Source organism: Triticum dicoccoides, chromosome 3A, assembly GCF_002162155.2.
Source record: "Triticum dicoccoides isolate Atlit2015 ecotype Zavitan chromosome 3A, WEW_v2.0, whole genome shotgun sequence".
Lineage (NCBI taxonomy): Eukaryota > Viridiplantae > Streptophyta > Magnoliopsida > Poales > Poaceae > Triticum > Triticum dicoccoides.
In genome coordinates, this window is record NC_041384.1 from 112,572,781 (window position 1) to 112,643,233 (window position 70,453).

At 46.7% G+C, this 70,453-nt stretch overlaps 4 protein-coding genes across 5 annotated transcripts; 1 reads left to right on the forward strand and 3 right to left on the reverse strand.

Moving 5' to 3' along the window:
* Positions 1 to 38,643: 38,643 nt before the first annotated feature.
* On the reverse strand, positions 38,644 to 46,398 carry LOC119267458 (homeobox-leucine zipper protein HOX29-like). 2 transcript variants are annotated; one of them, XM_037548843.1, is made up of 16 exons: positions 42,554 to 46,398; positions 42,324 to 42,433; positions 42,092 to 42,182; positions 41,899 to 41,994; positions 41,666 to 41,779; positions 41,488 to 41,571; positions 41,246 to 41,401; positions 41,078 to 41,152; positions 40,868 to 40,974; positions 40,581 to 40,773; positions 40,316 to 40,501; positions 40,147 to 40,224; positions 39,866 to 40,000; positions 39,459 to 39,778; positions 39,261 to 39,369; positions 38,644 to 39,163 (listed from the first exon to the last, which is right to left on the reverse strand). In XM_037548843.1, the coding sequence occupies exons 1-16, from the start codon at positions 42,929 to 42,931 to the stop codon at positions 38,846 to 38,848; spliced, it is 2,550 nt and encodes an 849-aa protein (XP_037404740.1). In that variant the 5' UTR covers positions 42,932 to 46,398; the 3' UTR covers positions 38,644 to 38,845. The 2 variants fall into 2 exon arrangements, with proteins under 2 accessions (XP_037404740.1, XP_037404741.1); XM_037548844.1 differs by lacking the exon at positions 42,324 to 42,433 and having other exon boundaries at positions 46,308 to 46,330.
* Positions 46,398 to 52,171, reverse strand: LOC119267460 (thioredoxin-related transmembrane protein 2-like). Its single transcript, XM_037548846.1, has 11 exons — positions 51,917 to 52,171; positions 51,767 to 51,811; positions 51,385 to 51,441; positions 51,144 to 51,213; positions 49,935 to 49,976; positions 48,897 to 48,970; positions 48,664 to 48,734; positions 47,995 to 48,080; positions 47,728 to 47,828; positions 46,767 to 46,828; positions 46,398 to 46,682 (listed from the first exon to the last, which is right to left on the reverse strand). Exons 1-10 carry the CDS (start codon positions 52,124 to 52,126, stop codon positions 46,769 to 46,771), a joined length of 816 nt encoding a protein of 271 aa, XP_037404743.1. The 5' UTR covers positions 52,127 to 52,171; the 3' UTR covers positions 46,398 to 46,682; positions 46,767 to 46,768.
* A 114-nt stretch (positions 52,172 to 52,285) lies between these two features.
* On the forward strand, positions 52,286 to 57,868 carry LOC119267459 (nuclear pore complex protein NUP35-like). The gene is made up of 3 exons (XM_037548845.1): positions 52,286 to 52,890; positions 56,354 to 56,465; positions 57,376 to 57,868. Exons 1-3 carry the CDS (start codon positions 52,364 to 52,366, stop codon positions 57,697 to 57,699), a joined length of 963 nt encoding a protein of 320 aa, XP_037404742.1. The 5' UTR covers positions 52,286 to 52,363; the 3' UTR covers positions 57,700 to 57,868.
* Positions 57,869 to 67,650: 9,782 nt separating this feature from the next.
* Positions 67,651 to 68,843, reverse strand: LOC119271351 (ethylene-responsive transcription factor TINY-like). The gene has a single exon (XM_037553212.1). The coding sequence runs from the start codon at positions 68,683 to 68,685 to the stop codon at positions 67,927 to 67,929; it is 759 nt and encodes a 252-aa protein (XP_037409109.1). The 5' UTR covers positions 68,686 to 68,843; the 3' UTR covers positions 67,651 to 67,926.
* Positions 68,844 to 70,453: the final 1,610 nt, after the last annotated feature.

The following is a 70,453-nucleotide window of genomic DNA, read 5'->3' on the forward strand; positions in this document are numbered from 1 at the left end:
ATATCACCCGAATCAGCCGCACCATCCTTGTCGCCCGTACATTCCACCCGGTCATGTTGACTGGCCGCGCGGTTTCGAAATCCACCACCTTGCTGCGGCTGCGGCGGCGAGGGGGTCGAGTCCGCCGATGAAGATTCCGGCGAAGCCCTGGGTGGCGGCGCCGGCGGACCCCCGTTCGCATCACCACGGCCTCCACAGCCATCATCATCAGCCGAAGGCGAAGAGGGGGGGGGGGGCGGTGGAGGTGCCGCCCCGACCAGCTCATCTACCCGCATCGCATCACCAACCTGCCTGATAGAAACCGGGTACCACAGAGCATCATCCTGATTCCCCGCGGCCATGGCATGCTGGCCGCGTCTGCCCTGTTCCTCCACCACGAGAATTCGCTTGGCAGGGATCCTCGCCGGGTCGTTCGTCCGAAGCCAGACCCTGAACTCCGCCATATCATTACGGGACACCGTGGAAGACGCGGCCTTAATCACAATACCAAGCCCATGTAGCAGCACCTCTGCAGTCCGCCGCGTCCAGGCATTCGCCGGCACCCCACGGAGCGCCAGCGGCACTAGGAAGGGCATGGTGATTCCGGTTGCCCGCGAACGGCGAGACCATGGCGAGAGCACTAGGTCGAATAGCGGCGTCCCAGCGCGGCCACGCCTGAGCATCCTGTTCCTCAGCTCAACTGATCTGCACATGACGATAAAATCCTCTGGAAAGTACTCTCTGATTGACATGTCACCGGGCAACAGCTCGAAATCATCCGCCAAAACAGCTGCAGCCGAGGCCAGATCTGCAGCCTGATGCGAACCCACCACGGTCACCACCACCGCCCTGGACAGCTCCTCTTCCAGAGCACATAGGTCTGGACCGGACTCCAAGAAGACGCAGTCCACTGGATCTTCCACCTGCGTGCGCGAGAGCACCGGCGACATCGCCGGCTCAAACGGGACCGAAAAGCCCGGACCTTGAACGCTGCCCGCCGATTCCTCCCGAACAATCTGGCTCCACGAGACGCCGAGACGGACCGCCCCGGCAGGCGGAGGCCCAGGCGGCGGAGGGGGAAGCCGCGACGGAGGCGGCGACTGCCGTCCCGGCCGAGCGGCCACCAGGGGCGGCCCCGGCGAGGGGGGGCGCTGGCGCAGCGCCGGGGGCGCGTGGGGAGGGTCCGCCAGCGAAGGGCTCTGAGGGCGTCGGCGCGGGTTGGTGCAGAACCTGGAGATGTGACCGTGCTCACCTCAACGCACGCACACCGGCGGATTTGTGCGTTGGGCAGAGACGTGTCTTTCACTTCCACAGTTGTAGCAGCAGCCAATCAGCTCGGCCGGGATGCGGCCCCTCGGGGGTCGGGAGGAGGGGAGGATGTTCGGCCAGCGGCCCGGCGGCGAGCGCCTCGCCTGGGCCGGAGGCGAACGCAACTCCGGACTGGCCATCCGGCGCGCAGGCCGGGACTGCCACGCCCCGGCCGCCGCAGCAGGCGCCGGCGCAGGGGGACGAGATGAAGCGCCGCGCACGATGGGACCTCGCGCCGTGCCCACGACGTCCGGGACGAGGACGAGCGAGCGCAACGCCAGCCTCGCTGGAGCCGGAGGGGGGGAAGGGAGGGCAGAGGAGTCCGACGATCCAGCCGAGAGTGACACCCGCGAGGCCATGGTGGCCGCCGGGTCCGGAGCGGAAGCCGGCGGGGTTTGGTGGGCGCCGGGGCCGGAGTGGCCGCCGGCGCAAGGCAGGGGCGCGGGCGAGCGGAGCGGGAGCGGGAGCGGGAAGCCTGGCCGACGATTAGTTAATTGGGGGCTATTGGCACTGAACAACTTACATGAATTTACTAATAAAATGTAGGAAGCCCCTGCAGGTTCTCCCGGCGTTGGTTCCGACTCCGGCAGCCGATTCATCCGATGGTTAACATGGTGAAGCACCGAATCGAGTCGGGATGGCACACCTGCATGAGAAATTTCTGGAGGTCGCATAAGTGGAGAGCACGATGGGGTGGAGAGGAGCGGGGGAAACGGATATGGGAGTTAGCAGGCAGCAGGCGAACGGATCTGGAGAGCACGACGAGGTTGATATGCTGCTTCACGACGAGGTGAGAAGTAGGCAGCAGGTGATCGCCGGGATCGGGAAGGCCGGGTTGGTGCGGTTGGCGGCGACGGCGGGGAAGATTCCCTGCGCGGCGAGGTGAGAAAGGAAGACGAGATACGGGCGAGTGATTTAGGGAGGGATTTTTTTTTAGGGAATTTAGGGAGGGAGTTATTACACTTGTGATTAGCTCTTTTGGCCATCGGGATAAGGCATATCTACAATCGTGCAATTCTAATAGAACCGACGGCTGCCGGATGGTCTGACGATGGTCTAGCATCAGACTACATATAGTAAGTTTTTTTTAGGGAATTTAGGGAGGGAGTTATTACACGGGTGATTAGCTCCTTTGGCCATCGGGATAAGGCATATCTACAACCGTGCAATTCTAATAAAACCGACGGTTGCCGGATGGTCTGACAATGGTCTAGCATCAGACTATAGATAGTAAGTTTTTTTTTGAGGGAATTTAGGGAGGGAGTTATTACACGGGTGATTAGCTCCTTTGGCCATCGGGATAAGGCATATCTACAACCGTGCAATTCTAATAGAACCGACGGTTGCCGGATGGTCTGACGATGGTCTAGCATCAGACTACAGATAATAAGTTTTTTTAGGGAATTTAGGGAGGAAGTTATTATTGAAAAAGGCTTTCGCCCCGCTTTATAAATAAAGCAAACCACCAATCACAAAGTTAACAAAGTCTCACGAACACACCACACACACACGCACCCAAGGCCACCGCTGGCACGGTCCAACACAACGATCAACACACAGATAGAAAGACCCAAGTTCCGATGTGGGCACAACACAACAAGCCTAGCAAAGCACAAAGCTAGACAACAAAATAACGGCGAGGCGGTGGCAATGGCGGAGTAGACGACGGTCTAGTCTGGCTCGGGGGGGGGGCTGAGGAGCCATGCGGAGAGCCATCGCGCGAAGCTGGGTGATGATGGAGGTGATGGCGTCTCTCTCCCTGGGGCGGCTAAGCGGCCGCCAAAGCTGCAAATAACCAGACCATTTGAACAAAGCGTCAATAGCACGACGAAGAGGGATGCGCTGAATCACAAGCTTATTCCTAACAGTCCACAGCATCCAGGCTAGTACCCCAATGGTCAACCACCTAATGTGGTGCACCGCGGGTGGAATTGCCTGGAGTTCGGCGAAGAGGGCGGGGAAGTTGTTGTGATCCCAGCTCCACCCACTAACTCGCGGAAACAGCTCCATAAGAACTGCGCGGACACGCAGGTGAAGAATATATGATTTGAATCCTCTTCCGTCCCACAGAGCGGGCAACGTCCATCACCCGGACCATTACACTTCAGGACCTCGACGCCAGACGGGAGGCGGCCGCGGATCCATTGCCACAGGAAAATCCTAATTTTCAGGGGAAGGCGAATCTCCCAGATGATGGTGAGCGCTTCATGGCCAGGCGAGGGGGCAATGGCCTGGTACAGGGACTTGGTGGAGAATTATCCAGACGGCTCTAGACGCCATCTGGAAGTATCATCCTCGGAGGTAAGATCAGGTGCGTGCAATGCAATGCAGTCAAGCATCTCCTACCAATCGGTCGTTTCAGCCTGACCAAAGGGCCGTCGGAACGCGAGTTGCCCTAAGTCAATAAGGGTTGCCGCGACCGATATGTGAGGGCCACCGCAATGGAGAATAGGCCTGGAAAGCGGGCCGCAAGGGGAAGGTCGCCAGACCATCTATCGAACCAGAACAAGGTCGCGATGCCTGATCCGACCTCAATTGAGGTCCCGATCCGGAGGACAAGGAGGAGCTGGATGACGGATTGCCAGAACTGGGACCCCCCAGATCACTAGCAGAATGCGAGAGGCTGGCCTCGAAGGTATTTCTGCTGAATGATGCGAAGCCATAGGCCACCATCACCGTTGGCAATCCGCCAAAGCCACCGAGTCAGGAGGGCGATGTTCATGTGCTTGGAAGACATGATCCCGAGGCCGCCCTGGTCGCGAGGCTTGCAGATTTCAGACCACCTAACCATGTGGTACTTCTTCTTGTCTTCCTCACCGGCCCAAAAGAAACGGCCCTGAACCATGGCGATCTCGTGATGAAGCGTCTCCGGAAGGCTATAGAATCTCATGATGAACAAGAGCAGGCTAGCGAGGGATGAGTTGATCAGCACCGTACGGGCAGCTTTGGATAGCCACCGGCCTTGCCAAGGCTCGATCCGGTGCTGAAACTTCCCCACCGTGGGGCGCAGGTCAGCCACCGTGAGCCTAGAATCACTAATGGGTATCCCCAGATATGTCGTGGGAAAGCTCCCAAGCTGGCAGTTAAGCCGATCCGCTATACTTTGGCGTTCATCTTGGGAGTATCCTAAGACCATCACCTCGCTCTTGTCGAAGTTGATCTTGAGGCCGAACATCTGTTGGAAGCACAGCAGAAGGAACTTGAGGTTTGAGATATCACTCTCCGAGCCTTCCACCATGATGATGGTGTCATCCGCATACTGGAGAAGGGAGATCCCTGATACGTCTCCGTCGTATCTACTTTTCCAAACACTTTTGCCCTTGTTTTGGACTCTAACTTGTATGATTTGAATGGAACTAACCCGGACTGACGCTGTTTTCAGCAGAATTGCCATGGTGTTGTTTTATGTGCAGAAAACAAATATTCTCGGAATGACCTGAAACTCCACGGAACATCTTAGAAAAAATAATAAAAAATCCTCGCCAAAGATGAAGACTAGGGGGCCCACACCCTTCTCACGAGGGTGCCCCCCTAGGGCGCGCCCCCTACCTCGTGGGCCCCCTGGATGCCCTCCGATGCCAACTCCAACTCTATATATTTGCTTTCGGAGAGAAAAAAAATCAGGGAGAAGAAATTATCACGTTTTACGATACGAAGCCGTCGCCAAGCCCTAAAACCTCTCGAGAGGGGGATTCATCGCCATCGTCATCATCAACCATCCTCCATCACCAATTTCATGATGCTCACCGCCGTGCGTGAGTAATTCCATCGTAGGCTTGCTGGACGGTGATGGGTTGGATGAGATTTATCATGTAATCGAGTTAGTTTTATTAGAGTTTGATCACTAGTATCCATTATGTTCTGAGATTGATGTTGCTATGACTTTGCTATGCTTAATGCTTGTCACTAGGACTCGAGTGCCATGATTTCAGATCTGAACCTATTATGTTTTCATGAATATATGTGAGTTCTTGATCCTATTTTGCAAGTCTACAGTCACTTACTATGTGTTATGATCCGGCAACCCCGAAGTGACAATAATCGGGACCACTCTTGGTGATGACCATAGTTTGAGGAGTTCATGTATTCACTATGTGCTACTGCTTTGTTCCGGTTCTCTATTAAAAGGAGGCCTTAATGTCCCTTAGTTTCCAATAGGACCCCGCTGCCACGGGAGGGTAGGACAAAAGATGTCATGCAAGTTCTTTTTCGTAAGCACGTATGACTATATATGGAATACATGCCTACATTACATTGATGAATTGGAGCTAGTTCTGTGTCACCCTATGTTATGACTGTTACATGATGAACTGCATCCGGCATAATTATCCATCACTGATCCGGTGCCTACGAGTTTTCCATATACTGGTTCTCGCTTATTTACTTTCCCGCTGCTACTATTACAATCACTACAAAATACCAAAAACATTACTTTAGTTGTCTTTACTTTTGTTGCTGCTACCACCACTATCATATTACTGTGCTACTAAACACTTTGCTGCAGATATTAAGTTTCCAGGTGTGGTTGAATTGACAACTCAGCTCCTAATACTTGAGAATATTCTTTGGCTCCCCTTGTGTCGAATCAATAAATTGTTGGAAATATGCCCTAGAGGCAATAATAAAATGATTATTATTATATTTCCTTGTTCATGATAATTATCTATTGTTCATGCTATAATTGTGTTATCCGGAAATCATAATGCATGTGTGAATACATAGACCATAACATGTCCCTAGTAAGCCTCTAGTTAACTAGCTCATTGATCAATAGATAGTCACGGTTTCCTGACTATGGACATTGGATGTCATTGATAACGGGATCACATCATTAGGAGAATGATGTGATGGACAAGACCCAATCCTAAGCATAGCACAAGATCGTGTAGTTCGTTTGCTAGAGCTTTTCCAGTGTCAAGTATCATTTACTTAGACCATGAGATCGTGTAACTCCCGGATGCCGTAGGAGTGCTTTGGGTGTACCAAACGTCACAACGTAACTGGGTGACTATAAAGGTATACTACAGGTATCCCCGAAAGTATCTGGTGGGTTGACACGGATCGAAACTGGAATTTGTCACTCCGTATGACGGAGAGGTATCTCTGGGCCCACTCGGTAATGCATCATCATAATGAGCTCAATGTGACCAAGTGTTTGGTCATGGGATCATGCATTACGTAACGAGTAAAGTGACTTGCCGGTAACGAGATTGAACGAGGTATTGGAATACCGACGATCGAATCTCGGGCAAGTAACATACCGATTGACAAAGGGAATTGTATACGGGATTGATTGAATCCTCGACATCGTGGTTCATCCGATGAGATCATCGTGGAACATGTGGGAGCCAACATGGGTATCCAGATCCCGCTGTTGGTTATTGACCGGAGAGTCGTCTCGGTCATGTCTGCGTGTCTCCCGAACCCGTAGGGTCTACACACTTAAGGTTCGGTGACGCTAGGGTTGTAGAGATATTAGTATGCGGTAACCCGAAAGTTGTTCGGAGTCTCGGATGAGATCCCGGACGTCACGAGGAGTTTCGTAATGGTCCGGAGGTGAAGATTTATATATAGGAAGTCCAGTTTCGGCCATCGGGAAAGTTTCGGGGGTAATTGGTATTGTACCGGGACCACCGGAAGGGTCCCGGGGGTCCACCAGGTGGGGCCACCTATCTCGGAGGGCCCCATGGGCTGAAGTGGGAGGGGAACCAGCCCCTAGTGGGCTGGTGTGCCCCCCATGGGCCTCCCCCTGCGCCTAGGGTTGGAAACCCTAGGGGTGGGGCACCCCACTTGGCTTGGGGGGCAAGCCCCCCTTGCCCCCCCCCCCTGGAGATTGGATCTCCTAGGGCCGGTGCCCCCCTAGGGACCCTATATATAGTGGGGGGAGGGAGGGCAGCCGCACCAAGTCTCTGGCGCCTCCCTCTCCCCACGTAACACCTCTTTCTCTCTCGTTGGAGCTTGGCGAAACCCTACCGAGATCACCGTTGCTTCCACCACCAGGCCGTCGTGCTGCTGGATCTCCATCAACCTCTCCTTCCCTTGCTGGATCAAGAAGGAGGAGACGTCTTCCCAACCGTACGTGTGTTGAACGCGGAGGTGCCGTCCGTTCGGCGCTAGGTCATCGGTGATTTGGATCACGACGAGTACGACTCCATCAACCCCGTTCTCTTGAACGCTTCCGCTCGTGATCTACAAGGGTATGTAGATGCACTCCCCTCTCCCTCATTGCTAGATGACTCCATAGATTTATCTTGGTGATGCGTAGAAAATTTTAAAATTCTGCTACGTTCCCCATCAGTGGCATCATGAGCTAGGTCTATGCGTAGTTTTCTATGCACGAGTAGAACACAAGTTGTTGTGGGTGTTGATTTTGTCAATTTACTTGCCGTTACTAGTCTTATCTTGATTCGGCGGCATCGTGGGATGAAGCGTCCCGGACCGACCTTACACGTACGCTTACGTGAGACTGGTTCCACCGACTGACATGCACTAGTTGCATAAGGTGGCTAGCGGGTGTCTGTCTCTCCCACTTTAGTCGGATCGGATTCGATGAAAAGGGTCCTTATGAAGGGTAAATAGAAATTGGCATATCACGTTGTGGTTTTGGCGTAGTTAAGAAACATTCTTGCTAGAAACCTATAGCAGCCACGTAAAAACTTGCAACAACAATTAGAGGACGTCTAACTTGTTTTTGCAGCATGTGCCATGTGATGTGATATGGCCAAAAGGATGTGATGAATGATATATGTGATGTATGAGATTGATCATGTTCTTGTAATAGGAATCACGACTTGCATGTCGATGAGTATGACAACCGGCAGGAGCCATAGGAGTTGCCTTAATTTATTTATGACCTGCGTGTCAACATAAACGTCATGTAATTACTTTACTTTATTGCTAAACCGTTAGCCATAGTAGTAGAAGTAATAGATGACGAGATAACTTCATGAAGACACAATGATGGAGATCATGGTGTCATGCCGGTGACGATGATGATCATGGCGCCCCGAAGATGGAGATCAAAAGGAGCAAATGATATTGGCCATATCATGTCACTATTTGATTGCATGTGATGTTTATCATGTTTTTGCTTCTTATTTGCTTAGAACGACGGTAGTAAATAAGATGATCCCTCACAATAATTTCAAGAAAGTGCTCCCCCTAACTGTGCACCATTGCTAAGGTCCGTTGTTCCGAAGCACCACGTGATGATCGGGTGTGATAGGCTCTAACGTTCGCATACAACGGGTGTAAGCCATATTTACACACGCAATACACTTAGGTTGACTTGACGAGCCTAGCATGTACAGACATGGCCTCGGAACACGGAAGACCGAAAGGTCGAACATGAGTCGTATAGAAGATACGATCAACATGAAGATGTTCACCGATGATGACTAGTCCGTCTCACGTGATGATCGGACACGACCTAGTTGAATCGGATCATGTATCACTTAGATGACTAGAGGGATGTCTATCCGAGTGGGAGTTCATTAAATAATTTGATTAGATGAACTTAATTATCATGAACTTAGTCTAAAATCTTTGCAATATGTCTTGTAGATCAAATGTCCCACGCTAATGTTGCCCTCAACTTCAACGCGTTCCTAGAGAAAACCAAGCTGAAAGACGATGGCAGCAACTACACGGACTGGGTCCGTAACCTAAGGATTATCCTCATAGCTGCCAGGAAAGCATATGTCCTTGATGCACCGCTAGGTGAAGCACCTGTTTTCCCTGCAGAACAAGACGTTATGAACGCTTGGCAGACACGTAGTGATGATTACTCCCTGGTTCAGTGCGACATGCTTTACGACTTAGAACCGGGGCTCCAAAAGCGTTTTGAGCAACACGGAGCATATGAGATGTTCCAAGAGCTGAAAATGGTTTTCCAAGCTCATGCCCGGGTCGAGAGATATGAAGTCTCCGACAAGTTCTATAGTTGTAAGATGGAGGAGAACAGTTCTGTCAACGAGCACATACTCAAAATGTCTGGGCTGCATAACCGCTTGTCTCAGCTAGGAGTTAATCTCACGGATGATGCGGTCGTTGACAGAATCCTTCAGTCGCTCCCACCTAGCTACAAGAGCTTTGTGATGAACTTCAATATGCAGGGGATGGAAAAGACCATTCCCGAGGTATATTCAATGCTGAAATCAGCGGAGGTGGAAATCAAAAAGGAACATCAAGTGTTGATGGTGAATAAAACCACTAAGTTCAAGAAAGGCAAGGGTAAAAAGAACTTCAAGAAGGACGGCAAGGGAGTTGCCGCGCCCGGTAAGCAAGCTGCCGGGAAGAAGTCAAAGAATGGACCCAAGCCTAAGACTGAGTGCTTTTATTGCAAGGGAAACGGTCACTGGAAGCGGAATTGCCCCAAGTACTTAGCGGAAAAGAAGGCCAACAATACCAAAGGTATATGTGATATACATGTTATTGATGTGTACCTTACCAGCGCTCGTAGTAGCTCCTGGGTATTTGATACTGGTGCAGTTGCTCATATTTGTAACTCAAAACAGGAACTGCGGAATAAACGGAGACTGGCGAAGGACGAGGTGACGATGCGCGTCGGGAAAGGTTCCAAGGTCGATGTGATCGTCGTCGGCACGCTACCTCTGCATTTACCTACGGGATTAGTTTTAAACCTCAATAATTGTTATTTAGTACCAGCTTTGAGCATGAACATTGTATCTGGATCTCGTTTAATGCGAGATGGCTACTCATTTAAATCTGAGAATAATGGTTGTTCTATTTATATGAGAGACATGTTTTATGGTCATGCCCCGCTGGTCAATGGTTTATTCTTATTTAATCTCGAACGTGATGTTACACACACTCATATTGTGAATGCCAAAAGATGTAAGGTTGATAATTATAGTCCCACATACTTGTGGCACTGCCGCCTTGGTCACATTGGTGTCAAACGCATGAAGAAACTCCATGCAGATGGACTTTTGGAGTCTCATGATTATGAATCGTTTGACACGTATGAACCATGCCTCATGGGTAAAATGACCAAGACTCCATTCTCCGGAACAATGGAGTGAGCAACCAACTTATTGGAAATCATACATACTGATGTGTGCGGTCCAATGAGCGTTGAGGCTCGCGGTGGCTATCGTTATGTCCTCACCCTCACTGATGACTTAAGTAGATATGGGTATGTCTACTTAATGAAACACAAGTTTGAGACCTTTGAAAATTTCAAGGAATTTCAGAGTGAGGTTGAGAATCAACGTGACAGGAAAATCAAGTTCTTATGATCAGATCGTGGGGGAGAATATTTGAGTCACGAATTTGGCACGCACTTAAGGAAATGTGGAATAGTTTCACAACTCACGCCGCCTGGAACACCACAGCGTAATGGTGTGTCCGAACATCGTAATCGCACCCTATTGGATATGGTACGATCTATGATGTCTCTTACCGATCTACCGCTATCATTTTGGGGTTATGCTATAGAGACTGCCGCATTCACTTTAAATAGGGCTCCGTCGAAATCCGTTGAGACGACACTGTATGAATTGTGGTTTGGCAAGAAACCTAAGCTGTCGTTTCTGAAAGTTTGGGGATGCGATGCTTATGTCAAGAAACTTCAACCTGAAAAGCTCAAACCCAAATCAGAAAAATGCGTCTTCATAGGATACCCTAAAGAAACTATTGGGTATACCTTCTATCTTAGATCCGAAGGCAAGACATTTGTTGCCAAGAATGGATCCTTTCTAGAGAAAGAGTTTCTCTCGAAAGAAGTAAGTGGGAGGAAAGTAGAACTTGATGGAGTATTGCCTCTTGAACCAGAGAGTGGCGCAGCTCAAGAAATTGTTCCTAAGGTGTCTGCACCGACTAGGGAGGAAGTTAATGATGATGATCATGAAACTTCAGATCAAGTTGCTACTAAACTTCGAAGGTCCACAAGGACGCGTTCCGCACCAGAGTGGTACGGCAACCCTGTCCTGGAAATCATGTTGTTGGACAATGGTGAACCTTCGAACTATGAAGAAGCGATGGCGGGCCCAGATTCCGACAAATGGCTGGAAGCCATGAAATCCGAGATAGGATCCATGTATGAAAACAAAGTATGGACTTTGACTGACTTGCCCGTTGATCGGCCAGCCATAGAAAATAAATGGATCTTTAAGAAGAAGACAGACGCGGATGGTAATGTGACCATCTATAAAGCTCGGCTTGTCGCTAAGGGTTATCGACAAGTTCAAGGGGTTGACTACGATGAGACTTTCTCACCCTAGCGAAGCTGAAGTCCGTCCGAATCATGTTAGCAATTGCCACATTCTATGATTATGAAATATGGCAAATGGACGTCAAAACGGCATTCCTTAATGGTTTCCTCAAGGAAGAATTGTATATGATGTAGCCGAAAGGTTTTATCGATCCTAAGAATGCTGACAAGGTGTGCAAGCTCCAACGCTCAATCTATGGGCTGGTGCAAGCATCTCGGAGTTGGAACATTCGTTTTGATGAGATGATCACAGCGTTTGGGTTTATGCAGACTTATTGAGAAGCCTGCGTTTACAAGAAAGTGAGTGGGAGCTCCGTAGCATTTCTCATATTGTATGTGGATGACATACTATTGATGGGAAATGATATAGAATTCTTGGAAAGCATAAAGGCCTACTTGAACAAGTGTTTTTCAATGAAGGACCTTGGAGAAGCTGCTTATATATTAGGCATCAAGATCTATAGAGATAGATCGAGACGCCTCATTGGTCTTTCACAAAGTACATACCTTGACAAGATATTGAAGATGTTCAATATGGATCAGTCCAAGAAGGGGTTCTTGCCTGTATTGCAAGGTATGAAATTGAGCACAGCTCAATGCCCGACCACGACAGAAGATAGAGAAAAGATGAGTGTCGTCCCCTATGCCTCGGCCATAGGGTCTATCATGTATGCCATGCTGTGTACCAGACCTGATGTAAACCTTGCCGTAAGTTTGGTAGGAAGGTACCAAAGTAATCCCGGCATGGAACACTGGACAACGGTCAAGAATATCCTGAAGTACTTGAAAAGGACTAAGGATATGTTTCTCGTGTATGGAGGTGACGAAGAGCTCGTCATAAAGGGTTACGTCGATGCTAGCTTCGACACAGATCTGGATGACTCTAAGTCACAAATCGAATATGTGTATATTTTGAATGGTGGGGCAATCAGCTGGTGCAGTTGCAAGAAAAGCGTCGTGGCGGGATCTACATGTGAAGCGGAGTACATGGCAGCCTCGGAGGCAGCACAAGAAGCAATCTGGGTGAAGGAGTTCATTACCGACCTAGGAGTTATTTCCAATGCGTCGGTCCCGATGACTCTCTTCTGTGACAACACTGGAGCTATTGCCCTTGCCAAGGAGCCCAGGTTTCACAGGAAAACCAGGCATATCAAGCGTCGCTTCAACTCCATTCGTGAAAATGTTCAAAATGGAGACATAGATATTTGCAAAGTGCATACGGACCTGAATGTCGCAGATCCGTTGACTAAACCTATTCCTCGAGCAAAACATGATCAACACCAGAACTCTATGGGTGTTCGATTCATCACAATGTAACTAGATTATTGACTCTAGTACAAGTGGGAGACTGTTGGAAATATGCCCTAGAGGCAATAATAAAATGATTATTATTATATTTCCTTGTTCATGATAATTGTCTATTGTTCATGCTATAATTGTGTTATCCGGAAATCATAATGCATGTGTGAATACATAGACCATAACATGTCCCTAGTAAGCCTCTAGTTAACTAGCTCGTTGATCAATAGATAGTCACGGTTTCCTGACTATGGACACTGGATGTCATTGATAACGGGATCACATCATTAGAAGAATGATGTGATGGACAAGACCCAATCCTAAGCATAGCACAAGATCGTGTAGTTCGTTTGCTAGAGCTTTTCCAGTGTCAAGTATCATTTCCTTAGACCATGAGATCGTGTAACTCCCGGATGCCGTAGGAGTGCTTTGGGTGTACCAAACGTCACAACGTAACTGTGTGACTATAAAGGTATACTACAGGTATCCCCGAAAGTATCTGTTGGGTTGACACGGATCAAGACTGGAATTTGTCACTCCGTATGACGGAGAGGTATCTCTGGGCCCACTAGGTAATGCATCATCATAATGAGCTCAATGTGACCAAGTGTTTGGTCATGGGATCATGCATTACGGAACGAGTAAAGTAACTTGCCGGTAACGAGATTGAACGAGGTATTGGAATACCGACGATCGAATCTCGGGCAAGTAACGTACCGATTGACAAAGGGAATTGTATACGGGATTGATTGAATCCTCGACATCGTGGTTCATCCTATGAGATCATCGTGGAACATGTGGGAGCCAACATGGGTATCTAGATCCTACTGTTGGTTATTGACCGGAGAGTCATCTCGGTCATGTCTGCGTGTCTCCCGAACCCGTAGGGTCTACACACTTAAGGTTCGGTGACGCTAGGGTTGTAGAGATATTAGTATGCGGTAACCCGAAAGTTGTTCGGAGTCCTGGATGAGATCCCGGACGTCACGAGGAGTTCCGGAATGGTCCGGAGGTGAAGATTTATATATAGGAAGTCCAGTTTCGGCCATCGGGAAAGTTTCGGGGGTAATCGATATTGTACCGGGACCACCGGAAGGGTCCCGGGGGTCCACCAGGTGGGGCCACCTATCCCGGAGGGCCCATGGGCTGAAGTGGGAGGGGAACCAGCCCCTAGTGGGCTGGTGCGCCCCCCATGGGCCTCCCCCTGCACCTAGGGTTGGAAACCCTAGGGGTGGGGGCGCCCCACTTGGCTTGGGGGGCAAGCCCCCCTTGCCCCCCCCCTTGGAGATTGGATCTCCTAGGGCCGGTGCCCCCCTAGGGACCCTATATATAGTGGGGGGAGGGAGGGCAGCCGCACCAAGTCTCTGGCGCCTCCCTCTCCCCACGTAACACCTCTCTCTCTCTCTCGTTGGAGCTTGGCGAAGCCCTGCCGAGATCACCGTTGCTTCCACCACCACGCCGTCATGCTGCTGGATCTCCATCAACCTCTCCTTCCCTTGCTGGATCAAGAAGGAGGAGACGTCTTCCCAACCGTACGTGTGTTGAACGCGGAGGTGCCGTCCGTTCGGCGCTAGGTCATCGGTGATTTGGATCACGACGAGTACGACTCCATCAACCCCGTTCTCTTGAACGCTTCCGCTCACGATCTACAAGGGTATGTAGATGCACTCCTCTCTCCCTCATTGCTAGATGACTCCATAGATTGATCTTGGTGATGCGTAGAAAATTTTAAAATTCTGCTACGTTCCCCATCATAAATTTGGGTTGAATACTCTACCCTCAAAAGGTGTTGCGATCCCCTATACTTGTGGGTTATCAAGACTAATTTCTGGCGCCGTTGCCGGGGAGCATAGCTCTATTCTTTGAGTCACTTGGGATTTATATCTGCTGGACACTATGAAGAACTTGAGAGATCAAAAAACCAAGATCTACCCCTCAACTACGAGGGGAGGTAAGGAACTGCCATCTAGCTCTGCACTTGATTCACCTTCTGTTATGAGTAAGTTTGCGACACCTACACCTGCTTCTACTATTCGTTCTGATATGTCGCATGTCATTGATGATGCCACTTCTGCTATGCATAATACTTATGATGAAACTGCTTCTATGCCTGATACTACTGTGCCCCTTGGTGAATTTCTTGATGAACAAATTGCTAGGGCTAGAGAAAAAGAAATTATTGAATCTGAATGCGATGATGATAGTGATGATGAAAATATGCCAGTTATTCCTGAGGGCTATCTTTTTGATATGGAATCTTCTGCCGCTATTTTAGCTTGCAAAGATAGATATGAGCTTAAGAGGTTATTAGTTAAATGGAACAAAGAATCACTTAGAGATAAAATGAAACCCGACCCTGCTTTTGCTACTTCACCTATCTGTGTTCCTGATAAGGATTATGAATTCTCTGTTGATCCTAATATAATTAGTTTGGTTGAATCTGATCCGTTTTATGGTTATGAATCTGAAAATGTTGTGGCACATCTTACTAAGTTAAATGATATAGCTGCCCTGTTTACTAATAATGAGAGATCGCGTTACTTTTATATACTCAAAATATTTCCGTTCTCATTAAAGGGTGATGCTAAGATATGGTTTAATTCTCTTGATCCTGGTTGTGTGTGTAGTCCCCAGGATATGATTTATTACTTCTCTGCTAAATATTTCCCTGCTCATAAGAAACAAGCTGCTTTGAGGGAAATATACAACTTTGTGCAAATTAAAGAAGTGAGTCTACCACAAGCTTGGGGGAGGCTTCTCAAGTTACTTAATGCTTTGCCTGATCACCCTCTTAAGAAACCTGAAATACTTGATATCTTTTATAATGGACTAACCGATGCTTCCAGAGATTACCTAGATAGTTGTGTCGGTTCTCTTTTCAGGGAAAGAACGCTGTATGAAGCTGAAATTCTATTGAATAATATGTTGACAAATGAAAATAATTGGGCACCTCCTGAGCCAACTCCTGCTCCAATTACTGAGCCTATTCCTAAACCAACTCCGAAGAACAGAGGTGTTCTATTTCTCAGTCCCGAAGATATGCAAGAGGCAAAGAAATCTATGAAAGAAAAAGGTATTAAAGCTGAAGACGTTAAGAATTTACCTCCTATTGAAGAAATACATGGTCTTAATTCACCGCCTGTTGAAGAAACATATGATCTTAATTCTTTATTTATTGAAGAACCTCCTGATCCCGATATCCCGACACAGGTAGTAAAGGTAAATTCTCTCTATAGATATGATAAAGCTGAAGTCCCTCCTACTAAAATTGCTAGTCAGTGCTTGGATGAGTTTGATAACTTTATATTTAAGCAAGACGACTTCAATGCTTATTTTGGTAGACAATTAAAAGAAAATGCTTATATGATTAGATGCTTGGGTGATTATATGGCTAATATTAAAGGTGAACTTAAACTTGTTAGCAAATATGCTTCAATGGTTACCACTCAAGTAGAACAAGTACTTAAGGCTCAAAAAGAAGTGCTTAATGAAATGAATAGTAAGAAAAATGATTATGCTGTTAGAGTGGCTACTAGAACTGGTAGAATGACTCAGGAACCTTTGTATCCTGAAGGCCACCCTAAGAGAATCGAGCAAGATTCTCAAAGAAATAATATTGATGTTCCTAGTTCTTCTAAAAAGAAGAAGAAAAATGATAGAACTGTACAAACTTCTAGTGAACCTATTGCTGAACCACCTGATAATCCAAATGATATTTCTACGTCTGATGCTGAAACACAATCTGGTAATGAACATGAACCTAGTGATAATATTAATGATGATGTTCATGATGATGCTCAACCTAGTAATGACAATGATGTAGAAATTGAACCTATTGTTGATCTTGATAACCCACAATCAAAGAATCAACATTATGATAAAAGAGACTTTGTTGCTAGGAAACATGGTAAAGAAAGGGAACCTTGGGTTCAGAAACCCATGCCCTTTCCTCCGAAACCATCCAAGAAATAGGATGACAAGGAATTTGAGCGACTTGCTGAAATGATTAGGCCTATCTTTTTGCGTATGCGATTAACTAATGTGCTCAAAACAAATCCTTATGCTAAATATATGAAGGATATCATTACTAATAAAAGAAAGATACCGGAAGCTGAGATTTCCACCATGCTTGCTAATTATACTTTTAAGGGTGGAATACCAAAGAAACTTGGAGACCCCAAAGTACCTACTATACCTTGCTCCATTAAAAGAAATTATAATAAAACTGCTTTATGTGATCTTGGAGCAGGTGTTAGTGTTATGCCTCTCTCTTTATATCGTAGACTTGACTTGAATAAGCTGACACCTACTGAAATATCTTTGCAAATGGCTGATAAATCAACTGCTATACCTGTCTGTATTTGTGAGGATGTGCCTGTTGTGGTTGCAAACGTTACTATTTTAACGGACTTTGTTATACTTGATATTCCCGAGGATGATAGTATGTCCATTATTCTTGGAAGACCTTTTCTTAATACTGCAGGGTCTGTTATTGATTGCAACAAAGGCAATGTCACTTTTCTTGTTAATGGTAATGAGCATACGGTACACTTTCCGAGGAAACAACCTCAAGTTATAGTATCAACTCCATTGGAAAAATTCCATCGATTATAATTGGAGGTTTTGAATTTCCTCTTCCTACTATCAAAAAGAAATATGATATTCTTATTATTGGGGATGTGCATATCCCCATTGAGGTAACATAGTGTTATTCGAAATTTCTCCGGTTCCATGTTATTCGGAATGAGTTCGTTAACAAGACTTGATCAACCTTATTAGTGGATTCTTTTTGATGAGCATGAGATGGATGAAACTAGAAGCACAAACTTCTGTACCCTCTCTATATTTTCTGTTAATTAGTAGAAATAAAGTAAAATTAGTATTTTTCTGTCTATTTCCTGACTTATCCGTGCAATATAAAAATATCCCAAAAATAAAAGTCCTCAGAATGACATGCCAATTTAATATGATTTTTTCGGGAACATTTAAGGATTTACTGTGCAAAAATTACCGCAGGAGGAGCTGCCACCTGGCCACGAGGGTGGTGGGAGCCCCCCTAGGGCGCGCCCCTACCTTGTGGGCCCACGGTGGCCCTCCTCCACTTATCCCGGCACCCATCTTCTTCCTCTGTCTCCCACAAACCCAAAAAACCAACTCAAGCACGAGTTCCAACCACTTTTGCTGTGATTTTCGATCTCCTTCCTCAAAGCACCTCTCGCAAAAACTGCTTGGGGAGATTGTTCCTTGGTATGTGACTCCTCCATTGGTCCAATTAGTTTTTGTTCTAGTGCTTTATTCTTTGCAAATTTGTGCTGCATAGGTGGTTCTTGAGCTTGCATGTCAAATTTATATGGTTCTAAGTAGTTCTAATGCTTGATATAGGCTCTAGGCACTTGTAGGAGTAGTTGCTATCAGTTTTATTGAAGCTGGTTCATTTTTGTTTAAAGTTACTAAAAATTTTAGATTATTTCAGAAAAATAATGAGGAGATTTTTGAGGGGTTCATCGAGCCAAAACTCGAAGGAAAAGGCACCGAAGCCTAAGTATAATTTGCCGCGCACCGCGGAGATTCGGACGTGTGAATGGCCTTCTGATGATTTCTTGAGAGCAGCCGGTATCTATGAAGACTTTCATGAATTGGCTCACAATGCAGGCCTCACCGCTTTCCTCCACGACCAATGTGATCAGTATCTCTTACTCACAAATACTTTTGTGCAAAACTTTCATTTTCATTCTAGGAACTCACCACCTATGGTGGAGTTTCATTTATATGATGAGCATAAAGAGATGTCACTTTATGATTTTTGTCGGATTTGTTTAGTCCCTTTTGAGGGCAAGACAAAAGAACCACATCATGATGATGTGGCTGGGTTTATTGATACTATCACTCTAGGAGAAACTAGGAAGGTTTCCGATGCACGAATCACTAGCATACATTTTCCTGTTTTACGTTACTTTGCATTATTTGCTAGTCGTTGTTTAATTGGACGCGGAAACTATGGAAACCTTAGTATCCATGATATAATTATTCTACACCACAGTTTATACAGTGATAACACTTTTAGTATGGGCGGTATTATTGCTAGACGGTTAAGTATGAACCGTACTAAGGGTCCCATCTTTGGAGGCATCTATGCTACATGCCTAGCTGCACATTTTAACATACCTATTAGGCATGCTGAGAAGGAAGAAAATGTGCTGCCCCGTGTTTATCTAGATCATAAAAGTATGGTGGCACACGATTTTATTGTTAAGAATAGGGCAGGAGAGCTTAAATATCAATTGTTCTTTAACAAACATCATCCTGAGACTATTATCCTGCCTGCTCCTTCTCTGTTTGATTTGACTGTAGGCACGTACCTTGTTCCGTTGACGGCTATTCACGCCTACCGGAACCCTGCACCAGCCGAGGAGCCAGAACCGGAACCACAATTTTGATCCTTCACGGCAGTCTAACTATCAGTGGGATCCGGAGATGATTGCCAGCCAGTGGCAATCGGAGCCTTCTTCTTCCTCATCACAGTACGACCCCAACAACTATTATTATGGATATCCACCAGGCCAGCCGTGGCCATAGACCAACTTAGGCCAAAAGCCTAAGCTTGGGTGAGTACGTATTTCTCACCGATATTACATTTATGTTCACACACACTTATTACTAGATGTCGGTGCTCATACTTTTTCACTGTAATATCCATGCTAGTTTATTTTCTTTTTCCTGCTTTCTTCTTGTGTGTTTGCTAAACCTTAAGAAAAGCCAAAAAAAATTAGTAGTAGTTTATTTTTCTGCTGTAGTAGTAATAATTAAAAAGAAAACCCAAAAATATCTCCCGTTCTTCTTTTGCTTGTTGGGAGCTTTCCCGTGTAAATAGTTTTATTTCTTTTCTTTCATTTGGGGGTCAGTAGGAGAAGACTAGAATTAAATTGTTGAAGTGGCTCTTATAAGCATTATTGTTGATTTAACCAAGAGCCCATATTGCCTTGTCTTCTCCTGTTTATTGAATGCTCGCAGATTCCAGCTTAGTTCAATGCACGTACACTCTTATTATTATTCACACCGTTCGGTCGTGCAAGTGAAAGGCAATTATGATGATATATGATGGACTGACTGAGATGAGAAAAGCTGGTATGAACTCGACCTCTTTTGTTTTTGTAAATATGATGAGCCCCTCGTTCTTGATTCAGCTTGTTATGAATAAACATGTTTACAATGACAATTAGAGATCATAGTTGCTTGTGCCATTCTTGATTAGCTATGAGTTATAATGGTTTACCTTGCGTGCCAACATGCTATTGAGATGATTATGATGTGGTTTGATGGGGTGGTATCCTCCTTTGAATGATTTAAGTGACTTGACTTGGCACATGTTCACGCATGTAGTTGAAACAAAATCAACATAGCCTTCACGATATTTATGTTCTCGATAGATTATATCCTACTCATGCTTACATCCAATGTTTATTAATTTTAATGCATGTACATGGCTGTTGTCGCTCTCTAGTTGGTCGCTTCCCAGTCTTTTGCTAGCCTTCACTTGTACTAAGCGGGAATACTGCTTGTGCATCCAATCCCTTAAACCCCAAAGTTATTCCAGATGAGTCCACCATACCTTCCTATATGCGGTATCTACCTGCCGTTCCAAGTAAATTTGTATGTGCCAAACTCTAAACCTTCAAATAATCATTCTGTTTTGTATGCTCGAATAGCTCATGTATCAACCAAGGCTGTCCTTATCTTCCGTGTTAGGCGGGTTATTCTCAAGAGGAGTGGACTCCGCTCCTCACTCACGAGAAAATGGCTGGTCACCGGGATGCCCGGTCTCATGCTTTATGCAAACTAAATCAAAATTAATTGCAAACAAAGCTCCCCCTGGGACCTGATGTATGTTGGAGGCACTCGTTGTTTCAAGCAAGCCATGGATTGATGCTTGTTGGTGGAGGGGGAGTATAAACTTTACCATTCTGTTTGGGAACCGCCTATAATGTGTTTAGCATGGAAGATATCGCCATCTCTTAGTTGTTACGTTGACAATGAAAGTATACCGCTCAAAATACAATTTATCTCTATTTCAAAACTGAGCTCTAGCGCCTCTACAAATCCCTGCTTCCCTCTGTGAAGGGCCTATCCATTTACTTTTATGTTGAGTCATCACCCTCTTATTAAAAAGCACTAGCTGGAGAGCAGAGCCGTCATTTGCATTCATCACTATTAATTTATATTGGGTGTGACTATGATTGGATCTCGTTTACCATGAATTACAATGTCTAGTCAGTCATTGATCTTTAAAAGGTGCTCTGCATTTATGTTTTGCGGTCTCACAAAGGGCTAGCGAGATACCATCTTGTTATATCATATTATGAATGTTTTGAGAAAGTATTGTCATCCGAGATTTATTATTATGGCTTGCTAGTTGATTATGCTATTGATATGAGTAATTGTGAGACCTGAGAATTATTGCAAATGTGGTTAGTTATGATCTATGCTGAAAACTTGAATGCTGGCTTGACATAGTTACAACAACAAGAGCAAACAGAGTTGTAAAAGTTTTTCTTTCTTTCTTTCAGTTTGTCAACTGAATTGCTTAAGGACAAGCAAGGGTTTAAGCTTGGGGGAGTTGATACGTCTCCGTCGTATCTACTTTTCCAAACACTTTTGCCCTTGTTTTGGACTCTAGCTTGTATGATTTGAATGGAACTAACCCGGACTGACGTTGTTTTCAACAGAATTGCCATGGTGTTGTTTTATATGCAGAAAACAAATATTCTCGGAATGACCTGAAACTCCACCGAACATCTTAGAAAAAATAATAAAAAATCCTCGCCAAAGATGAAGACCAGGGGGCCCACACCCTTCTCACGAGGGTGCCCCCCTAGGGCGCGCCCCCTACCTCGTGGGCCCCCTGGATGCCCTCCGACGCCAACTCCAACTCTATATATTTGCTTTCGGAGAGAAAAAAATCAGGGAGAAGAAATCATCGCGTTTTACAATACGGAGCTGCCGCCAAGCCCTAAAACCTCTCGGGAGGGCTGATCTGGAGTCCGTTCGGGGCTCCGGCGAGGGGGATTGTCGTCGTAGTCATCATCAACCATCCTCCATCACCAATTTCATGATGCTCACCGCCGCGCGTGAGTAATTCCATCGTAGGCTTGCTGGACGGTGATGGGTTGGATGAGGTTTATCATGTAATCGAGTTAGTTTTGTTAGGGTTTGATCCCTAGTATCCATTATGTTCTGAGATTGATGTTGCTATGACTTTGCTATGCTTAATGCTTGTCACTATGGCCCGAGTGCCATGATTTCAGATCTGAACCTATTATATTTTCATGAATATATGTGAGTTCTTGATCCTATTTTGCAAGTCTATAGTCACCTAGTATGTGTTATGATCCGGCAACCCCAAAGTGACAATAATCGGGACCACTCCCGGTGATGACCATAGTTTGAGGAGTTCATGTATTCACTATGTGCTAATGCTTTGTTCCGGTTCTCTATTAAAAGGAGGCCTTAATATCCCTTAGTTTCCAATAGGACCCAGCTGCCACGGGAGGGTAGGACAAAAGATGTCATGCAAGTTCTTTTCCATAAGCACGTATGACTATATATGGAATACATGCCTACATTACATTGATGAATTGGAGCTAGTTCTGTGTTACCCTATGTTATGACTGTTACATGATGAACCGCATCCGGCATAATTATCCATCACTGATCCGGTGCCTATGAGTTTTCCATATACTGGTTCTCACTTATTTACTTTCCCGCTGCTAGTGTTACAATCACTACAAAATACCAAAAACATTACTTTTACTGTCTTTACTTTTGTTACTGCTACCACCACTATCATATTACTATGCTACTAAACACGTTGTTGCAGATATTAAGTTTCCAGGTGTGGTTGAATTGACAACTCAGCTGCTAATACTTGAGAATATTCTTTGGCTCCCCTTGTGTCGAATCAATAAATTTGGGCTGAATACTCTACCCTCGAAAGTTGTTGCGATCCCCTATACTTGTGGGTTATCAATCCCGTGCTCCCCAACCAGATACGGGACTATCCCCTTAATGTGGCCAGCCGCCTTGGCCTTATCCAAGATGGCGGCCAAGGCGTCAACCACCATGTTGAACAGGAACGGGGAGAAAGGGTCGCTCTGTCGCACCCCACAAAAGGTGGGGAAGAAGGGGCCGATTTCCCCATTAATGTTCACCGCAGTCCGGCCTGAGGAAACCATCTGCATCACCCTAGTCACCCACCGATCATCGAAGCCCTTTCGAAGAAGACATTCCCGAAGGAAAGCCCAACTCACCGTGTCATATGCCTTGTGGAAGTCAAGTTTCAGGAAGACAGCCTTGAGGTGTTTGGAGTGAACCTCATGGAGTGCTTCATGAAACAACAGGACTTCGTCAAGGATATAATGGCCCTGGATGAAGGCTGACTGATCTGGGTGAGTGATCCGGTCGGCAAAAGGGGCCGCCCTAATGGCGTACCCCTTTTGCGAGGATGCGGAAGATGATGTTAATCACCATAATTGGATGGAATTGGCGGATCTCCGATGCCCCCGCTACTTTGGGGATGATGGTGATTACCCCAAAGTTGAGTCGGGCGAGGTCGATGGACCCGACGAAGAACTCGTTAAAGAGTGCCATTACCTCCGGTTTGATCACCTCCCAGAAGGTCTGTAAGAACTTCACAGGGAGCCCATCGGGGCCCGGCGCCGAGGATGGGTTCATGCCCTTAATAGCCGCCCAGACTTCCACCTCGGAAAACGGAGCCGTGAGGGCCTCGTTGTCCGCAGGCGAAATGCACCTGTCGGCCGGCCAAATGTCTTGCGCCAGGGCAAGACCTCCCCGAGGGGAAGCAGAGAATAGGTCTCTGTAAAAGCCATCTACATGGGCCCGGATGTCCTTGGGACTCTGGAGGAGGTGTTCCCCATCCCACAGAAGGGGGATGGAGTTTCGACGACGACGGCCGTTCGCAATGGCCTGGAAGTAGGCAGTATTGGCGTCCCCTTTAAGGACCCAATTCTGAGTACCTCTTAGCCGCCAGTATGCCTCCTCGTCTGAGTAGATGACCGTGAGCTGGTCTTCCAAGTCATATCGAAGCATCCAGTCGTCAGTCGAGAGGCCAGCGGAGTCAGCCCAAAGGTCTAGAGCCTGGATTTCCTGAAGGAGAGCTTTTTTACGCTCCCGGATGTCGCGGCCAACGTTTGCACCCCAACCCTTCATGAATTGTCGTGACCGCTTGGCGCAGAAGTGCCAGTTGTCCACGGCCGAAAGGGATCGATGGAGGATCACGTGCCTCAAGCCATCTCGCGCCCACGGCGGCAGAAAACCCAGGCTGGCGTAACCAGAAGGTCTCGAAGCGAAATCGGGGTGGGAGAGGAGGACACTCATTCTCCGAAGAGAGGAGAAGGGGGACGTGGTCTGAGCCAATGCGCGTAATCGCCCGGAGCGATGCTAGGGGGCAACGAATGTCCCACTCAGGGGAAGCGAAGACCCGGTCGAGGACTGATCGAGTCGGCTCAACCTGACGGTTAGTCCAAGTGAACCTGGCCCCGACACGATCAAGCTCATGAAGCCCCATGTCCGCGATGTAGTCATTGAACATCTGCATCCGCGGGAGGTTCACCAAGTTATTGCTCTTGTCTTCTTCCGACCTGATGAGGTTGAAATCACCTCCCACCACAACCGGAAGCTGCGCCGCCGCGACCTTCCTACTGAGCTCACCGAGGAAAGCCTCAAACCGGCGGTGGTCGGCCGGCCCATATACCGCAATAATTTCCCATTTGAAGTTCAGAGCCCGCTCGAAAATCTCCATGCTCACGAAAAACTCACCCCGATCCATGCTGCCTACCTCAAAGGTGGCATCCTTCACCCCTAGGAGGATGCCACCCGAGTGGCCTGCACTCCCACTAGAAGGAAACCAGTGCCAAGCAAATAGGTCGGAGCTCAAGGGCTCGAGCTCCGACAAGGAAAATTCTGTATGCATGGTTTCTTGAATGGCCACAATGTCGATTCGCTCAGATCGCATGTATTCGATTAGTTGGCAGCGCCGGCCATCTTGGCCGAAACCGCGGATGTTCCAGAAGAGGGTCCGCATCACTCATCCATCGGAGGGCTGCTTGACCCCAAGACACGAGAAGCGCTCTGGGCGCGGAGGGCAGCGTTACGAGAGCGAGTGCGGCCGCGGATCTCAACTGGGGCGGCCGGCAGGCGAGGCGGAGGGTTCGGAGCCATCCCTGAGGGGGCATCCGAAGACGAGGAAGCGCGTGCACGGGCCTCGGCGAGGTGACCATCTAGGATTTCCCATGCACGGATAGCCTCAATTTGAACTAGCGGGGGGCAACCTCCCCCCGAAACACAATCGCCGAGTCCGCTGCCACCTTCGCGAGGTGGCCAAGCGGAGTCGACTGCAAGGCCGAAAAGGAACGAGTAGCTAAAGAGGCAGGGATGATCGGGGTACCTGGCTCAAGGTTCCGAGCAGCGGCCCTGAGCTCTGCCTATTGGGGAACGTAGTAATTTCGAAAAAAATCCTACGCACACGCAAGATCATGGTGATGCATAGCAATGAGAGGGGAGAGTGTGATCTACGTACCCTTGTAGACCGACAGCGGAAGCGTTGGCACAACGCGGTTGATGTAGTCGTACGTCTTCACGGCCCGACCGATCAAGCACCGAAACTACGGCACCTCCGAGTTTTAGCACACGTTCAGCTCGATGACGATCCCCGGACTCCGATCCAGCAAAGTGTCGGGGAAGAGTTTCATCAGCACGACGGCGTGGTGATGATCTTGATGTTCTACCGCCGCAGGGCTTCGCCTAAGCACCGCTACAATATTATCGAGGATTATGGTGGAAGGGGGCACCGCACACGACTAAGAAAACGATCACGTGGATCAACTTGTGTGTCTAGGGGTGCCCCCTGCCCCCGTATATAAAGGAGCAAGGGGAGGAGGCCGGCCGGCCCTATAGGCGCGCCAAGGAGGAGTCCTCCTCCTAGTAGGAGTAGGACTCCTACTAGGAGGGGGAAGGAAGTGGGGAAGGAGAAGGAAAGGGGGCGCCGCCCCCCCTCTCCTAGTACAATTCGGACCAGGGGGGAGGAGGCACGCGGCCCACCCTGGCTTCCCTTCTCTTTCTCCACTAAGGCCCATATGGCCCATTACTTCTCCCGGGGGGGTTCCGGTAACCCTCCGGTACTCCGGTTTTCTCCGAAATCACCCGGAACACTTCCGGTGTCCGAATATAGCCGTCCAATATATCAATCTTTATGTCTCGACCATTTTGAGACTCCTCGTTATGTCCGTGATCACATCCGGGACTCCGAACTAACTTCGGTACATCAAAACTCATAAACTCATAATATAACTGTCATTGAAACCTTAAGCGTGCGGACCCTACGGGTTCGAGAACAATATAGACATGACCGAGACATGTCTCCGGTCAATAACCAATAGCGGAACCTGGATGCTCATATTGGCTCCTACATATTCTATGAAGATCTTTATCGGTCAGACCGCATAACAACATACGTTGTTCCCTTTGTCATCGGTATGTTACTTGCCCGAGATTCGATCATAGGTATCTCAATACCTAGTTGAATCTCATTACCGACAAGTCTCTTTACTCGTTTCGTAATACATCATCTCGTAACTAACTCATTAGTTGCAATGCTTGCAAGGCTTATGTGATGTGCATTACTGAGAGGGCCCAGAGATACCTCTCCGACAATCGGAGTGACAAATCCTAATCTCGAAATACGCCAACCCAACATTTACCTTTGGAGACACTTGTAGAGCTCCTTTATAATCACCCAGTTACGTTGTGATGTTTGGTAGCACACAAAGTGTTCCTCCGGCAAACGGGAGTTGCATAATCTCATAGTCATAGGAACATGTATAAGTCATGAAGAAAGCAATAGCAACATACTAAACGATCGGTTGCTAAGCTAATGGAATGGGTCATGTCAATCACATCATTCTCCTAATAATGTGATCCCGTTAATCAAATGACAACACATGTCTATGGTTAGGAAACATAACCATCTTTGATTAATGAGCTAGTCAAGTAGAGGCATACTAGTGACGTTTGGTTTGTCTATGTATTCACGCAAGTATTATGTTTCCGGATAATACAATTCTAGCATGAATAATAAACATTTATCATGATATAAGGAAATAAAATAATAACATTATTATTGCCTCTAGGGCATATTTCCTTCAGTCTCCCAGTTGCACTAGAGTCAGTAATCTAGATTACACAGTAATGATTCTAACACCCATGGAGCTTTGGTACTGATCATGTTTTGCTCGTGGAAGAGGCTTAGTCAACGGGTCTGCAACATTCAGATCCGTATGTATCTTGAAAATCTCTGTGTCTCCCACCTGGACTAGATCCCGGATGGAATTGAAGCGTCTCTTGATGTGCTTGGTTCTCTTGTGAAATCTGGATTCCTTTGCCAGGGCAATTGCACCAGTATTGTCACAAAAGATTTTCATTGGACCCGATGCACTAGGTATGACACCTAGATCGGATATGAACTCCTTCATCCAGACTCCTTCGTTTGATGCTTCCGAAGCAGCTATGTACTCCGCTTCACATGTAGATCCCGCCACAACGCTTTGCTTAGAACTGCACCAACAGACAGCTCCCCGTTTAATGTAAACACGTATCCGGTTTGCGATTTAGAATCGTCTGGATCAGTGTCAAAGCTTGCATCAACGTAACCATTTACTATGAGCTCTTTGTCACCTCCATATATGAGAAACATATCCTTAGTCCTTTTCAGGTATTTCAGGATGTTCTTGACCGCTGTCCAGTGATCCACTCCTGGATTATTTTGGTACCTCCCTGCTAGACTTATAGCAAGACACACATCAGGTCTGGTACACAGCATTGCATACATGATAGAGCCTATGGCTGAAGCATAGGGAACATCTTTCATTTTCTCTCTATCTTCTGCATTGGTCGGGCATTGAGTCTTACTCAATTTCACACCTTGTAACACAGGCAAGAATCCTTTCTTTGCTTGAACCATTTTGAACTTCTTCAAAATTTTGTCAAGGTATGTGCTTTGTGAAAGTCCAATTAAGCGTCTTGATCTATCTCTATAGATCTTAATGCCCAATATGTAAGTAGCTTCACCGAGGTCTTTCATTGAAAAACTCTTATTCAAGTACCCCTTTATGCTATTCAGAAATTCTATATCATTTCCGATTAGTAATATGTCATCTACATATAATATCAAAAATGCTACAGAGCTCCCACTCACTTTCTTGTAAATACAGGCTTCTCCAAAAGTTTGTACAAAACCAAATGCTTTGATCACACTATCAAAGCGTTTATTCCAACTCCGAGAAGCTTGCACCAGTCCATAAATGGATCGCTGGAGCTTGCATACTTTGTTAGCTCCCTTTGGATCGACAAAACCTTCCGGTTGCATCATATACAACTCTTCTTCCAGAAATCCATTCAGGAATGCAGTTTTGACATCCATCTGCCAAATTTCATAATTATAAAATGCGGCAATTGCTAACATGATTCGGACAGACTTAAGCATCACTACGGGTGAGAAGGTCTTATCGTAGTCAATCCCTTGAACTTGTCGAAAACCTTTTGCGACAAGTCGAGCTTTGTAGACAGTAATATTACCGTCAGTGTCAGTCTTCTTCTTGAAGATCCATTTATTCTCAATTGCTTGCCGATCATTGGGCAAGTCAACAAAAGTCCATACTTTGTTCTCATACATGGATCCCATCTCAGATTTCATGGCTTCAAGCCATTTTGCGGAATCTAGGCTCACCATCGCTTCTTCATAGTTCGTAGGTTCATCATGATCTAGTAGCATGACTTCCAGAATAGGATTACCATACCACTCTGGTGCGGATCTTACTCTGGTTGATCTACGAGGTTCAGTAGTATCTTGTTCTGAAGTTTCATGATCATCATCATTAGCTTCCTCACTAATTGGTGTAGGTGTCACAGAAACTGGTTTCTGTGATGTACTACTTTCCAATAAGGGAGCAGGTATAGTTACCTCGTCAAGTTCTACTTTCCTCCCACTCACTTCTTTCGAGAGAAACTCCTTCTCTAAAAAGTTTCTGAATTTAGTAACAAAAGTCTTGCCTTCGGATCTGTGATAGAAGGTGTATCCAATAGTTTCCTTTGGATATCCTATGAAGACACATTTCTCCGATTTGGGTTCGAGCTTATCAGGTTGAAGCTTTTTCACATAAGCATCGCAGCCCCAAACTTTCAGAAATGACAACTTTGGTTTCTTGCTAAACCACAGTTCATAAGGCTTCGTCTCAACGGATTTTGATGGTGCCCTATTTAACGTGAATGTGGCTGTCTCTAGAGCATATCCCCAAAACGATAGTGGTAAATCAGTAAGAGACATCATAGATCGCACCATATCTAGTAAAGTACGATTACGACGTTCGGACACACCATTACGCTGTGGTGTTCCGGGTGGCGTGAGTTGCGAAACTATTCCGCATTGTTTCAAATGTATACCAAACTCGTAACTCAAATATTCTCCTCCACGATCAGATCGTAGAAATTTTATTTTCTTATTACGATGATTTTCAACTTCACTCTGAAATTCTTTGAACTTTTCAAATGTTTCGGACTTATGTTTCATTAAGTAGATATACCCATATCTGCTTAAGTCATCTGTGAAGGTGAGAAAATAACGATATCCGCCACGAGCCTCAACATTCATCGGACCACATACATCTGTATGTATGATTTCCAACAAATCTGTTGCTCTCTCCATAGTACCGGAGAACGGTGTTTTTGTCATCTTACCCATAAGGCACGGTTCGCAAGTACCAAGTGATTCATAATCAAGTGGTTCCAAAAGTCCATCAGTATGGAGTTTCTTCATGTGCTTTACACCGATATGACCCAAACGGCAGTGCCACAAATAAGTTGCACTATCATTATCAACTCTGCATCTTTTGGCTTCAACATTATGAATATGTGTGTCACTACTATCGAGATTTAATAAGAATAGACCACTCTTTAAGGGTGCATGACCATAAAAGATATTACTCATAAAAATAGAACAACCATTATTCTCTGATTTAAATGAATAACCGTCTCGCATCAAACAAGATCCAGATATAATGTTCATGCTTAACGCTGGCACCAAATAACAATTATTTAGGTCTAATACTAATCCCGAAGGTAGATGTAGAGGTAGCGTGCCGACCGCGATCACATCGACTTTGGAACCATTTCCCACGCGCATCGTCACCTCGTCCTTAGCCAATCTTCGCTTAATCCGTAGTCCCTGTTTCGAGTTGCAAATGTTAGCAACAGAACCAGTATCAAATACCCAGGTGCTACTGCGAGCATTAGTAAGGTACACATCAATAACATGTATATCACATATACCTTTGTTCACCTTGCCATCCTTCTTCTCCGCCAAATACTTGGGGCAGTTCCGCTTCCAGTGACCAGTCTTCTTGCAGTAGAAGCACTCAGTTTCAGGCTTAGGTCCAGGTTTGGGTTTCTTCTCTTGAGTAGCAACTTGCTTGCTGTTCTTTTTGAAGTTCCCCTTCTTCTTTCCTTTGCCCTTTTTCTTGAAACTAGTGGTCTTATTGACCATCAACACTTGATGCTCCTTCTTGATTTCTACCTCCGCAGCTTTCAGCATTGCGAAGAGCTCGGGAATAGTCTTATTCATCCCTTGCATATTATAGTTCATCACGAAGCTCTTGTAGCTTGGTGGCAGTGATTGGAGAATTCTGTCAATGACGCAATCATCTGGAAGATTAACTCCCAATTGAATCAAGTGATTATTATACCCAGACATTTTGAGTATATGCTCATTGATAGAACTGTTCTCCTCCATCTTGCAGCTATAGAACTTATTGGAGACTTCATATCTCTCAATCCGGGCATTTGCTTGAAATATTAACTTCAACTCCTGGAACATCTCATATGCTCCATGACATTCAAAATGTCGTTGAAGTCCCGATTCTAAGCCGTAAAGCATGGCACACTGAACTATCGAGTAGTCATCAGCTTTGCTCTGCCAGACGTTCATAACATCTGGTGTTGCTCCAGTAGCAGGCCTGGCACCCAGTGGTGCTTCCAGGACGTAATTCTTCTGTGCAGCAATGAGGATAATCCTCAAGTTACGGACCCAGTCCGTGTAATTGCTACCATCATCTTTCAACTTTGCTTTCTCAAGGAACGCATTAAAATTCAACGGAACAACAGCACGGGCCATCTATCTACAATCAAACATAAACAAGCAAGATACTAAGTTCATGATAAATTTAGGTTCAATTAATCATATTACTAAAGAACTCCCACTTAGATAGACATCCCTCTAATCCTCTAAGTGATTACGTGATCCAAATCAACTAAACCATGTCTGATCATCACGTGAGATGGAGTAGTTTCATTGGTGAATATCACTATGTTGATCATATCTACTATATGATTCACGCTCGACCTTTCAGCCTCCGTGTTTCGAGGCCATATCTGTATATGCTTGGCTCGTCAAGTATAACCTGAGTATCCCCCGTGTGCAACTGTTTTGCACCCGTTGTATTTGAACGTAGAGCCTATCACACCCGATCATCACGTGGTGTCTCAGCACGAAGAACTTTCGCAATGGTGCATACTCAGGGAGAACACTTCTTGATAATTAGTGAGAGATCATCTTAAAATGCTACCGTCAATCAAAGCAAGATAAGATGCATAAAAGATAAACATCACATGCAATCAATATAAGTGATATGATATGTCCATCATCATCTTGTGCTTGTGATCTTCATCTTCGAAGCACCATCATGATCACCATCGTCACCGGCGCGACACCTTGATCACCATCGTAGCATCGTTGTCGTCTCGCCAATCTTATGCTTCCACGACTATCGCTACCATTTAGTGATAAAGTAAAGCATTACAGCGCAATTGCATTGCATACAATAAAGCGACAACCATATGGCTCCTGCCAGTTGCCGATAACTTGGTTACAAAACATGATCATCTCATACAATAAAATTTAGCATCATGTCTTGACCATATCACATCACAACATGCGTTGTAAAAACAAGTTAGACGTCCTCTACTTTGTTGTTGCAAGTTTTACGTGGCTGCTACGGGCTTAAGCAAGAACCAATCTTACCTACGCATCAAAACCACAACGATAGTTTGTCAAGTTGGTGTTGTTTTAACCTTCGCAAGGACCGGGCGTAGTCACACTCGGTTCAACTAAAGTTGGAGAAACTGACACCCGCTAGCCACCTTTGTGCAAAGCACGTCGGGAGAACCGGTCTCGCGTAAGCATACGCGTAATGTCAGCCCGGGCCGCTTCGTCCAACAATACCGCCGAACATAAGTATGACATGCTGGTAAGCAGTATGACTTATATCGCCCACAACTCACTTGTGTTCTACTCGTGCATATAACATCAACACATAAAAACCTAGGCTCGGATGCCACTGTTGGGGAACGTAGTAATTTCAAAAAAATTCCTACGCACATGCAAGATCATGGTGATGCATAGCAACGAGAGGGGAGAGTGTGATCTATGTACCCTTGTAGACCGACAGCGGAAGCGTTAGCACAACGCGGTTGATGTAGTCGTACGTCTTCACGGCCCGACCGATCAAGCACCGAAACTACGACACCTCCGAGTTTTAGCACACGTTCAGCTCGATGACGATCCCCGGACTCCGATCCAGCAAAGTGTCGGGGAAGAGTTCCGTCAGCATGACGGCGTGGTGACGATCTTGATGTTCTACCGTCGCAGGGCTTCGCCTAAGCACCGCTACAATATTATCGAGGATTATGGTGGAAGGGGGCACCACACACGGCTAAGAAAATGATCACGTGGATCAACTTGTGTGTCTAGGGGTGCCCCCTGCCCCCGTATATAAAGGAGCAAGGGGAGGAGGCCGGCCGGCCCTATAGGCGCGCCAAGGAGGAGTCCTCCTCCTAGTAGGAGTAGGACTCCTACTAGGAGGGGGAAGGAAGTGGGGAAGGAGAAGGAAAGGGGGGCGCCGCCCCCCCCCCTCTCCTAGTCCAATTCGGACCAGGGGGGAGGAGGCGCGCGGCCCACCCTGGTTGCCCTTCTCTTTCTCCACTAAGGCCCATATGGCCCATTACTTCTTCCAAGGGGGTTCCGGTAACCCTCCGGTACTCCGGTTTTCTCCAAAATCACCCGGAACACTTCCGGTGTCCGAATATAGCCGTCCAATATATCAATCTTTATGTCTCGACCATTTCGAGACTCCTCGTTATGTCCGTGATCACATCCGGGACTCCGAACTAACTTCGGTACATCAAAACTCATAAACTCATAATATAACTGTCATCGAAACCTTAAGCGTGTGGACCCTACGGGTTCGAGAACAATGTAGACATGACCGAGACATGTCTCCGGTCAATAACCAATAGCAGAACCTGGATACTCATATTGGCTCCTACATATTTTACGAAGATCTTTATCGGTCAGACCGCATAACAACATACGTTGTTCCCTTTGTCATCGGTATGTTACTTGCCCGAGATTTGATCGTCGGTATCTCAATACCTAGTTCAATCTTGTTACTGGCAAGTCTCTTTACTCGTTTCATAATACATCATCTCGCAACTAACTCATTAGTTGCAATGCTTGCAAGGCTTATGTGATGTGCATTACCGAGAGGGCCCAGAGATACCTCTCTGACAATCGGAGTGACAAATCCTAATCTTGAAATACGCCAACCAAACATTTACCTTTGGAGACACCTGTAGAGCTCCTTTATAATCACCCAGTTATGTTGTGATGTTTGGTAGCACACAAAGTGTTCCTCCGGCAAATGGGAGTTGCATAATCTCATAGTCATAGGAACATGTATAAGTCATGAAGAAAGCAATAGCAACATACTAAACAATCGGGTGCTAAGCTAATGGAATGGGTCATGTCAATCACATCATTCTCCTAATAATGTGATCCCGTTAATCAAATGACAACACATGTCTATGGTTAGGAAACATAACCATCTTTGATTAATGAGCTAGTCAAGTAGAGGCATACTAGTGACGTTTGGTTTGTCTATGTATTCACACAAGTATTATGTTTCCGGATAATACAATTCTAGCATGAATAATAAACATTTATCATGATATAAGGAAATAAAATAATAACATTATTATTGCCTCTAGGGCATATTTTCTTCACTGCCTGCTCGGGAATAGGTAGAGCAGGGCTGCCAACCGGCCTGGCCGCCTCGATCCGAGCACTGCGGCGGGAGGAGGTCACCAGCGACGAGGTCGACCTAGCCCGCCTGGAGTAGGCCGCGGTCCGGGGGGTGGAGGGGGGGCGGCCACCGGGGTGGTCACCACCACCTGCAGCCCTACGGCAGCGGGGTCCAGGAGCATCGGAGAAAGACCCGAAGGCGTCGGGCCGCAAGGCCGCACGGAAGCCGGAGGAGCTGGCGGCGCCGGAGCCAGATCGTCGTCGGAAGGCTGGATCTCCACCCCCGGCTGCGTCCTGGCTGCCGCAGGCAGCGGGGAGGAAAGCAGCGTCATCTCCAGCGTGTTGGGATCTACGATAGGGTGCGACAACTGCAAATTAAAAATTCCTACGCGCAGAACAACCAAGAACATGCTACGGGAGATGGATCACAGATCGTTACCACTAGACGTGCAGTGCCGTGTAGCGGAAGAAGAGTTGGGGTAGCGCGTCCACGTGGATCGTCTCCTCCTCGTCCGATCTCCCTTGTACAACCGGTGGTTGGTTCCCACGTACAGGTTCGCCAGAGCGGCGCAAGTGCACCGCCTCTAACGGTATCCGCGCGTGCAGGAGGAACGTCGTGCGGCGGATTGCTAGGTCCGGTAACACAACCGGCGGCGAGTGCGGTGTCTATTCGCAACACATGCAAACCCTAGTGACAGCGCCAAAGCGATCAACCGCATGAGTGTGCACACCTCCACTATATATAGGCATCCGTCACGGGCTCAACACTTGGGCCCCGCACGGACCCTAAAGCCCATAAGTCTACTCGGCCATAATCCGAATACAGTTTGGATCACATCCAACCAGTGTCCTCGGATCCGACCTCGTAGGTTCCTTCCCTTAAGCGTGTGACCCCTTAGGTTCAAGTCGGCTTGGTCGCAGTTCAGATCACCTCCGAACTACACGGTTGGTAGCGGCCTCTAGAAAGGCATGCCGAACACCAAGCAGACTATGAAGCTGGTTAGTGAACCTGTACATCACACTTCCATTCCTTTTGCCACACGATACATGTTGTCGAGCTCAAGGCGAGTCTGTCATCCTTGTGGTAGCCCGACCTCTTTCTCGTTCCAGTGATGCCGACCACTATCCGGATTATCTCATAATCCTTGTCGCATGGCCATGCTTATCCTGGTCGGATCACACGAGGGGCCCAGAGTATATCTCTCCTGGTCGAAGGGGCAAATCTCATCTTGCTCGACCATGTCTCGCAGCATGGGTCTGGACAAGCCTGAAACCTACCTTTGTAACTACCCAGTCACGGAGTAGCGTTTGGTCGGCCCAAAGCAAGTCTGTCACCATCCTGAGTACATGCGTTAGCTCAGGTCTTAGGACATAGAACATATATTGTACTAGAGACTCACAGATGACATATCGTTGCGTCTCATAGTTGGGTCTGTCTGACTTAGACCTTATCTCGACTCGGATCCGACTACGTCGAATCCGACCAGATCCGTCCAAGTCCATATTATCCGGTTAGCATCCAATGCTCCATGGCTAGTGAGACCAAGCCATCGCCCGTGTCATATGCTAGTCTAGTTGGCTACGCGTCCACACAGCCCTTTCGACTAGGGACCTTTTAGGACAGTCATCATACAATGCATAATCCCACAAACAAGTCACGTACTTGCTGATACACATCATTGATAATGTCCAAGGACTATCTTTATTCATAAACACATAGGAAATATCATCATACATGATTGCCTCTAGGGCATATCTCCAACATAGCGTCGCATCAGCATCGGCCGGGTCAGAGGGGGTCGGGTCCAGGGTGGCCACGACCGCCCCCGGGGACCCCACCAACGGAGCGGGAAGCATGGGCGCGGCCGAGCGGGGCGGGTCCGAGGTGGCCTCGACGGAGAGGTTGGTGAAGACATCAAGCAGCTGACCGACGGGGGAGCGAGGTGATGAGACGGGGAAGACTTGAAGGCTGGCGTTCGAAGCGTCGAGGCCATCGTCGGGGGGCGGCGTAATGGCCGAGGAGCGGGTGCGGCCGGTCCCGCCGCCACTCCTAGCAGGGGTGGGGGGCTGGTCGTGAGGAGGACTGTCCTTGGAGTCATCGTCGTCCTCCTCCGAGCCGAAGCGGTGTCCGTGACGGGGGTCGCGGTCACTGCATCGATCCCCCGCCCCATCTCCGCCTGGCCCACCCTCCAAGAAGCTGTCGTCGGGGATGTGGGGGCGGCCAATGTGGTTGGGCGGCTCGGGGGAGATGCGGAGGTCAAAACCCTGATCGTTGAAGAACACCCGGATCGTGGCGTGAAGCTTGGATGAGCCGAGGCATTTGACCTTGACGCGAACCTCCTCGTCCTTGCGGAGGGATAGCTCGTCCACGACCACCACCTTGCCGAGGATGCGGGACATGCTCCGAATAACCCGCTCTGAACGAGCGATGTCGGGTAGGCCCCCGATGAGGATCCAAGCAGTGTCCAAGACCGCCACCGCCAGGGGGTCCCGCACCGGCACGGAGATGTCCACTACTAGGCCGTGAAGGGCTAGAGTGATGTCTCCGCTGCGGGTGCCGTAGCCGTGGCTGATGGTGTCGGAGAACACAACCGAGAACTGGCCTCCGGGGAGCATGGTGACCTGCCAATCCCAGGAGCAGTGGTAGAGATGGTTGAGCTCTTCCTCTAACATCTCCGGCGAGGCGACCCCGTCCTTCATGTGACAAGCGCCAGGAGCGATGGTGAGGGGGAGGGGATGTCAGGCACCTCGACGTGGAAGAAGCCGAGGCCCTCAATCCCATGCCCGTACATCCAACACTCCTCCGGCACCGGGCGGTCGGGGCACAGGATCGCCGGGTGGTCAGGATCCGAGCAGAGGTAGCAACCCTAGGGACGAGTACAAGCGACCTGGGAGTGGCCGGAAAGGCCGCAATTGAAGCACTTGACGAGGTCGGAGATGCGGTCATCAGGGAGAAGCGCCGTTGTGGTGGAAGCCGCCAGGTCCCGAGAAGAACCAATGGCTGGGGCTGCGGCATTGGCACGCCCCAAACCCCTCTTCTTCTTGCGTTTGCCGCCCGGCCGGCCCCGACCCGCGCCATTGCCCGCGGGGGCTGGTACCGGTGAGGTTGGGCAGCGGGGGGCGGAGGGCCTTGCCGGGCCGCGGCCTGGGAGCGGTCAGGAGACCGGGGGCGACCGGAGCGCGCAGGGGATCGACTGGAGTCCCACCGGCGAACCGGGGAGGGCGAGAGGCGGCGCTGGTCGCGCCACTCGGAGGTGGGAGGCGGCGAACGGGACCGGCCCCGGAGGTCCGACCGGCCGGGCGAGCGGCAAGGAGGGGACCGGCGAGTCTCGCGAGGAGGCGACCGGCGGTCACCGCGGCTAGCGAGTTGCCGGCGGAGGTCGGCCTCATGACGGAGGGCGTCGGGGGAGGGGCGGGAGGAGTTGTGCCGGTCATCACATCGGTCGTCCACGCGGGCGTCGTCGGGCCTGCGCTCATCAACGCGGCGTTTGGGCCGCGGGGCCGCGTCATGCCAGTCCCAGGTCATGCCAGCGGGGGGCGACGGCGGGGAGGGGGGACGTCGCCGGCGGCGAGGGAGGATGGGGCGCGGGCTAGGGTTCGAACAGAGATGGGAGGGGGCGAGATGGGGTGCCTGGGGAAACCGCTCGGCGTCAAAAATAGGCCGAATCGCCGGGCCGGTCGGACCGGCCCAGGAACGCGCCAAAGTGGGCTGGCCCGAAGGCGTAGCCGCACCAGGTGGGGGCCCAGCGCCAGGCCCAGGCACCTTCTGGCCCACAGCGGCGCGGCCCAGCCAGCGGGGCGGGGCGGCAGCACCTAGGGTTTCCCCCGACGCTGCGGCCACCACCGCGGCCGGCGCCGGCGTCAACCTAGGTACCACGGCGAGCCAAGGGCGGCGGAGGGGCTGGGAGGGGGAGAACCGGAGCGAGGAGGATCCAAACGCGGCTATGAACGGGCGGAAGGGGGAACGACGGCCGACCACCGAAGAAGCAGCCGCCGGCGAAGACGCGGCGGGCCGGCCGGTGACCGCGGCGGGGCGCCAAGAGCGTCGAGCACTGCCCAGGTCGGACCGCCCCGCGACACCCCACGCCGGAGCGCGGCGGTGGCGAGCGGTCCTAGACCCAAGGGAGGCCCTTTTGCGCGGGGTCAGCAGGAGGGGGAGAGGAGGAGGCCGGCAAGCCGAAGGGGAGGACGGGCAGCCGTGCCGCGGTGAGGCCACCAGCCCAGGCCGAGGCGCCACGCGGCGGGCCGGCAGGTCTCGCCGGACGATGGGGCGGCCGGCAGCGGTGTCATCGTCCTCAGCCAAATCGGCCCAGCGCAGCGGCGCGACAGTCGCGGCGGGGGCGGCAACAGCCTGGGAAGGCGAAGGCAGCGAGGTCCCGGCCAGGGGAGCAGGGTCGACGGAGGGCAAGGGAGCGGCACCGGCGGCCAGGGGAATTTAGGAAGGGAGTTATTACACGGGTGATTAGCTCCTTTGGCTATCGGGATAAGGCATCTCTACAACCGTGCAATTCTAATAGAACCGACGGTCGCCGGATGGTCTGACGATGGTCTGATGATGGTACATGTGGTGGTGTGAGCATGTGCGTCCGCTTCTAAGTTGTACCCATTGCTTGTAGATAGAGTAGAAGATAAAAGGAGGAAATGTAAGTAGTACAGACCAAGCAAACAGCATCACCAATCTCGGCGCACCATCAATCCGTACAGAACACCGCCATCGATCCAAACATTGTACCGCGCACCCAACAGTCCCACGAAGTTACTACGCACTCAGGTCCGATGCTCGAGACTTGGCAACAACAGCGACAACAAACGATCGGCCCCCTCGACTAAACGAAGGACCAGTCCATGAAGGCGAAGCAGACGCAGTGGGCGCCGCCGGCGCCGGCGCCGCCGTCGTCGAGCACCTTCCACGCCACCGCCTTCCCGTACGACGCCGGCCGGCCCATGCTCGACGCGCACGTCCCGCCCTCGACGCACGCGTACCCCTGCTCCGCGACGCTCGCCATCAGGTCCGCGCACAGCAGGCCCTTCCTCCCCTGGTCGCAGTCCAGCACCTTGTCCATGGTCATCTCCCGGAGCGCCGCCAGCGTCGTCTCCAGCATGTCCAGCCCGGACTGGTTCGCGAACGTCAGCACCGGCATCGCCTGCACCGTCACAGCACCATAGATCGAGTCAGCGATAACAAACAGACCATAGTGTTGAAAGAAGCAGTTCAAGGTGAGTAAAACCCTGTAACAGTACCTTGAGAGAGCAGCATAGGATGGCGCTGGTATGGTGCCAGAGGGCCTTGAGCGCCGACTCGCCGCTGCCAGCGTCTGCGGCTTTGATGAGCTCGGCGCCGAAGTGAAATCTGGACACGATCAACCCAGCAGCATCAGGACAAAACACAAACTAACCGAACACACCCTGGTATACCATGATAACCGCAAGACTACAGACCTGTAGCTCTGGACAATCCATCGGGAGAGCGTGGCCGCCTCCGGAGTAACAGGGGGGAGGAGGCGAGAGCTTCCATGCGGCACGAGGTGCGAGGACGACAGCGCCAACGCTATCCTCTGCACCGACGAGATGATGCTGCGCATGTACTGCCGCGCCATGGCCGCCACGCTGTCCTGCAGGTGGCTCTCGAAGGCAAACTGAAACGCGATCGTCATGACAGCCTTCGATCCACTCCTGGAGTGACCGGCTATCCTGCTTCCGGGTGTTCCAGCCTCGAGGGTGGACGCGAGGTCCAACGTGCAGTTTGGGCTAGACGTGTCCTGCGAAACATACATGCAGCAAGAAGAGAATTAAATTGACGGTCTCAAGCTGAGATGTTGTCTCATATTTGGGTGAAATCTACTCACAAGAGGGGAGTCGATCGGAATGATGCGGAAACCGGAGGGCAGCAGCGGAGAATCATCGCTGAAAGATGCGTCTATGGGTGCAAAGATAAGCTCTGAACAAGTGCCCATGGGGTTCTCGTCTATCCCGTTGTACATCTGCCAATTCAATCCAGAGGACAAATTTACAAAGGAGACAAATTATTTTCCCAAAAGCTCAGATGAGCAAATTGATGAGAATATGTGCATCAGGTTATCTCGTTCGGTTAGGTAGTGAAAAAATGGCATTAAGAAGCAAAACTCACCTGCAACAGGAAAAGATCACGATGCATCAATGTATCTTGATAGTTACTGGCATTTCCTATCTTGATAACTTCCAAGAACTGAAGATAATAAATCGCGCAGTTAAAACATGGAGCAGAAGGATACTATGAGGCAGGGGTTTGTAAAATTTACAGAAGACCAGGAGCTTACTTCTTCAGGGTCAAACGTGTGCGCTAATGGAAGTATAACCTGGCCGCTAAATCCTCCAAGACGAGACATAGGTAAATTGCAGAAATTCGGTTTCAGCGCGGAAGCAAAGAATGCATCTAAACTGCTATCGGCCCACTGCGACCGATGCTCCCGCAAAAACCGCAGTAGTGATGGTGGTGAGACATCCTACAATCATTATCAGAACCAATGTTAATATCAGACTCTTTTTCAGGAAAACAAACTTGAAGTGTGTAAAGAAACTAACCTGCAACAACATCGACGCCTTTGCACAAAGAACACCAGTACTAACCATGGGCAGTCCATCATTGAATGTTGCGTTGCAACTCATCAATTTACTCGGGGATGAATTAACAGAGATACAAACATCATCTACGCCATCGCTCTCAATCACGGACCATCCATCATCAGCAAGCCCGCCAAGAGTTTCATTGAAACCTCTGAAAACAGGTGCGGAATCAGTTACACTCTTTACTGAAACAGATTCATGATAAGGAGCATCTACAATCTGCCTGTGCTGTTCAAGAGCCCAACCTGGTGAGCTTTTGGCTCAGAGCCCGCAAGGCTGCAGGCTGTCTGCCCCATCCAGTGATTACAGAATGAGTATCTTCATGAGCAACTTGTCTGAGATAGCGCAAGGCCTGGATTTGCAAAATTGTGTTACTCCAAATATTAATGTTTTATGCGTAAGCATGAAGTGTTATCAAGAGCAATAAAAATAGAGTATAGTCCATGTTATAGTACCGCCATCGACATCTTCTGGGCCACCATGGCAGAAGATTCATACAGCGGCCTCACAACTTCAGGCACACTCCAAGGCTGTGCACGAACGCAAAGTAGCTTGCTTAGTTTTCTGTGATAGTTAAACTAGATAAAGAAACAGTTTGTCATTTGTTGCTGAATTGTTATTACCTCCAGGTCCAAATGGTCAACGATGTGAATCACGCTACCTCCACCATCACTAGGCCGGATCAAGAACCCGCTGGGAAGCATCTCACCTCTAACAAAAGGCTGCACAAGGGGCATGCTGGGGCCTCCTTGCTTGGTACTGAGTGATCTTTCACATACCTTTAGAGCAAAAACAGTCAGGTGGCTGACGCATGAACACGCAATGATACTAATTGGACATGAACGGTCGATGATCAGTAACTCACCACTAGGCTTCCATCATCAAGAATGGAGGTGTACCGCATCAACCAGAAGTCACGAGCTGGTGCTAATGTCGTCGGAGCATAGAGCTGCGTACAGATGGCAAAAGATGTGAAGTTCATGACAGGGTATCAGCTAAGGTCTGTCATGGACTCATGGGAGAGTTAACGAGGCTGTTCCTACCTGCATGTAGAGCAGCTCGATCGTGCCATTGCTACCAGCAGGCAGCACATTTACTACCTCCATAGAGCGGCAATCACGCAGCCACAGTGGCCGATCCTTGAGGATTTCGGCAACCTGAGTCGGCAACAGTCAGGAACACTCTTTGATTTTAACAAAACTAAAAGCGGGGAGGTGTAGTGGAGTGAAAGCAAGGAAATAGTCCAAAAAAAAAGAGGTGAAAGCAATGAGCTTACTTTGGCAGGCTCCATGCCTACGAGGCCGCAAGCTCGCGCAGCAACACCCGCGCAGCCATGCGAGATGGCGATGATTCCAATGGAATCCGGACCAGGCTGCAGACAACACGAATGGTTGGTTGAGCACACCATGCAAGCAAGAAGTTGAAAGTTCAGAAAGAGGGAAACTGATGGGAGTTGAGAGGAAAGAGACCTTCATCCCAGGCATTTGGACCCACTCGACGGCGGTTCCGGTGGCCTTGGACAGAAACTCCGTTAATGTCTCCTCCGCGATGGACATCAATCTGCAGGAAACCAGCAGTACTAAAAATCCATGCATACACATCACACAGAAACTAGCTGGCTGCTATACATATATAGGAAAAGAAAACAAAAGCAAAGAGATGAACATGGCCTCCTGCAAGGACCGAACACAAGTAACGTACCCAGCAGGGCTGGCATCGCGGGGCGGCGGCGGCGGCACGACGACGACGCCGTTCTGCTGGCCGCTGGTGACGACCGACTCGCAGCTCGTGTCCGTGGTGGCCAGCCCCGCCTGCAACGGCAACGGGAGAACAGGAGGAGGAGGAGTAAAGGCGTGAGCTCGCGGCGGCGGCAACAAGGGAGGTGGGCTCATCATCGTCGCCGGGGACGGGGGAGGTGGAGGAGGGCGTACGCTGTGCGTCTGCTGGCAGTAGTAACCGTTCTCGTAGACGAGGTGGGAGACCTGCTTCTGGAGGCGGTCGTTCTCCTCCATGAGCAGCTTGTTCATGGCGGCGAGCTTGCGGTTGAGCGACTGCAGGCGGCCGGACTCCTTGCGCTGCTTCTCCCGGCAGCGGCGGTTCTGGAACCACACCTTGATCTGCTTGGGGTCGACGCTGGCCAGCACGGCGCACTCCCGGACCAGCTGCTGCCGCCGCAGCGAGCTCGGCTTGGGGCACTCGTAGTAGAGCCGCTCCAGCGCCTCCACCTGCTCCGGCGTGTAGCGCACGTACTTGCTCGCGTCCATGGCCGCCGCCGCCGCCGCCTCCCTCGCCTCCCGCGCCGTCACCATCGGCACCTACCCACAAGTACGTACGTGTCTACCTACCTATCCCTCTCTCTACCCTGCAGCCGTTGGTTGAAGGGTACGTACGTGGACTAGTAGAGTGGAGTGAGGAAGAAGGCCTAGGTGGTGGGGCATGTGGCTAGCATGGGGAAGGTGGGAGGGCGCGAGAGGCCATGGCCGGAGCGCCGGTGCCGGTGCCGCTCGCTTAGCTTAATTTCCGATAGCTAGTGGCCGGGCATCGGCAAGCACAAGGAGGGCCGTGCTTTTTGGGTCGACGAGCTGTAGTGTCGCTTCTTCTTTAAAGAAGGCAGAAGCAAAAGGAAAAAAAACTCGGTCGACCGATCGAACCAACCGCGCGCGCGTGCTATTAAATTTCGAAAAGGAAAGCTCCGTGCGGCCTCATCCAACCCATTCCCGGCCGTCCGCCATAGTTTTTGTTCATCTCATCTCCCCCACCTACAGCAGCAGTTAAACCATCCGTCTTCAGAGCGCAGGGATTTTGCAGAAAAGAAAGAAAGAAAACACTTCAACTCCGTGCCGGCTCATCCAATCCGATTCCGGCATTTTTCGTGTCCTCCGCCAACAACAGTAAACCATTCAGGATGCAGGGATTTCACTCGAATTTCGCATAAATTTTACAGACAAAAAAACAGTCCAGCACCCATAGAATCCGGCGAAACTACCCATCCAAACATGCTACACACATTACTTTTGTCAGTAATTAAAATTCAGAAGCTATTTGGAGCTAGCGAGGATTATCAGAAATACCCGATCATCAGAGTGTGCTGTGCACATTCCCAGTTAGAATCAGTACCGTAGTTTAACTTTAAAAAAAAAAAACAACGGACCACTACACACTAGTTTGCGGACGCAACTAACTGGAAGCTTTCCGCACATGCTTTAGCAGATTCGAGGCTTTACTTATCTTTTTTTCTTCTTTACCTGTTTTTCTATCGGTAGAATACAAGCTGCATCTTTTTCCTTTGTCGCGCGCGCCACGCACAGACAGAGAAAACAACTGGAAAATTCAGCAGCAGCGATGGCTAAAGGAATCCCTTTTCCTTTATCTTTTCCCTGCTGCCCTCCTCCTTTCAATATTTCCGCGAGCGCTATGCTCAAGAGACATTCCCCCTGAGCCAGGGCGTGAGCTCTCGATCCTGGAGATCGCCCGCGGATATTCCTCGTGGGTTTGCGTAAGTTCGCTAATTATATGGCCCTCTTGGGCGTGCCGCATCTCTCCCCTGATCCCTCTTCCATAGAAACACTCAAAACTCCTCTAGAAAACAAAACAAAAACAAAAAATATACATCCCTTCGGCGGTCCAGAAATGAATCCAGATTTCTTCAGCGTTCAAGGTCTCTAACAATTGTGTGCGATTTTAGTGCTATTTCGATTTTCCTTCGATGATCTGATAGCCGTTTCTGAAGGCAAAGCAAGAGAGCAGGAGGCTGCTCCAAAGAGCAAAGCAGCGGTACCTGATCAGAGCCAGAGAATTTTCCTCGAGATTGGAGACGGGGGGCAGAGAGGCTTTCATCTCATCTCCTTTGGTATAGTAGTAAAACACGTAACGGGTCGGGTTGTGTGTGCGCGGGAAAGCGGATTTTCCTCGGCAATTGGAGCCTGATTAAAGCCGGCGTTGCGCATCTTGGACTCCCATCCGCCCCATACAGATTCCGTGTCAGTATATCTCAGCAACACACCACGGCGTCGGTGAAAATCCGCCCAGGCTTTCCCTTTCTTTCTTTGCAACGCTTCTTTTTACCGCCTCTTTCTTTTTTACTGCTTTGCTCCATCCTGGTCTCGCGGTTCCAGAACGGGCAGCGATCATTTCAAACACCATGTCTTTTACCACTACTACTACTACTACTACCTCTTCACAAGGCTTCAGGCACTCGTCAAACACCCGGGCAATTTTTTATTAATTGTGAAAAATGCGTGGGCATATTCACTATGCAGAATTTCCGTTAAATGCTTCACTTCATGACTCTTTAGGTAGATAATAAAATTCTGGCATAGCTCGAAGTACTGTTTTCTCTCTTCTTTTTTACAACTGAGGAGCTCCGATTCTGCATGTGATACTTTCTTAAAATGGGTCTTATATGATCCTATTTTCCAGGTGGGTCTACCTTCATGAATTTGCAGGCGAATTTCATGAGTGAGGTTTTATTTTATGATTTTGCAGACATGCTAGATGGGTTTCTCCTCGTCCCTGCAGTATTTGGGAGCAAATTACCATCCTCAGGATGGTATGAGCCTATTTGGAATGCAGGATTTATACACATAAAAAATGTAACCAGTACGTAGTATGGACACTGACAAATTTGCTATTTATGTCCATTTTCTCTAGAACCAAAACCATTGCCACTCTGAAATGTGGGAAATCGAAGAAGAAAAACATGGCAACTATATAGGAGTGGCAATGCAGCGCAATTCTATAAGAATACAAACAACACTATTGACCTCGAAAGATGTTTGCTCTAACAGCGCACAAAAATTGTTTCCTAGAGATCTAGCCTAGCAAGTTCAAATTTCTCATCATATTCCACATAGATTGAGCCACCTCATAGAAATTTTGTAGGAATGCGCAATCAGAAGGGCCTAGAAACATATCAGTTTAGGTTTTTGTTTGGTCATTTAAATGAATCCACACTACAAGTTATAGATCTCTAGTTCCCATCTGCATTACACTGCAATGATATCGTATTAATGCAGGTAGCCACAAAGGGGGGTTGCAGGCTATCAGCTTGACAGCTCCAAGCCAACCACTATTGAGTACTGGTCCACATGGCACCTGCCAAGACCACACTTTACCTCATATCAAAACTCAAAAGGAGATACTCCATGCTTCCTTTTCCACTCTGAGGAGAGGAGATACTCTGCTGCAAACATATGAAAACATATATTTTTTGTATTAAAAACGGCCAAAGCTAAAAAGCTAGGGCTTGTCCTATCCCACTACCAACACCTAACCTGGGTCTGACGTGTCATGGCCTGGATATGCACACCTTTTGTGTTATTCTAAGCTAATCACCCATCCATGGTCCTCTTTGGCCTCCCCAGATTTGCAAAACTAATATTTTTTTGGTGATCTTATCAGCCCATCGCCCCTTCTTTTGAATAACCAGCAGACTTATTCTAAACCCACCACCAATCCCTCCTCTCACTGGGCAGTCAGCTTTTGTTAACAATGCCACCAAAATCCCACTTTTCCCCCACTTACCAATGGCGGTGGCCAAATGCAATGCTTTGAGTTTTATATTTTTTCAATCAAGATTATCAAGGAGAGCACTAAGCACATATTTAAGATGTGAATTCACATGGAAAAGCATCGGGCATGTGGCAGATAATGGAACGGGGTTTAAGGGGGGACAGGATGGCCTACCGTGCAGGCCATTACCGCTTGGAAAAGGCACCGAGATCCAAACAAATTCCGAGACACACTGCACTTTGGAAACGAATGGTGTCTGGATACTGCAGTGGAAAGCATAGTCGGCGAATCATTACAAGATCTATACAGGGGCAGTAACATTCCAGAATTCAAGAAGTGACAGGTCGTAGTAACTAGTAAGATGCGAAAACATATTTGTCGCCACAAAGTATACTGGCCTTGGATTGGATGGGTGCGACCAAACCCATCGAATAAAACAAGCTTGAAGATGCCCCCCTTGAAGTAATCGCTTCCACACAACTGTCTGGTCCATTTATCTTGTCCGAATTGTCACCTTCAATTTGACACACCTGGGATAGACAATGGATCCTACGACAGGATGAATTCAGTTGACAGGTGTTCTCTAGATGGTGAAATGAAAAGGACAGTGAAAGTCATATCTGGCTGACTTACAACTAGGTAGACAGGAATTCAATCAGTCGCCTGTCAAGATCAAAGTGCTGGCAGAGAAGCTTCTGCAAGAAAGGTATAGGCATAATATCACTATATCATACATCTCTCCCAAAAGCAATACCACATAGTTGAAGCTCATCATTAATGCTTGATATAGTTGAATTTGACAATAAGGTCAGTGAGGAAGACAGTGTAGCTAACTGAAGTTTCAGGAGCTCTATCATTGATGCAGCTTTGATGTGTTAACATCTCGGTAATCAGTGCTTTGATTGAGGCACAATGCCAGATAGCCAGCCCTGATATTTTGTCGGAACTAAAACGAAAGGAGACTGTGGTGTCATATTGCACCACATATCATCAGGTTTCACAGCTTTTTTAGGTCGGCCATATCTCAACTATTTCACTTCCACCCTTTTCTTTAACAGGGAGGTAGAGAACTGGAGAGTGTTGCTCAGTCAGCGAGGTGCGTGAGTACATGCAAGCCCACCTGTGTTCAAGTTCGGGACCAGGCAGGAAGCTCATGGTTGTCTGAAAATGCCCTAGGGGCTAGTATCTGTAGGCCTCGTTTTAGGTCCGCCACCCTCACTAGGTTGTCTCAACTATATTTGTTTCCTTTTTCTTTTCAGGAACTGGGGTTACCGGTTTCCCACAACTGGAATAACCAGCCAAATCAAAATTAGGTACAGAAGTAGAATAATGAAGCTCTTTAGACAAAGCAACCATATTCCTAATTCTTAATGTCAAAACTTGATTTGGCTATATGCCTAGAAGTAACTTGTTTCTGGCTATTCCTCCAGTTGTGAAAATAACAACATTATTGATTCTCTTGCTACAAGACAGTTTGTTCGAACAGATAATATTCCAAAGATATATCATATTAGTCTGTACACGAAAAGGGGGAGATGATGAACTTATTTCAGTCATAAGTCATAATAAAAATATGGAAGTGATGAAAACTAACCTTGGTAACTTTTGGCACGAATACTTTTGTTCCGTTTCCAATTTCTGGGAGCCGAGCAACTTCGGTCGCCTTGTCAAACAGTATATAAGTGGGAAGATGATCTGTCAATGAAATCAACAGAGAATGTAACCCTCGTGGGAAGAAAGACTTGAGCACATTCTGAACAAGATCCAGTAAGGAGTCCATCGATTATGTAGGACTGAAATGTAGACCATCCAAACCAAGAAAAAAAGAGCATAGATGGCAGAAGTAAAATTAAAGATTTACCCCACATGGATATTCCAAACCTCGCTGCAGCATTTGGAAAATGCCCAAGATCAACTAATCCAAAAGAAATGTTCTTGTTGGAGTATCTGCATTAAAAGAATCATCAGAACGTGATCCAATATATGGAAAATACTACTCCCTCTGTTCACTTTTATAAGACCTTGAAGACATTTCAGACAATGTACAAAACAGCCATTTTGAGTTTTCTGAAATGACTTACAAAAGTGAACGGAGGGAGTACTTATATTGTGCTCAGAACAAGCTAAAGCTATTTGATAGATTATTACACTAATGACTAATCATACTAATATTGACTGTGAAAACATAAGCTCGCTAATCAGTAAAATAGCGTATATCCATTTCAAAAAAAGAAGTAAAATAAAATAGTGTATTTCAGAAGCAAAGTAATGCAAATGGCATGAGGCTGCAAAGCTAAATGACAAGAATATCTTGTGCTTCCAGCTAAGACTCAACCTCAAACTCTCTCAAGTAATGCCCAGCTAATACCTAACTCTAGTAGCCCTAGATTGTAAATTACTGCAAACTGTCAAATATAATGACGGAAAGAGTCTATTTTACTGGAGAGTTTTGAGACTTATTGTACAAATACAGAGCTCAGAAGTGCAAAAATAATTGTAAAAGGAGTAAAAGAAACTCCAAATAACTTACATGTTAGAGAGTTCAGGCATGACACTGCTTGCTTGTATACATGGTGTTAAAAAGGAAGTCCGGAACTCAACCTGTTAAAATTTAAATAACAAATCGAACAATGAGCAAATTCTGAATAGGATCCTACTCACTGAAGGCAGTAACATATAATATGGGATTGAAATATATGTTATCAGAAGTCTACCACAAAAGTGAAATGCAAATGTAGTAAAAAAATAAGTACAGGAAATTACCAGCCAAAATCGTGTTGTTGGCTCTTCAGTTAGCAGGCTTTCCAGTTGCAACGGGGTCAAATGATTTAAATGACCTAAGTAAAAAAAATGAACATCTTATCTCATCTCCGAATTAAGAGAGAAGTGTGGTGATGTTTGAAATTAGTATAAAATCAATATGAATAATGCGAGTATGTGTAATACTAATTCAGTATTATCACTTAACAGAAGAATATGATTCTACAGTGCCACGTTTTTAGCAATTGGATGTACATATGGGTGTGCCTAAGGAAAAGTGGTACTCACGCATAGTAAAAGGATCGAAATTGTTAAGCTAGAAACCAATTTGTGAGCATAATTTATTCAACTCATGATCTTGATCCGGCTCAAAACCTTCTGTCATGCATTTTTTCCAGGTTTGCAATATTGGTAATCCCCAGCTAAATTAACTTTTTTAGATGATCCACTTTACCAATTTCAGATTAAGGCCTTTTAGGCTAATTAGTGAATAGGCCTCACAATTCCAGCTGCAATAATTCTCGCTAAGAAGTAAGAAGAATGCCCACGTTGTGGCAATTCAGGAACTGGGGTTATCCTACAACATGTACTAGTATACCAGTGTGATTCTGGGTTCCAAACTCCTGTCTTTGAGACAAGTGGGAACAAAAAAGGCCACATCAATTGCCTATTTATCTATAATGTCATCCCCTGGTCTCAAAACTCAATCACAAGTCATCCACTCGTTAGCTATGACAGATGATTCTCAAGTAGGCAAGCCACAACCAATGTGCCCCGCATAGGATATACCTGACAGAACCGGGTTTGCAACTATGAGTAGCTAATGGGACATGGTAAGCATCGATTAAAGTTTACTTACCAAGAAGCGGAATAATCACATCAATGGTGCAGACAAAAGATACGAATAAAAATTGAAGGAATATCATCTTACTTTAGGAATACAGTTTGCCGACACAGATTTTTTTTCTTTTCTTTTGAGGGGGACAACACTATACATAACTTCCATGATTAAATGACTCAAAATATAATTGTAAAACGTACCTAGGCCATCATAAGGTGGCTGTTGAGCCATAGCATATATAACTGCAAATGAAAAACTAAACGTAAGCAACGGTTAAAATGGGCGAATGAAGCAGTTTAGATTAGCATGAAAATTGTATCCAAAGCATATCTCAAACTTTACTGCCAAGAAAAACTTCGGATAGGATTCATGGTATGATTTGAATACATCTTGAAATTGGAATATTAAGAAGCATCAAGACTTAAATAAATCAGGAAATCTAAGAGGAGCAAGTAGGCAATCGACAACCAGTGTGCCCCATATCAGATATATTTCTCCTTGGCAGTATCAATGCTTTCCTACTATGACTAGCATAATGGCTCATAACTTGACACACAAAAATACACTTGATGCTCTGCTGTAGTGACTGCTGCAATGCCACTGGCATCAGCATTGCAACATGGTATGTAACTCATATCAGAGCTAGTCAATGCGGATCTTGCTGGCCTGGGAGTGTCTTGCCATGGTACATAACAAGGAAATCAAATTGTTCACATCCTGCCTGCAGAATATGATCCTGATCAGGAGTACTATTTCTATGCCTCGATGTTATGCTACAAGCAAGGGATGGATAATCTGATAAGAGCTTGGGCTAAAATTACATTGCAAGTAGCAACTGACACTTGCTGCATAACTTATATTCCTCCTCAGTGCTCCGGTAGGAAACAGTGAGTGATCTTTTTTTCATTACTGACTGAGTAAAACTACAATTTAACAATTGCAGTTATTGACTATTAATTCATTCATAGTCTTTTATAGTCTGGTGCTACTAATCTCATGGCTACAGCTTTGTTTTGCAAACTTGGATGGGTGTTTGATGATCAGGGATGCAGTGTAAGTAATAGACTAATAGACAGATTCAGTATGCAGGACAAAGTTGAAGGGTACAAAGGTTACATCATAACATCGATCAAACTAAGCGACTGCTACATCAACTGATATAGCCTACAAGTTATGTTGGAAAATGATTGAGATGAGTCTAATACAGCATAAAATTTAGCATTGCATGAATACAAATATTAACCACAGAATGAACACTGTAGGAGATTCAGACAGGAAGAAAATTCTCTATTAAGTGCTCAAAAACTTGAATGTATTGTCAGGGTGGTGATATAAAACACGATAGTTATTTTACTTTGCTCTTCATAAGAATGCACACCAATAAAACCCGAAGAAAAACAAAAGCATACCAATAAATCCCAGTAAGTAGCCAACGGTCAACCAATAATCGATAACAAAAGTAACAACCAACAAGAGGCCCTGCAAAGCAAAACAAGAACATAAGGAGCATCAAGATATTCAGCAATATCAACTGTAGTAAGGAACAGCGATGATTTTTAGTATCCTGGCTTGCCCTTGCCTAGAAGTTATATAAAAACCAGAGATCATGATAACAAAGTAAGAGAACACAGCCATTCCATATGAACACACCTTTGCATAGAGCAATGAATCAGCGATGAATGTTTCCCAGTGTTCCTCCTTCACAATCTGTTAAGCATCAACTTATTTGGTCAGCAAATTACAAGCTTCATTTTTCATACAAATCATAGTAGTGCTTTTGAGAGACCTGCGTCTGGGACCTAACTGACCCCAAATGCAAATACAGAAAATCGCTAAAATCATGACTGCTGGGCATCATAGATTCATAGCACATAGTGGCACTATGGTCAGGTTAGCATCGCGTGGAAACTGTACATTTCCAGCTCTATTTCACACGCAGCTTAGTGCTCCAACCAGTCGAATTGTCAAATTCCATTACGGCACAAGGAAACCTTTACTCTGAAACACTAGTGGTGGTCATTAGATACCGTACCTTCACTGTGAAGAGCACCAGGAACACGAGCACCGCCTGGATCTCCTGCAGAAACACAGGCACAGACGCCGATCCGCGTGAGCCAAAACAGTTCAAGGACCGGCGGGGCGGCGCGATCCGGATCTAGACTCGGGGGCCGCGGGATCTCACCCGTCGGATGAGGCGGCTGTGGAGCTCGGGGTCGTCCTCGGCCGCGGGCGCCGTGGTGCGGGCCGCGAAGTAGGAGAAGAAGGCGATGAGGTGGAGGAAGTAGTAGGGCTCCGAGATGGCCACGTCGAGCCACGGGAACGGGTGGCCCCGCCTGCTCGCCCCGCCGCTCGCCGCCGGCGCCGACGCCTCCGTCGCCGTCGCAACCTCCATTTTGCCTGTTCGAACTTTTTTGACACCGGAAACAGTTACGCCTTCCACTGTAAACCCGCTTACTAACAACCCTCAAGTGGGCCCCACCAGTCGCGGGGCCCACCGGTCGGTGAGCTGCCGTTGCTTACACCTTCGCTCGCGTCGTGTTTTTTTTTTTTGGTTCGATAAACCCAAAGCCACAGTCTGACAGTCGGTCGCGTCACTAGGGTTTCTCTCCTCCTGCTCCTCGCCGCCGCGATGAGCGCCACCAGGCCGGACCACCGGCGGCACCAGTCGCCGTTCCTGCGGGACCTCTCGTCCCCGATATCCTCGTCCTTCCGCATGCCCCCGGCGTCCGTGCGCCGCGAGGCCCAGGCCTCCACCCCGCCGCCGCCTCCCCCGCTGCTCTCCCTCGATGACCTGTCCCGCCACTCCCCCTCGCCGCCGCCCTACACGCCTCCGCAGGCAGCCATGTCCCCTTCGCCTCCTCCCCCTCGCGGGGGCCTCTTCTCCACCCCGCAACGCTCCGACGGCTCCCCCTCCCCGGCGGCGTGGTGGTCCCCCTCGAGGGAGGAGAAGGCGAGGGATGGTTCCCCGGTCGACGGAGTCGTGCATCAGCAGCAGTCCCCGGGGACGGCCTCCGCACAGCAGCCGCAGCAGCAGCAGCAGCAGGTGGCGCTGATCACGCTGCCGCCGCCCAGGGAGGTCGCGCGCCCGGAGATGCCGAGGGATTCGGTGCTCTCCACTGGCCGGGTCGACGAGGAGGAATGGGTCACCGTTTTTGGGTATGTCGCCTCTCCTCTTGCTTACCCCGATACGAAGAATGCACTAGATTTCTGGTGGAAATTTGTGGTGTTCGATTCATATAGTCGTGTATGTCTATGCATAGGTTTTGTTGCAATTAGAGGTAAGGGTTGTTGTTTAAGTGATTGGTAAGTGACTGAAGCGGATCAGTGCACAATAAATTGGGAATCCAGTATATCTTGTATGAGGTACACCTGTAGGAGTTGTATGGCATGAGACAGAGCCATGTGGTGTTTCACCGATGCAGTTTTGAAATACTGTGCCCTTTTAAATCTGTAATTATGTTTTTTATACCAAGATTAGCTATATGATCTTAGCTGAAAACAATAGACTGCTGAAAATGATTGTTGACATTCATGCTTGAAGCAACATCAAAATACCCATCAAGTTACCATGTAAAAGAGTGATGTACAACTGAGGCCAGAAGTCCAATTGTTAACAAGTTGAATTTGGGAGGTCCTCCATTAGCCTAAGAATGATAATTTTCGGACATGGTACCGTTATGCTATTGCTGACTCTGACCAAATCACCAAACTTGTAAACACATTAACTGATTGGTATGTGACTGAAGTGGATCAGTGTACAAAAAAATGGGAATCATGTATGTCTTGTATGTGATAAAAAAGAACCATGTGCCGATTCGCTGATGCAGTTTCAACATACTGTGATATAATTGTGTTTTTATACCAAGATTAGCTATATGACCTTAGCTGAAAACAAGAGACTGCTTAAAATGATTATTTGCATTCATTTCTCCAGCTTAATGCTTGAAGCAACGTCCAAATAACAATCGTACTATGTAAAAGAACGATGGAGAGCCGAGGCCCAAAGTCCAATCGTTAACATGTTGAAATTTGGAAGATCATTAGCCTAAGAATGATAATTTTGGGACATAGTACCACATTATTATGCTATTGCTGACTCTGACCAAATCACCGAACTTGTGAACACATTAACCAATTCAGTTCCGCTAATTTTCTGGACCAAACTATATTTTGGTGGTTCGAGCCATCGATGTGCTGAGTGCTGACCTTGTGGAAATCTCTTAGTATTTGTGATTGATGAAATTTGTCACAGATTTTGTGGCGTTTATAGTCAAAGAGCTATTCGTTTTCAAGTTTTACATACCAATTGTTACAAAACAACCATGCCCGGCTGTGTCTGATGAGAAAGTGTTACAGTTCTCTTGTTATTTCACATGTGTATTGGGCTATGGACTGCATTTCCTGATTAGCACATGTTCTCTGTATTATATAGTTACTCGGTATATTTACGATTTGGTACTACCCTTGCACACTTGTTGGTTTTGTGATAGCTTATTATTCGCTATGTGTACCGTTCTGCGACCTTGTGTGAGTGGGAGTGATTTAATGTCCATATTCGATGGATTTATTTCTGCCTAAGAATGATGGTTTTCTATGCTTTCTCATAATATCATTTGTGCCCCTGTCATACAGATACCTACATTTGGTGGAAACTTAGCTTATCTGAAAGTAGGTGGTAGCTGAGGCGCCCCAGGATGGTAAGGCATCCGGTGTCCGCCCCACTTTATTAGACATTAAACGTACGACTGCTTCAGTGAAAGGTCCACTGTCGTCAGAGGTCTCTGCTAGCGCCTGTTTCTCGCTGCATCATCGTTGTGACCGCTTCTGGGGCTTGAAGACGATAACCCCACCATCCCCCAACACTCCGGCGAGCATCCCTTCATGCGCCTGCTTCCACCGTCGCCTTCCCTTGCCAGATCTACTCTGCTGTTGAGGAAGAAGGGATGCTGCGGTGAGGAGTTTTAGGGTTGTGTACTGCTACAGTAAGGAAAGAGAGCAGAAGGTGTGTGGCGGCTGTGATGAGGTAGTAGGGAGTGAGGATAGTGGAATTAGGTCACAGGAGGAGTCTACTAGATGGGCTTTTGGGCCACAGGGAAGTGCATAGGTAGTGGCCCATCTCTTGGTCTTCCTTATTTTTCCTTGCAATATATTCGTGCGTGCTAAACTGCTTGATTGCTCTGTTCCTTCTATGTCTAAGGCGTAGCCTTGCCACCTCGCCTTACTTTAGGAGGTTAAGCAATGAGAACAGCTGGTAATCTAGCAATAAATAGTTTTAGGAACCTTATGTAAGTTCTGCATCTAGACGTTGGATGATGCACTATAGTATATAGTCAGACCTCTGTTTGTAAAGCGTCGCTAAAGCGTCGCTTAACGTCAGAGCGCCCTCGAGGCTCAAGGCGTCCAAGTCGCTTTAGCTCTGTGTCTAAGGCGTCCGCTTTAGAGTTTAGAGCGTCTGAGGGCATGTACAAAGGAGGCATCACCTTCCTAATGCCTCAGCTCTTCCACCTAAGTAAAGATAGATGGGGCATCATTTAGTTTCTCAAACACTCAATGCATAGAGCTGCCCCATCAAGCCCATGTATAACGTATACAGCCTTGCTTTTTACCTTACTTTACATGCATAAGGAGGAGCTAGCTCACACCGTCTATCGCTTTTGCCCTCTCTCTCTTGCTTTTGTCACTAGGAGGCTACTTCCTCTGCAGGATCACGCTTTGATCTGCAAGCTACTGGTTGTGCCTACGTGGACGGATTAGAGTGATGTCAAGTGCTGGGGCAGCCGTCCACGGTGGCGCGTTGGCCATGCCCTGAAACGTCCGCTTAGGCGTCCTGGAGGGCGCTTTAGCACATACAGGACGCTTTAGACATGCCAGGCAGGGGAACACAGTTTTTAGGCGGGAAAGCTGGTCTGGGCAGGAACAAAAGGGCGGGAAACTGGGCTCACATGTGAATAGTAAGAGGAGGGAAAAGAGGGACCAAAACGTGCAGCTCCTGCTCCTCCCCCACCACTCCTCTGGCTCTCTCCTCTCTCCTCTAGCAGCAGCCCCCTCTCCAGATCTGGACCAGCTTCCTCCTCTCCGGCCACAACTCCTCCCCCTCCTCCTCTCCGGCTGCAGCTCCTCCCCTCCTCTTACTATTCAGTACTTTAGTCTAGTTTGTTGTGTCTATAAATCAGTATCTTACTATGGTTATCTATCCTAAATTCCTACTGCCCATTAGCTTCAGATCAGTCTAAAGCGTCGCCTCGCTTTATGCTTTACCGCTTAAGCAGTGAGGCGCCCCCCCAGCGCCTCGCTTCGCTTTACCGCTTTAAAAACATAGAGTCAGACATAACATCTGGATACACCTACCTATGCTCTCGTTGCATATGGAGATGTCCCTTGAACATATCAATAAGATTGCATCCCCACGGTCCCAGTTATACCCCTCTCATCTTTTCAGCTTCCGATGTAAAGACATGATTATTATTGTTGTACTTGAATATATATTTTCTTAAGCTATGTTGTTTGAAGCAGATATTCTCCAATGCATAATCTAGTTCATTAATTAATTTTCCTGTCCTGATTAAAATGTGCTTATATATTCTGTGTCTGATCATGCTCCTTGCCTTGTTTCTGCCAGTTTTCTGCCGGTTGATACCAACTTTGTACTGAGAGAATTTGAGAAATGTGGGTTAGTCTTGAGACAAGTTCCTGGTCCGAGGGATGCGAACTGGATGCATATCTTGTATCAGGTAAACTTGTACTGAATTGTTTGAGCATTGATACTTATAAAAGATCTCTATTTTTCCCTACTCATAATGAAAATATTAGCCTGAAAGTAATACTTCTAATATCATTGCATGTGAGGGTGTATCCTCAAAAACTTGAGTGCTCCGGTACTCTGTCTGCAAATACCACTCCAAAAGTCATAAAAAATTCAAGAAAATTTGAAGACAGAGACACAACATGTGTCAACTATGTCATGTTTTGAAATCCAAATTCCAATCTCAAATCTAGAAACAAAAAATTACAAATCCAGCTGTCAGTAGTATTTCATTCAAGTTGGGCTGTGAATTTTTGGCCCATTACCAGTGCCAGCACTGTATTTGTCATTTGTGTTTATTGAGCTACATATCGAGTTTGCATTTGAAATTTTGTCACAAGATAGATACATGCAGTGTCAGTGTTTTCAGAATCTTTAACGACTTTAGATAGTCTGAAACATATGGGTGTATCAAAATGACAGTAGCAGTTAAGGAAATTCAAAATCACAGAAGCAGTTAAATACACCAAATCTTTGCTAGCTTATGCATTTGTTTCTGAAATGAAAATAAAATGAAGACTGAAGCAAAGTGACAAAACAATTCCTTCTGTGGTCTGTGCACCTACTCTACTATATCAGCATATCATATGAAGTGGTGATGGACACAATGGCCAATTTTGCCCTGTAGTTTGATTGTCCTTTACTATGACACAGTGCCTTGATGTGCTAAGCTTTGCCTACCATCAATTATTTTATGTGGGGCCTTGCTAATGTACTCTAGTTGAAACATGTACAGTTAGTAGAAGTATGCAAAATTCCACTTTAAGACCCCCGTTCCGCCCCTTGTTGGTTGTGGGTCAGTTTCATAGCTGATTTGTATTTCCTTTTGTATGTTTCAGAGCCGTCATGATGCGCAGAAAGCGCTGGCCAAGCACGGCCAGCAGCTAAACAGTGTTCTTATCATTGGGGTGAAGCAAGTGGATCCATGGCAGCGACCGTATCTGAATGAAAACACCGACGACACCTACAACGGTGGCATGTCGGTTCCATTTCCGTCACAAGCTGTGGCGCCGAGCGGTTTCGCCACCAGGAACGCGTTGGCACCTTTGCCGAGCAATCCCATGCAAAACGGCAACGAGAGCAACCGCGGGGCGTCCGGAGCCATCGCTTCGCCCGCGAAATCGGTCCTGTCCAAGGTCATGGACGTTATGTTTGGCCTCTAAATTCTGTTGGCTAATCTGATTGTGGAAGAATTTTGTTGGTGATATTACGGCAAAGTGGGGATCAATGGTAGATGTTATTTGCCATAACATATGTTTTCCTGCTGTTCGTTTTCGTTCAATGTCTGTGCTATTCGTCGTGCGTGTTTGAAATTTAATGATTCCGGCCTAATGTTGGACACGTCTTTACTGAAAGATTTATATAGCACAGAAAAATGGGATGGTGCCTTGACGTCTAGTCGGCCTGGAAACAGGACGCGAACGGTTCCCCCGGTGGAAACAACGGATCCGGCTTTGCTTCTGCTCTGTTGTTCTCTGTATCTTGCAGGAACAGAAAAGAAAAGGGAGAAAAATGGAGGTTGACCTTTGTTAGTCAGCTCCCCGGTAGACTTTCAGCACACATTCTGAATTCTTCAAGATTAGGGTATGAACGCAAACGGTTTGACAAACCGAAATAGCTGACGGTCGATCATTCGTTGACATGGCACGATTAAGTCAATCCAGCTCGCTAACTCAACATTAATAGTACTACTATGCTCTATTTTTTGCCGGGGAGTAGTACTATGCTGCTTATAGCAGTACTGATTAAACGTAATTAACTCGATAATCAACAACATCAAGTACGTCCTGGCGGCTCCAGGTCAGAATTCAGCACGTCTTTTGAACAAATCAATGACAAATGAAGTACACGGAAATGTCAACCAAACTATTTTGGTACAGCAAAGTAAACTGAGATCTTTCCAGAATTGTGGGCTAGCGCAGGCTGCAAAATGTGTGAAGCCGCCACGTTGGGATCCTTGCGCCTGCAGAAATAACATTTGTCTGAATCAAAAGCGTACATCTTTTGTACTATTGAATCAAACGCTAGAAGTTTTCTCTCTTTGAGACAACATTACTAATATTATCTAGGAGCGCCTCCGTCTTCAAAATAGTTTTGTACGTCTTCTCAGCCGGCCAAGTGTCTCCCGCAAGGCTGTCTTTACCGGAGGCCGTACACGGAACACTGCATTTTATAAAAGACATGAGATCGTCCTCTTTGCCAATCCTGGACATTTTAAAATCATGTGGAAACAGAGGGAGCACGTACTTAAAAACATATAGTATTAGTACTTGATAGACCAAACATTGATAATTTATGCGTAATACCGTGGCCATTTGGAATTTTGTTATGACACAAACCTCTCAACCGAAAAGGCAGCTTCCAATCACTATTCTTGAATAACAAATGCAGTAATACCCAATCGGGAAGGGCGAAGCGGCCTTGTCTTTTTTTTTTGGAGAATCTTGTGGGCTTGTCATTAGTTTGGCCATTAGTGATGGGCAATCACTGTCAAAGGAGGTAGTTAACGACCTGATCACAGCCGAGTCAATGAGACGTTTTGGGCATCTTTGTTTTAAAGAAATATCGTAGGAATATTTGAGGATTTCGTTCCTTGGAATCTTTTCTATAGAACTTTTGGTTAATAGGATTAGAAATCACGGGGTTATTCTGCCCAAAAAAAAGCATAGGGGTTTTCTATGGTCTACTTTGCATGGAAATCCAAAGGAAATTCCTATTCAATGCAACATCATGAGCTTTCTTTGTTATTTCTATGACAACTATATTATGTGCTTAATCTTTTAGTAAAATCCACATGTATTTCTGAGGTGCAGAAAAACTACTTCTATTATAGAATCAATCATGTGTTTTCAATTCCCATAGGAATTAATATGGCATGGTATCTCGATCATAGGTTTTCTGTATTTCTATATTTTCACAATCATGTAAACCAAACAGACATTGGTTGTCAATTAAGCGCAAAAGCAACCGTTATAATTATAATTCTAAGATAATTGCACCACAAATAGTGTAACTACACTATCTTTTAGGTATGTGATCACTTTTCCATTGTGAATTAGTTAGTTTTAGATATCTGTACTAATTCATTCAATCAAGATCTTATTGTTGCAGCTTCAAAATACTTGTGCTCGCAACTAGCCACACATATAAAAGTAATAAAGTGTTCTTTCTTTTGTGGGGGAGTAAAAAGTGTTCTTGGAAAGCCATCGCAGCAAACTAATAAGAAGGTAGACAATAACAAAAGTATATGGTCATTATGTACAGTATAACAGTTTTTCAAGGAATATCACATCATGTTAAGAAAATTATCTTGCAGCCGGCCACTGGTTTCAAATATTAAGTTACTTTCGAAAGGTACACACTTTTCGCAAAAGAAAAAGAAGGGCACGCACTGCTTGCGTAGCCTTCTTGAATTTCGGAGCCATTTGCGTCCCATTTATCGTCATCTTAGGGAGGAATTTTCTGTAATGGGACAAATCAGCTTCACAAATAAAAATGATAGTACTGAGCACGTTGACATATTAATCTCAGTAGCCAGAAATGCGGCTGATGACAGCACCTGCCGGGCACCATGGGCGCAAACTTCAGCGTCTTGACTTGGCCGGTCACGTCTAATTAGTTACTAAATTATACTTATGCATTTGAATTGATTATCTCCATCGTTTTAATTAACTGGACGATTTCTTTGTCGCAGATCTACAGTACAAGGATGGCTTAAAAGATTGATTCCGTACGTGGTCATGTAGTTATAGCTTGCGTATACATACGTGCACGAGGCAATACTACGAATGATTATCTTATTTAACCATAACCATACAACTATGGTTTTATTGGTATCTAATCGTGAGTATGTACATTCTTAGATCAAGGTGTAGATGTACTTATATCACCTGCAAAAAAAAGTGTAGATGTACTACGTATGAGCTATTGCATAATTTACATAAATAATGCACTATGCTGTTGAACCATTAAATCTTTAATTTTAATATATTTTTAACAAGAGTTTAGTTTAATTCTAATTGTTGGGCTAATTGTTTTTGTGTATGCTTGCATCAGGTAAACTCAATGGCTGTGTGCAAAAGTCAAGTTGGTATATATACAAACAAGTCCAATCACTACAACTCCGTGTAGAAATTGTGTGTTTTTATTAAATTAGTTGGTCGGTGTGGCTGCTAAAGTTGGAGAAAGAACAAATTGTAAGAAACATATGCTTGTATGTGAAGAAAGCTCTATGCTATGGTTCAACAGGGTTTTTAAGGTATTTTTGCTCTCGAAGGTGCATTCATTGTGAAATGTTTAGTACTAACCCTCCGATCCAAATTAATTGACACAACTTTAGTACAACTACATAATTGCCTCCATCCTATCAACTTTGTAAAGTTGTAATAAAGCTGCGCCAATTAATTTGGATCAGAGTAAGTAGTATCTTTCTACTAAAAATGTTCATTTTGCTTTATATTCATCTTCAAAATTTAAGTAAATTTGTAATTTATCGCAGCTTGGAATTCGCTTCTCGGCACCTCGGTCAAACAACGCCAGACCCTTTCTTTATCTTCTCCTCAACAATTTCCTTATGCATACCAACGTCCCCGTCGTAGGCTACGCATCCCCTCTTCTGATGATTTCGGCACCCCTAAGAATTTAGATGTATTTTTTCTGTAAAGATGTGCTTGTAATGACTTGTGATAACTTTAGGTCTTTACGCAAAAAATAAAATTCAAAATATAAATTAACAGATAGTTTTTTTCCTTAAGGACCCCAATGCATTTAGGCCCTGTTTGTTTGGGCTTTTGCTTCTATATTTGCAGCTTTTCCATTTTGGCCAAAAAGTCATAAAAGATCCTAAATAGGTGCTTTGGGGGCTTTATGGCTTTTGATGATTCAATATAGCAATATATAGTTCCAAAAGCTATAAAAGCTCCAAAAACACCTATTTATGAGCTTTTATGGCTTTTTGGCCAAAGTAAAAATGCTGTAAAAGTAGAAGCAAAAGCCTAAACAAACAGGGCCTTATTCTATCTTCAGGTCAAAAGAGAACTGAATAGCGAACCAACCTATGGTTCAACGGTTATGAGGATAGTCTTTTTTTTTTGCGAGAAGGTTATGAGAATAGTAGTATCCCCAACCCAATAAGGTTCAAGTGTTGGTGCTCGTATTTATTCTGGATTTATTTCAGGATTTCCGATGATACACGTTCAGTAGATGGACCCGACAATTGAAAAAAAAAATCTGAATCCCCTGCACCACACATGCGTGCACCCGTCATTAATCATTCCGGCCATTTTGATCCAGCTTGGAGGAGTAGTTTATGCATCATGTAGCATTAGTTTTCTCAATTGCTAACACGGCGCGCCTGGATGCATCTTTCTCTCTGACTGACTGCTGTACATGTACACATCGCAGTTGGTAGTGGCATTCATGTAGGAGATCTCCGGTAATCTTGACCCCGGCCTATCGCGGGCGTCCTCGTGTGCACAGGTGGCCCTTCCGCGGTTCTCTGGAGGAGGACAGGTGGCAGCTTCGTTTCCCATGCCCCATGCACTGTCGATGAGCAAGCGATACATATCGCGTTCATACAGCTATATTTCTTGTGGAAGTTGCTAAATTCTTTCTTTGTGGAATATGTATGTATTTTCTGCAGCTATATTTTGGAGCCAGACGTTGGAGCCGTTTGTTAATAGCAAACCTGGGCTGTGGTGTGCCGTCCCTGGCCTTCCGCTGTTCTCCTGGAGTGTTTACAAAGCTTTGCGGTGATCATAGATACTCGTCTGTCTTAAAATAAGTGTTTTTGATTAGTATATACTTTTATATTAAAGTTATATTAGGGAGCACTATTTTCTCCGTCACATATTAATTGACGCTCAAACGGGTGTATCTTGACTTCTCGAAAGCAAAACAAAACCTTCACGCTGGTGTATGATCACCTAGACGGAGCGTGCTAATCCGTTTGGATGGAAATGTATGTCGGGCAACTAGCGAAACATGTATAACATGACATAAAAATACATTTAGAAACTTTGTTCCACGACGAGTCTAAGGATGTTTTTCTAGGCACACAACACATGTTTCGTTAGTTAAGTTGATGACCGAAAAACCCGTGCACGGCTTATGTTCCCACCCAGAGGGAGTAAGAAAGATAGCCTCTCAAGTCTAAGACAATTTAGTCTACAAGTCGTTTTCATAAACGAACCCCTCAGGGTGTCCATGTGTGACCTAGGAGCGATTGGACTTTTCTTGCGAGAACCACCATTGCCTTTTTACCCAATTGTTATCGTTGGGGGAGGCCTCCCCCTACCCTCGTCGACGGCGACGACTCTCCTTGCTCACCCTTTTTGGTTTCTCTTTGTAGCATGACTTCTTAGCCAGCGTGTGCTAATTAAGGGGCGTGGTGGCAATAGATGTGGTGCAACCAATCCAATGAGGTAAGACGCTTCTGGAGATCATGAGGATTTTAGGGTGGTTGATCGCAGTGGTTCGGCCAAGTTTGGCAGATGGTGGTGGCGACGAGCTATTTTTGCATGTGCTGTTGTGAATCCACCTAGTTTCTTTCACACACAAAAAAAGAATCTACCTAGTTTGATTGCAGTTCTGCATGTCTCCTCCAGAGGCATCTCCTTTCACTGTTATCCTCCATTGTTTTGGCGGTACTTCTTTTCGATTTGAAGAGTGGTGCTGACCGTACTTTGGCCACGGCGATGGCTGACCAAGACACATTATGGTGGCCTAGTCCTCGGATTTTGATACGACGATTCTGGCATGGTGAGGGCTCAATTAGACAATATATCTATGGTGAAAATATATGTCTGGCCATTGTCTACACCTTGTGAAAACGACATTTTATAGCTCCCACTAGTAGAAAAAGAGCCTTCAGTCCCGGTTCATAAGGGCCTTTAGTCCCGGTTCTGGAACCGGGACTAGAGGGTCGGTGCTAACCGGGACTAAAGGGCGCGGCCACGTGGAGCTCCACCTTTAGTCCCGGTTGGTAACACCAACCGGGACTAAAGGAAATTTTATGATTTTTTTTGAAAAAAAAAATTAAATTTTTTTATTTTCAAACTTCTGAATTATTTTAACCTCTAGTCTGTAATCACCACCCCTCATCACTTCTCAATTCATCCTCTAATCACCCCTCATCATTCCAAATCATCTAACTTCCCAAACGGTCACCCATCCTCCCACTCCCCCAGCCTGAGCACGCTTAACTTCCGGGTTCTATTCTCACTAAGATGTCAATCCTATTAACCTTCAGGAATTTTGCTTGAGCATGAAGTGACACATTTCATAGTTTTATTTTGAAACTATTGTTTTAAAAAACAATAATTATTTAGTAACACTAATATTTCTTGAATAATTAGTTTGACCATTGTTTGACCACAGTTTGACCAGTTGAAATAACAGAAATAATTATTTAGTAACACTAATATTCTAGAATAATTAGTTTGACCATTGTTTGACCACAGTTTGCCCACTGTTTGAATTTTTTTCGATTTTTTCACTCTAGATCTTAAAAGCCCCGTAACTTTTTTCTATTAGGTTTTTGAGGATTTTGAAAATGTTTAACGGGGTTCCCCTTGTTAAATTCGGGTGTAACTTTTCGAGTAGATGATTTTTCATATAAAAAACTTTTTCATCCGAGTTAGTATGCAAAAGTTATGCTCATTTTTATAAATTTCAGAGAGATTTTGCAAATAAAGTCAAAATTCACATTTGCAAATTTTCCTAACAACTAGACCACATATCACATGGAAAACTTATTTTATTTTATTTTTTTGACATTTCCATCAATTTCTTTTATTTTTTTAAACTGAAAAGGCGATGGGGGGGGGGGGTAGAGTTTGAAAATGGGACCTTTAATACCGGTTCGTGGCACGAACCGGGACTAAAGGTCCCATTTTCATTAGTCCCGGTTCGTGCCTCAAATCGGGACTAAAGGTCTAATCTTTAGTCCCGGTTTGAGGCACGAATCGGGACCAATGGTTGTGGGCCAGAAGCGAGGCCCATTAGTCCCGGTTCATTCCACCAACCGGGACCAAAAGGTCCAGATGAACCGGGACCAATGGCCCACGTGGCCCGGCCGGCCCCCTGGGCTCACGAACCGGGACCAATGCCTCCATTGATCCCGGTTCTGGACTGAACCGGGACTAATGGGCTGACCCGGCCTGGACCAAAGCCTTGTTTTCTACTAGTGTCCCCATATGTTGAAGATGTTTTTTTTGACAGGAAGACTGTAAGGGAACCCCCTACAGTATAATTGGTGCAACAACCTCAAATTGCAAGTACCATGCCTTGAACCTGTGTGGGTGGGAAGGCATCAGCCCCTTCCAACCATATGTTGAAGATGTTGATGTGTGTTGATATGTATTGTCCAGGGTAAAAACCTATAACTTAGCCCTCATTTACTGAATCTGATGAAGATGACATGACTCGCGGTGTTATCAGAATCAATATCTATCACGTGATTCTACGAGTTTATTTCCACATTGATCGGATTGATTCACCTATTAACCAAACCCGGTGGAGATAATGTGAGTCATGGTTATCAGAATAGCTATCTATCATGCGATTCTACGAGTTAAATATCCAAATTGATTGGGCTGATTCTACTCGGTAGAATCTATGATTTTAAGACATGACAATAACGATTTCTACGATTTTTTATCTTACTTTATGGGTTGTGATCCATTTTAGAATCGTGATCTCGATAACCTTGGTTAGTCGTCAATTTGGCAATCAGACTCATCCACCATGCGTGGTTGATGTTGCCTGTAGGTGATATCTTGTAGCCCTCGTGCAAGGGTTACGAGAACTCGGCTTTGCCATGTTTTTGTAAGAGAAGTGCCACATTTACTTTAATAATATTAGCATGTCATCGCATAGCATCTCTAAGGAGAACTCTAGAAAGACAACACACCAAGCAAAATTATAGGTAACAGAGAAAATTTACAGAAAAAAAAATCTTGTTTATCCTTGCAATTACCAACAAATCGGCCAAAATCTTTAGCCATCGTTGTCACCAGATCATCCGGCGAAAGGGAGAAGAAACCGCTCGCACTAAGCCAAGATCCAATAGAAAACCATAACAACAAAACTACGCTGCGAGCCTCTAAACAGGAGCCACCACGAACAGCGTCACACTTGTCACTGTGGGCTGTCGGTCGGATTTCATGTATTGATATCACGATCCAAGAGGAGTGGAGATTTGCTTTGTCATGTATTGTGTTCGGCAATTCGGCATGGAATGCGGGTTTTTTTTTTCGGACTCCGGTACAAACCTGGCGCAAGTTTTTAACCATGGCAAATCTAACGTTTTTTATGGCAAATTATGTTCTTCGAGGATGGCAAATTTAGTTCCTGCCTTAGTTCATGTTTTTTGTCAGAAAACTGTCATGCTTGCACGCTAAATTTTTCATCATCGCGCCAACATAAATTGCCATGAAAACGTCAGATTTGCCATGCCTAAAAAATTTGACATCGGAATTTTTGTGTTTTCGGTTTTGCCCCTCGTCGACCTTTAGACTTTGTGGTGCAGATTATAGAGATAACGAAAACTTTCAAGGACATCTGCGTGGTTAGCGTTACATGATCAGAATGAAATGCAAAGTTAGTCGGATGGACATTTATATTTTCCTAGTGTTGACACGGCGTTGGGATTTTCCCAATCACCGGGGCGACCGACGGCCGGCGGCATGGGTTCCGGCAGCGGCAGGCGAGAGAAAAGAAAGTGAAAAGTTTTAAGGAGCGGCGTCGCGGAGGAGTAAAAATATAAGAGTTGGACGCCGGAATGAACACATAGGACTAAAATTTTCCTCCTCTCAAGGTTTTAGCCTTTGAGGATCGGCTAGCTGTGGTTAACTTCTTATTAAGCTTTATTGGAGATCGGCTACAGATGCTCTTAGCCTTACATGACTAGAATCAGACGCAAAGTTAGCCATATGGACACTTAATTTCCCAATGGCGACATGACATATGCATGTCAAGATACTACCACCCGGCATATTCCGTAACAATGAAGTGGTAGTTCCTTTGAATGCAACCGTGGCATGGAGCGAGCCGTCGCCCCCTACCCACCACACCCCGATGATTACTGCGAGTCGTTGGGGCTGGACAAACACCTGCACGCAAAGGTCCGTCTTTTCCTCTCCAGGACGAGAAGCTATTAAATCCGTTGCGCCCGTTTGGCCGACCTCGAGCAGGAGACACAAGCATACTATATGTACTGTACTTCGGGACAGCTAGCTAGTTTAATTTAGATCGATCGATCGATCTTCACATCGTTCGCCGGCCGGCCGATACATGCACCCATTTACTCTTTGGTGGCGCCTATGAATGAATGAACACCTGTGGTCGATGGAGATCACTTTGTATATAGTACTTTTATTTTTCCTGCACAATTATATACTACTTCCCCTCTTATTCGCAAAAATATATATATACTACTTCCCCTCTTTGATTCGTTCACGAAAAATCTCAGGGTCGAAATTAGTTGGTCGACCAACGCGAAGAAAAATGGTTAGCAAGGTTCTTCAGGTGCGCGTGCATCAATCGATGTAGAGGCCGGAAGTTTTCGCCACCACTTCAGAAGAAAAATATGACTCTTCAGCTCCAACCCGAAATATCGATGATTCTACATAGGGAATTAGGGATAGAGTAATTAAGGAGATGATTAAGAAGATAATCTTGTTTAGACACATGTTGTGGTTGAATACATGAGAGACATTTGAAACCGATAAACTCGAAAACAAACCCAAGATACATGGGTACAAATGAGGAGGCGTGCTCTATCGATCAATGCAAACTAATATCGATCACACCAAGTCATGTCATCAGACTCATCACGTGGTAACGAAAGCGATCGACCTGCTTAGCAATATAAGTTACTGCTCAGTAAGAGTCAATAGCTTACACCACGAAGAGTTTGAATTTATCCGCGCGTTGTTGAAATAATTAGGTTCAACAAAGTTGATGTGTCCTAAAACAAGCAAGCCAACATCAATGTCAAGCAATTGCTTCACATATCTCAGGTGGTTTGGCAAGTTAATTCATGAAAACTACATCGCATGCCCAAAGTACCACCAGAGCTATCATGTTGAGGCTGGCTCATTTCACCCATAAGAAAACACGTAATTTTGCGGTAACCTAAAGCCCGCGTAATTTTATTTTATTTTGACATGTACATTAGATTCTTATGTTCAAACTCAACTCACATCTAAGCTAAATTGGTCACAAACATCTCAAACTTACAAGTAGTCCCAACCGACCCGAACGTGCGCAAACCAAATGAAAAAGCGAAAAATGTGCTTCATTTTAAGTAGCACTAGAAAGCCACACAAAACCAAGAAAAGAAGAAGAAGAGAGGAAATCAAGGGGCGGGTGTTTTACAGCAAGCCTAATTAATACTCCCACAGGAGAGGTTGGTAGCCGAGGGGGTCGAGACAATCGTACGCCGTCCAGCAGTGATCGGACGGCGCGAAGTCCACCACGTCCTCCACCCACAGCGGCGCCAGCTCGTCGAACACCATCTCCACCTGCGCGGCCGTGAGCTGCTGCTCGCTTCCCTGGCTCGGCTGGAACGGCTCCGGCTCATGCTCCGGCTCGTCCCGCGCGGCCGGCTGGTCGCTTGGCGCCGGCGCATTGCCGCACGCGGAGGCCGGCGCCGCGGTGGGGGAGGTTGAGGTTGAGGCGGAGCAGCACTGGTGGTCGTGGTCGTGCATGAGGGCGGCGCGCGCGGCGGCGGCCTGGACGTCGCACGGGGCGAGGGAGGCCGGGCGGGGCAGCGCGGGCGCGAGGTCCGGGAAGTTGAGCACGGCGCGGGCGCCCTTGATGCTGAGCGCGGCGGCGTCGTGGGCGCGCGCGGCCATCTCCGGGCACGGGAAGGTGCCGAGCCAGATGCGGGACTTCTTGCGCGGCTCCCTGATCTCCGACACCCACTTGCCCCACGCCCGCATCCGCACGCCGCGGTACGACGACGACGCCGCCGCCGCCGCCGGGGCCGCCTCCTCCTCCTCCTCGCCCGCCGCCGCCGCGCGCTTCCGCTTGTTGCCGCCGTCCTGCCGCTTCTTGGCGTCGGCCCTGGGCGAGCACGAGGACGTGGAGTAGGAGGAAGCGTAGGACGTGGACGAGGACTCGGAGCTCTGCTCGCTCGCCGCCATGCGCGCGCAGAGAGCACCACGTACCCCCGCGCGCCCGTATGAGATGACACGCGCTCGCTCGTGGTAATGGGAGGACCGTGCAGGGAGCAGGACTCGAGTTACTACGAGCGAGGAGGGAGATGTAGAGAGGGAAGAGGGAGGGTGGCGCTGTATATGTAGAGGAGAGGAGAGTGGAGGCAACGTGGCGTGGGATAGGAACCCATGAACGACAGCTGACTCCGCCATGATCAATAATTAGGGTCGTATGGTCTCTCTCTCAGAGACGGACCGGCATTGCCCGGAGCTGCCTGCATGCCTCCCTCTCCTGGCTACACCTAGATATTCAATTCCTCCCAGCGATTTACTTAGCTCCCTCAACTTTCACAATGCAGCACGCCTCTTCAAAACTACTCCCTCCATTCTAAATTACTCATCGTGGTTTTAGTTCAAAATTACTCGTCGTGGTTTTAGTTTAAATTTAAACTAAAACCACGACGAGTAATTTGAAACGGAGGGAGTAGTACTATAGTATACTCCATATGATGTTTTAGAAATAAATAAAACGTCTATAGCACAGTAGAACTAGAAATGATCATTTCTCACTCGATGTTTTTTCTAAGGGCAATAGTAGGATAAAACCCCACTGTAATTTTTATACATTAGTTAAAGAGTGGATTATATTTGTACCACATGTTTCACGTTTGTGACGAGAACTATCCCATTTAGTAGTTTTTTCATATATTTTTACCCAATGTAAGCAAAATTGTGCCACAAATTATCCCATTTATTTAGTTATTTTCCATTTCAGTGTTGACTGTGCATGCCATGTTGGCTGGTTTATTTTACTGTTTGGTTCTGTCTGGTTTGCTCTCAGTTCGGCTGGGGATGAGTCTTAGCTGTCTGCGGGGGAGATTTCGGGTTCGAACTCCAATTTTTCACTCATATTTCTTGCTCCCCAATTGACAGGTGGGACCCATCCCTTGACAAATCAAGAGCAAATCAAAAAACAGTAAAAAAATCAGCCAAAATGGCATGTACAATCAACATTGAAAGAGAAAAAAATAGGATAATTTGTCGCACCAGTTTGCTTAAATTGGGCAAATATGTGAAAACGTGTTAAATAGAGGAGTTGATGTCACAAACGTGAAACTAAGAGGTAAAAAAAATAGAATTCACTCTTAATTAAAAGAATTTAAACAATATCATAAGGAAGAAAAAGAAAGGAAGATTACAAATTAAAGCTTACAAAAGGAGTCGAACCTGAAGACAAAAACAACTTCATGTCTCCTCTTAATCCTAAATTTCAGCAGGGTGAGCTCTTGATGGTAAATTTATTTCCATCTCATTAAACTGAGCGCCTCAATTGAATATCTTAGTATTACTTTTGGAAATCCAGATGGCCCAGGAAGCAAGTACAATAATTTCCATAAAGAAAGGCACCCTTGACTTTTCCTCTAGATCTGGCCTCAAGGGCAACAGATTTATGTTTCTAGGAGTACAAACAAAGTTCCAAGAATCTTCAGCAAAGGGCCGGCTCCAAAAAAGTTACGCATTCGACATTGATAACCATCTGATCAAGATCTTGTCGTGTCTTTTGTACTTCTATATATCTCATCTTAAGATGGTGAGCGGTGAACTTAGAGATAGTTGTTGCTCAGACCCTAATAATAAATAGTAAAATTCTTGGGTAAAACCTCATGTGCCTAAAAAATGTGATGCATCAATCCATTTCAACGCAGCCCCGAGCATGGCGTTGCAGCCGGGAGGGAATAAGAGGGTTTATTGTTTG

What these genes read in the sequence shown, in the direction of transcription:
- LOC119267459 (XM_037548845.1), top strand. Translation starts at nt 52,364, where the DNA reads ATGAGCGCCACCAGGCCGGACCACCGGCGGCACCAGTCGCCGTTCCTG. An exon ending in GAATGGGTCACCGTTTTTGG is followed by an intron (nt 52,891 to 56,353) that starts GTATGTCGCCTC and finishes TGTTTCTGCCAG; the next exon opens with TTTTCTGCCGGTTGATACCA. An exon ending in GGATGCATATCTTGTATCAG is followed by an intron (nt 56,466 to 57,375) that starts GTAAACTTGTAC and finishes TGTATGTTTCAG; the next exon opens with AGCCGTCATGATGCGCAGAA.
- LOC119271351 (XM_037553212.1), bottom strand. Translation starts at nt 68,685, where the DNA reads ATGGCGGCGAGCGAGCAGAGCTCCGAGTCCTCGTCCACGTCCTACGCT.
- LOC119267458 (XM_037548843.1), bottom strand. Translation starts at nt 42,931, where the DNA reads ATGGTGACGGCGCGGGAGGCGAGGGAGGCGGCGGCGGCGGCGGCCATG. An exon ending in ACACGTTTGACCCTGAAGAA is followed by an intron (nt 40,225 to 40,315) that starts GTAAGCTCCTGG and finishes TATTATCTTCAG; the next exon opens with TTCTTGGAAGTTATCAAGAT. An exon ending in TCCTATGCTGCTCTCTCAAG is followed by an intron (nt 39,164 to 39,260) that starts GTACTGTTACAG and finishes GTGACGGTGCAG; the next exon opens with GCGATGCCGGTGCTGACGTT.
- LOC119267460 (XM_037548846.1), bottom strand. Translation starts at nt 52,126, where the DNA reads ATGGAGGTTGCGACGGCGACGGAGGCGTCGGCGCCGGCGGCGAGCGGC. An exon ending in CTACTTACTGGGATTTATTG is followed by an intron (nt 49,977 to 51,143) that starts GTATGCTTTTGT and finishes TTTCATTTGCAG; the next exon opens with TTATATATGCTATGGCTCAA. An exon ending in CAACAACACGATTTTGGCTG is followed by an intron (nt 48,735 to 48,896) that starts GTAATTTCCTGT and finishes AAATTTTAACAG; the next exon opens with GTTGAGTTCCGGACTTCCTT.